A 71875-nucleotide genomic window follows, 5' to 3' on the forward strand; every position below is an offset into this window, starting at 1 on the left:
TCAATCAATAGAACTATCAAACACAAACATAAAAGGTGTATACATGTAGCATGCAATGAATAAACCAGAACCTCAAAAGAAAAAAGAAAAAAAACTAATCTTATTATTATTAGATGAACGCATGACCGTGCATTGGGGAAAACGAGATATGAATAGTTGGAACCCGAGTTATAACACAGTCAAACATTCCTAGGGTCGATGAAGGAGGTGCGCACTAGATCTTCTCTTGGAGGGAGATGTCCCTTTAGTGGAGGGTAAATTCCCAGGAGTTGGTGGGGTTGTGGTTGAGGATCGCGTAGATCTTCACGCATTGGGTGGACCGCCGCCGCCGCGGGGAGTGCGACGGGCAGCAGCAGCAGATTAAGGAGAAGGGACGCCATGGCAGAAGCCACTCGTGCTCTTTAGCATAGCCATCATCCTTGGCCTAGGTATATTTCCCTTGTCACTCATCATTTGTGCCATGAGGCTTCGTGGGCACAGCGCTTTATGTACAGCAGGCTCCCGACGTGCTTGGAGGTGGTGTATGGGATCGAGCACTCCCTCCGTCCCCATGTATGTAGTGTTGTTGTTAGCCGTGTTTCTGGTAGTCTAAATTTCAAAGCATCTTTTATGTACCTATAGTTGTCATATATGTCCAAGTTCAAAGAATCTTGCATGTATGTGGTAGAAGGCCTTAAAACGACAATTAAATGGGGACGGAGGGCTGTGCTGGGCATTACCTTATCTTTAATTAAGGATATGTGTGGGCTAAAATTAAAAGAAGCAGTATTTTGTGTGTGTAGAATGACTAAAAATGACCATTATTTTTGTTGCACACAGGGAAAGAGATAACAATAACAATAATGCTAGCCCATGGGCATCCGTTCCATCCAGATACGGCTCATCCCTCATTCACTCATCCGCTCTCTCCCAAAAAACCAACCACCACACACAACACACGCATAGGGGCGTTGTCTGGAAATTCCCCAAATCAACCTCGAGCCAGCCCATTTGCCTGCCTGCCTCTCTCCACTTCCGCTTCCTCTCCCTCCCTCCAGCTCCACCGCTCCTCTTAGCCTCGGCGTGCGGTGCTCGCTGTGGCTCGGTCCGGTGGAAGGACAGCATGTCGGCCTCGACATCGTCACCGCCGGCGGGCGAGGAGAAGCAGGAGGTAGCGCCCGTCAGGCACTGCAAGGGCGTGAACGACCTCGACAAGGTCGTGCTCCGCGAGGTCCGAGGCAGCTCCGCAAAGGTACCCGTCTGCCACTCCCGTGAGTCACCGGGCATGTTCTGACTGTCGTATCCTGGCGCAGATCCGTGGCGCTTGCCATGTGTAACACCCTCGGTGTTACACTATACAGTTTTTGCTAAAACACTGCATGAGCATCATACTTATGTGTAAATCAAAAGTCAGAAAATGGTTCGATGGAGCTAAGTTCGACAATTTTTATAGGGGAATCGGGTTAAGCGGTGGCATGGTCTTAAGGTTGGTTTTAGTAGCTTGATACACCATCTCGAACGTAAAATAGTTGGTTTAGCTACTGGATCCTCGAGTTGGGTTTTTGAGCAGCTTTAAAAAGTGTGCAAGTCACATTTTTTAATGGTGCCAGCATTTTGGTCGTGGTCACCTTGCCGGTGCTCGGCGTTGCCGCGCCGGTCGCCGACGCGCACGCACGCCGCGCGCGTGGCTCCGTGCTGCCGGCCACCCACCTACTACCGCGCTCTAGCACACAACCCGCACGCACACGCGCACGCGGGGTCCAGCGAGCCTAGCCACTCTGCTCGCCGACACGTCCTCCTGAGCCTTCTACTCGCCATCGTCGTCGCGTCGAACTGCGTCCACGGGCACGCTGCACCCTGACCACTACTATCGTTGACCCTTGCAGCTGCACGTGCGTGGTCCTGCCCTCGCCATCACGTCCGCACGTGCTGCGTCGCCATGCTACTGCCCCCAAACCGTCTGCCTCTGCGGCGCGCTGTGCCGTGCCACCATCGCCTTGCGGGTCGTGGAGCTACGGTCGCACGTCACCGTGCCGGACCCGTACACGCACGTGGAGCCTTCATCGTCGTGCTGCCGTCCTTCTCCAATTTGAAAATTTCACCATGCCAGGCCGCCGTCACATCGACTGCAATGGCGCCGCGCCGGCCATGCCACGCCTAGGCAGTAACCACAGAGCTGGCCCTGGCTTCGTAATTGCGCACGTCTGGAGGTCGAGTGGGAGTCCAGCTTCGCGCCAAGATTGCCGTTGTTGCCGTCGTACGATGTCGGGGCTTTAATTGGAGTTTTCCCCGCCGTCGACCCCATTAAGCCCGAACGTCGTCGTCCATCAAATTGGTCATGTGTAGTCCACCTCTTTCCAATTCACCGTGCACCTAACTAGACCTGTTAGTTAGCCAGCGATTGGAGTCGTTCCGGCAAGCAGCAAATCTTTGGCGGTTCTTTGATGAGCTCATCATTATGCAAATACATATTTGAAAACGCTCCACCGAACACTTTTATCAATTTTGGCACTGGTACACATAGATATCTTAACAAGGGAGTCCTCCAATCTTCTAAATTGGCCCCAACATCACTAGAAGTTATATTGGGCCGATTTGATAGCTTCTCAGGCGAATTGACCGGGCTGGTCATAGGAGAGTCGGCTAAGCCAACAGGGCCGGTAGGCTTAGCTAATTTGGAGGTGTTAGCTTGGCCGACTAGGGCAGTCAGCTTAGCCTACTTGGCCACAGCAAAAGAGTAGTCGGCTGAGCCAACTTGGTCAGTCGGCTTAGCCGACTGGTCTGTACCTGCACAGGAAAAATTGAAATCTTCATGCATCGGCTGTTCCTGAATATGGAAATTATGTCCACTGACATCATAGCCAGATGCTTGTTGAGCTAACATGTTGGCCTTTTGATTTTCATGCCTCAGAATATGCCGAATTTGGAATTCGGCAAAATAGTCAATAATATCAAGGCAAGCATCAAGACAAGTTCTTAGCGACCCTTCTAAACATTGAAATTCACTAGCAACTTGCTGTACCACCAGCAAGGAATCACCATAGGTTTTAACATGTTATACCCCATGGATTGCAATATGGCCAAGCCAAATAAGAAAACTTCACATTTGGCTCAAACGTTGGTGCAAATATAATTTTAATCAGCTTGATGTCTCCAATAGCACCACTGTGAGAAATAATGATTATGCCAACACCTTGGCCTTATTTGCAAGCCGACTAATCACATTGTCACATCCATGAAGTAAATCAAAATGCATATATCATGCCCCCCGGGCCTTAAGGCCATCAAAGTAAATTCCATGGGGGCTTTCTAATAGCATGATGGTTGCAAGCATTCATCGACTATATTTTATACTAAGGACGATATCAAAATATCGGCCATATGAATTCATCCACATAAATATGCATAGCCAAAACAAAATATTTTGGCTCTTGATCATTGGTAAGTAAAATAATTTGGCAACCCTCCATAACATAAAGATCCACACCAAGGATCAAAATAAGAAGTTAAGGGATTACCATGCATACCAGGGGATGAATTCCACATAGGAATAGGCAAAGAATATGGATGATGCCATGACCAATAATTTTGATGATTTGGTGCAAACCTCCAACTTGGCAATTGTTTCTTGAATCTCTTTCTCTCCTTTGCTTTTGTTGCACCACTTGCTTGAACATCATCCTTCTGAGCTTGAATACTTCCCTTAGGAACCCATGCCAAGCCTTTTCCTTTTTGCTTCTCTGCACTAAGCTTCTATAACTTCTTCTCTTGCCACTTTGGTAAACCGATTGAGCATATTGGTTTTATTTCTGTTTTGGACAGTGGCAAATGTTTCTTAATTTTGGGCACTCCCACCTTCTTTTGTTTAGATTTGGCACCTATAATATCAATAGATGATTTCCTCACTTCTTTGCCGTCAATAGCTGAATTTTTCAGCAATGTAATTGGCTTTTCAATAGTTGAATTCAGATCTGAACTCTTCTTCTTTCGGCCATCATACTTCACGCGGTAAACTTACTTTACCACTTTCTTCTTTGGTTGAGCTCTAGACCGATTTTGATCAAAACGGTCTTTACAAGATGATGATCTCTCTAAATGTCTAGGAGCTACATACTCTACATATTCTAGCCTCAAATATGGTGGAACATGTGCCTCTTCATCAAACCAGCCCCAAGATGAATAAGGATAAAAATATGAGGGTTGTGGTCCATACGACATGGGAATTGGCTGCATAAAAGGAGAATATGTTACTGCTGCGTGAGGTTTATCTCCTTGCCGATTCCACTCTTGAGACTTACGCTTTGGAGGCAATTTTGATGAATGAACTTTCTTTGACCGCTTGGTGACATTTGCTTCTCCTATCTTCTCATATTTAGCTAGAAGTTCCTTGAAGCTGAGTTTTGGCCTTTTACTTCTTTGTTTGTCATGACCTTTACCTCCATTAGCTTTATGAGCATCCTCTTTCTCCCCATCTTGACAGACATGCTCCAAAGGAGGATCCTTAGTCGATTCCCCTTACTCAATGAGATCAATCAGCTTTTGCTTTGGTTGGAGAGATTTCAGCTGCCCCCCAGTGTCTTATGGAACTGTGATAACTTTGTTGTCCTCTAGAATATCTTCTATTTGCAATTCATCAACAACAACCTTGCCTTCACTTGAGGGCTCCACATCTCTCTCTTGGGCGTTCAAGCTTTGAGCTTTAAGTGAATCGGCTAATACAAGTCGATTCAAAACCTATTTGCCATCAAGACCAATTGAATCTAATTGGTCTATGTGTTGAGCTTCAGAAAATCTCAATCGTCCTTTATCAATGGCCAATTGGATCACTCGATGAAACATATTGCAACTAGAGGTATTATGATTAGAAGAATTGTGCCATTTGTAATATGTAAGCTCTTCTAAATTTTTAACATATGGCAAAGCATTGTGATCAATGATTCTAATAAAATTATTCTTGAGCAAGACGTCAAAGATATGATCACAAAAAGTAAAGTTAAAGGTGGTGTACTTTGATTTCTTTAGCCGATTCTTTTGTGGAGTCGGCTTTAAAGCTAGGCAAACGAATGGATCGGATTTATTATCAATCCATTCGGCCACACCTTTGCAATTGCTTACAGGAAGCTTTAGCTTTGACAAATTACCACTATCGGCTTTGCCATATGGAACAATGTCTTGGCCGATAGAATCTGAATTTATTTTGTCATCAACAAATAAATTAACATTCTCAATCGGTCTATTATAATAATTAGCAAGGATATCTCTAATAGATGCATAAATTGAAATAGTATGACTAGATTGGAATTTGAGCAAAATATTTGTGTTTTCTACCTTGTTGATCATGTTGGAAAAGTGCACGTCCTTGATTTGCATGATGTTGCTCTTCATCTCTAGAGAATGATCAACAATAGATGCTAAATCATCCGAAGATGCATCGGCAGCTGTCAAGACTGAGAAAGTTGGCTTAGCCGACTGGAAGTCGGCTAGGCCGACTTGGGCACTAGCAGGGGCAGTCGGCTTGGCTGACTGGGAAGTCGGCCTAGCTGACTCAGGGAAGACAATGGAGGTAATCAGCCTAGCCAACTCAAGGCAGGCAGTAATCAGCTCAGCTGACTTTGAAGTCGGCTCAGCCAATTCTGAGCAGGCAAGCAGCCCTCCTTTGTTGCTTGTAGGGGCTTGATCTCCATCAATGATGTGGTAATTACTAGATAAGTGTACAACCCCTTTAGCTCATGAAAAATCAAGCCTAGCTGGTTTATGGCATTTTCCATGTTTTTCTGTAGCAAGACTTGTTTTTTAAGATGTGATTGATTTAGAAAGGATATTGTATTGTTCGGCTTTTGTAGCCAAATCTTTGCTTACATCCAAATCAATTCTTTCTTTCATGCCCACTAGCAATCCTCTTTTAGCCGATGACTCAACTGTGGTCGGCCTTTTCTCTTTAGTCTTTCCAAAATATTCATAGAATTGCTCCTCTAATTGAGACCATGAACCAATAGTACATTGCAGCAAAGAAGTAAACCATGCAAAGGCAATACCGGTGAGAGATAAAGGAAAATTTTGCACTCTCATATAGTCTTCTTTACCGGCAAAATCCAGCTGTGAGAGATATATACTAATATGTTCCATAGTGGTTTTATCATCTTCACCATTAAATTCATAAAAATCACGTACCCACCAACCATTAGGAGTTTTCAAGTAATCATAGCATAATGGGTATGGTCTATGATAAGTGGGCACCTTCCATTTAGATGAACCATATGAATTCCTAGCATGGGCTAAATCTTCATCGATTCGGCTTGATTTGAGAGCAACAAATAAAGTCGAATCATGATTGTTTGCAAGTACACACATTGCTGAATTTTTATTGATTCGGCTACAATTATTAGCAATATGTGGAGCCGAATCACGAGTTTTAGCACTCGAATGCCATGCTAAAATTTCACTAATTCACCTATGGTCATGAACGAAATACAAAGCCGAATTGTGAGCATTGATCTTTGCATAAGGTGCTGAATTTTTGTTGATTCGGCTATGGTTACTAGTAACATGTGAATCCGAATCATAAGTATTAGCACTTAAACACCTTGCTGAATTTTTATTAATTTGGCTTGAGTTGGGAGTAACATATGGAGCTGAATTTTGAATAGGAGCATTGGCATATGGTGCTGAATTTTTAGAGCAATTGGCTAAATAATTAGCATTATTATAGTCAATTCTCTCATTCATTGGCATGTCTTGTGGTGGAACCACATATTGTGAACTTATAGCCGATGAATAACAATTTACGTGTTGTATGTTGCTAGTAGCATCAAAACTCGAAGAATTTACAACATGCATCAGCTCTTGACCACAATATTCATAATTATGATGTGTATGATGAGGAGCATTAACAAAAGTATTAGCCGATGTAACATATCTAGTATCATAACAGCTAGCAACACCAACATGAGAGCGCATAGAACTTGCAAAATAACTATTAGGATCATGCATTTGCAAGTTGTACCTCAGGGTGATTGTAGTAATATTGTGATGCAACACCTTGGTACTTCATGATTTATAACTTGACCGCCTTGCTGAATTTTCTGATAAGTAGCGCAACTTGTTGCAAAATAGCAAACAAGATCACAAGAGGTCAAAACCAGATGTGATTGGCCTTTTGGGCCAGATGCAACGGTAATGGTGAGCTCAAGAAGATAGATCAACGAGGAGTAAGGCTAGGTTAGAGAGATCGGCTATAAGAGATAGCCGAACCAATCGTCCCCAGCGGAGTCGCCAAAAAGTGTGTTGATGTCGGAAGTGATCCGAATCAAACACCAATAGGGCCTTGGATGCCTGGGCCGCTATGGACCAAAGAATGTGGCGAGGATGTCACTCTTTCATGGTGAAGAATGGAGAGGTTTACAAGCAAACCACCAAAGGATAACTAATGTGCTTACGTGACAAAGAACCGACTAGTTTTCAGGCAAACTAGCAAAGAAACCGTCGAAGCTCTCGCCCAGGAGGGACCCTGTCAGGGCAAGGATGTCGTCGGGTTGCCCTAGGTCGGCCGGCAAGCCTAGGGCACCATCCTTGGTCGTCGGATCAAAGGATGAACAACATGAGGTTGGAGAAGAGGGTAAAAGGGATGGGGGTAGAGTTAATAGATTGATTTGTTTGTCGATTGGATAGATGGGAACTCAATCGGCCATGATCCTTTTATATATATAGAGGGGGCTGGTCTTATCCCAATAGGAAACCTCTCCAAACCTTATTTTCCAAGTTTCCTACGAGTTTGGAACAGTTCGGATCGGAATCCAAAGGCCAGATCCAAATAGGATTTTCTGTTAGGTATGTCGGAAGTCCCGACTTGGGTCGGAACTCCCGACAGTCGGAACTTCCGACTGTTGTCGGAACTCTTGACGTAGGGATAACCCCAGACACTTGAGAAGATTTCTTCAGGCTTCCCAGAAGTTTTGACACCCGTCAGAACTTTCGACAGTCGAAAGTCCCGATTTGGGTCGGAACTCCCGATAACGTGGCATCTTTTCGAGGGCATAATTCTTCATCTGGATTTCGAATTAGACGTTTCATATATGTTTTTTTGACCGTCTCGACGAGAGGGAACGCAATGGTGAAGTCCATTTCACATTTTGACAACTTCATAAAATGGACTTTATTTGGTGTCAACACCTACCTTATATTAACTCCTGCTGGTGGTTGATTAAGCATGTGAAACTTATTAAACTTTGCTTAGAATTGGAATTTATAAATTTTACTATAAAAAATTCTTTAGAAATGTTGTTCAATATTTGATGCCAAAACTACAGGGTACCAAAAAACTTCGGAAAAGTTCACATAGAAAAACTAGTCTTTTTAGCTAAACTAACATTAACATGGATGAAGTCCGCCTTTGTTTTGGAAAAATAGAGACAAAATGATAAAGTTAAATAATAAGGATAAAATCATAATTGGAAGAGTTAAAGAACATAACAGGGAAAAAAAACAATGATGTTGCACCCAAATGCTGTTTACTTGCCAATACTTCTTTAAAATTAGCTAGATCTCATAAACTCATATGGTTAAGTTTCAAGTGTGAGCAAGGTTCACATGGCAAAAAGGAGAACGTTTCCAAAAACGATAATGATTAGACCCGGGCATCTGTCCGTCCGTCCTGGACCAACCCGCTCATGCCGCTCACCCACATCGCAAGGCACCGCTTGCGCTGCTCGCTTGCATCCCCCCAAAAAAGGAAAAGAAACCATCTACACGCACTCTGCTTCGTATCCGCGGCCGCTGCAGGCAGCGCCGCCGCCCCACCCATCGCTGGTCGACGCCACTGGCTCCGCACTACCTACGTCCCCGCCCTAGCCTCTCCTTCATCTCTCTCTACCTCTCTCCCGACATGGCGGCACAGCGGGAGGCCCAAAGCGCAACCACCTCCACGCGCTGCGCACGACCGCCCCGGCGGTGGCCCAGACGTGCGGCGCAGCCCACGGCGGTGGTGGCCACTCGCCCACATCGCGCGTCGCGCGCCTCCGCCCACTCTGCCTCACTGCTCCTTCCACCAGATCCGTTGCACGGCGAGAAATCCGGTGGTCGTGGGGACTGCAGCACCGATCTAGGTCGATGGTGGTGCTAGTCGATGGTGGCGATGGCGCATCAGCCACCGGTGAACTCCACACACCGGCGAGCCTCTATTTCGTAAGCAGCAAGTAGATATTGCACTTGAAAGTGCGTGTTGGAAGTGTCTATTTCAAGTGTTGTAGATGTTTTAAAGATATGTTGTAAGTATTTCGTATGGATGTTGCAAAAGTAGATCGGGATATTTCATATATTGCAATGTTTGTACACGTATGATGCAAATGTCTGTTCTCAATGTTTTATCTGTTTTTTTCAGACGTACGTGGCAACAATGTTTTATCTGAATGTTACATATGCTTCACATATATGTTGCAAGTATTTTATCTAGATGTTGTGTATGTTTACAATGGTTTCGAATGTTTTTTAAGTGTGCTTTGCAAATGTTTCAAACGCATGTTTTAATTGTTTCATCTGTTTTCATACGTATGTTGTAAGTGTTGCATCTGGAAGTTTCAAAGTCGATCAGATATTGCATCTTCCTCCTCTCCTACTGCCGGGGGATGGCTACGCGGATGCGAGCACACGCTCTCCCCTTCTCTGTTACACGAGCTAGGCGGGGATACCGCTTCGAGCAACCTAAGATTGGACTTCCGTTGGTGGGCTGCGACACCGGTGCACGTTTGGTGAAATCGCTTAACTGTTGGCTGGTGGGGAGCTGCGTCCAAAAATGTCCTGGGCACTGCAAGTCCGGGCGCAAGCATCTCCCTTCAAAAAAAAAGTGTTAAGTGTGCACATGACCAAAAGATTCAAATTGGTCAAACACCAGGCTTGTGATAAATAATGGGAAGTACACTAGTAGCAGACTACCACAAAAAGTTTCAAAAAAAAAAGAACTACCACAAAAGGGTCACAAACTCACAAACACGAACAGAGAATCCAATCCGTATCCGGTATCCCCTCTAAAGAAAGCGAAAGCTTGCGACGTATATGAAGCTGACAGGTGGGCCAACACCTCTCAATAAAATTAAAACCCCACAGGCTCCGCCATCTTTCCATTTTCCCCCCCATAATAAAAAAAACAGAACGGAGGCTTCATATACGGAGGCTTCTGCTTCGGCTTCGGCTTCCATTCCGTTCCCTTGCCTTTTGCGGAAGGGAAAATTGGTTCTATAGCACCGAAAGAACTCCGCTTCCATAAAATGCCATCGAAAGATATCCGTCACTTAAAATACCATTGAAAGGATATCCCGTTAACTAGATCTAGCATTCCGTCACATTTGGAGATCACACCGTGATTGCTCCATCCTCCTTTCATCCCATACTGAGCTCTGTTATACAACTCCCTCTCATTCTTGCTGCAAGTGGCGCTAGCGTCAGGGTCCTGAAGCTTGCCACGAGTGGCGACGCCGCGAAGCTCTAAGAGGAAATCGACGGCGCGAGGCTCTAAGAGCTAGGTGTGAATCGTGGACGGGGGTGGGGCAGTGGTGCTTTGAGGTGCCTGTGGGCTGCTGCTACCGCGGCCATGGACATGGACGAGCTTCTATGTGCGTGGGCCTTTAGCCCTCAGACCACGGGGCACGAGCTCTGCAGCACACGTGCTCCGCCGAGTGTAAGCGCCAGCCGTCTGCAGCGCGCAGGCTTTTCTGGGAGCGAGCACCGGCCATGTGCGGGCGATGCAGCCGCCCGGCGCGAGCTCCACAGCACGGCTGCGTGGGGGCGCACGAGTGCACAACGAAGCCACGGGCGCAAAGCCCTGCCAGTCTGCCAACGGACAGTAAATGATGTAATCCTAGCTGTGGTGTTAGTTTGGTCAGTGCAAGTCTTAGTTGCAGGTGTTTTAGTTTAGTCAGTTAGCATGTTAGCAAGCGTCGTGTAATCATGTATTGTGATCGAGTCCAAATCTTCAGGATATTAGAGTCAGGTGCTCATGTTAGTGGAGCCATAATGAACTTTCACTCTTGTACAGGATCGAGCTACAAATAAGAGCATCATAAACATTGCGCTTCTTGAGCAACACCAAAATCTCTACTGTTCACGCTGTGATCTTCTCAGTTATGCGAGCTCGTTCGTCTCGAGTTAGTTGAAGCAGATAGGACAGCGGAGTTTTCCGAGATGGACTCACGGACTATAGAGAACTGCCATGGAACAAAAGAGAGCGTCAAAAGGAGAGCGTCGGGGAGGTGGAGTGTCAGGGCCTGGACCATGCCAACAGCGCACTGGTGCTCATCGCCATGGGCGCAAGCTCTTCCTCCCTGCATGCGCTCCGAGCTCTAGGACAACGCCACCGCGTGGGCAGCCTCGAACGCGAGGCCAACCACGTTCGCCACGCTCCTCAAGGCCACCTCACCGTGCGCCAGGCAAGTGGCGACGACTTCAGCTTGTCCCTCCACCGACGGCAGCGAGGCTACCTCCCTTCGCACACCTTGCCTCGCCGCTCAGGCTGACGCCACCTGTGCGGGCTGCTTCGAGCGTGAGGACGCCGACCCAGACGACGAGACAAGTCGCTTGCCACGCTCCTCGTGGTCGCGGCCATCTCCCGTGACCTAGCGACGAAACTTTGGAAATCCACCTAGCTTCCGCCGCCGGCAGCGAGGAGGAGCATAAGCAGGTGCTGGCACTCCACATCGAACTCGGGAGGCTGGGAGGAGCAGGACCGAGCATTTTTTTTTTCTTTCAGGCGTCTAGACTGTGGAGGGTGGATTTCACGACGTCAGTGTGCCACTGTGACGGAATGCCAAATTGAGGTAACAGTGATGTCTTTCAGTGATATTTTATGTGACGAATATTTTTCAATGGTATTTTATAGAAGGAGAGTTCTTTTAGTGCTGTAGAACCAATTTTCCCTTTGCGGAAAGCCGGAAAGCGAAACGAACCCCCCCGCCCTCGTCGCCGGCCGGCCGCCATGGTGACGACTCGCAGCGGAGGGAGAGGTGGAGGGAAGCGCGGCCGCGGCGCGAAGCGCCCGGCGGCATCGTCCTCCCTGCTGCTCTCGCCGACCAAGCGCGGCAAGGTGAACTCGAGCTCCTCCTCCTCCTCCACAAAGCGCAAAGCGGGAATACGGTATTGGTTGGATGGAGCTGACGTGGACTGGAATCGCAGGCGGAGAAGGCGTCGGAGGCCTCCGCGCCCGAAGCTGGGGCGGCGCCGGCGGCGGGGACGCGCTCGGGCCCCCAAACCGTGGGCGAAGCTGCTTCGCAGTGCTCGCAGGTGCGTGCGTGTGTTGGGTTTGACAGTTTGACTCTCGACATTTACTTGGGCGCCAGCCAACATTCCGTATTGTGCTCTTCGGGTCTTCCTGGTGGTTCTTCCCTGGATTCTTGATCTGAAGCGGCTTCTTCACGGTTCTTGCGTTTGGTCGTCTGCGTTGTGCCATTTCGGAGCCTACATGCATTCTGTGCATCGGTTCGGGAACCTGTACGGCATTTGTGCAATTTGTTTGTTGTGGTCTTTGGGTTCTAGCTTTTACTTTTAGCGCCTTGCATCAAGTCCACGTGTTCTGCACTTCTGGTTGCTGGTGCAGAACAGTGTCCACATTCTGTGCAGTTTCTTGAATGTTCTTGGAATCCGTTAGTTATCAGTGGTTTCTTGGTCCGGAGGAATTCCTTGATTGGAGTATTAGGATTATTCCGAAAGTTGTACCGTTGTCGTTTCTCTTTCGTAGGGATCATAATGGTTTTTTAGGACAAGGACATGTTCTAATGGAGTTATTAAACCACCATTTCTGATTTTATTATAACATACTCGTAGAAGGTCAAACGTAGGTGAACGTCTGAAATATTCTTCTCGGTGTGGTGACTGCAAGAAAGTCTGTATTTAATCTTCATGGGATCTTTCTGCATCTCAAATGTGTGAGAACCTGTAATTTTGTCGTCATGGTTCATAAATTTTGAGTTACCTCTTTTATTTTGTGATCAATCAGCTGAAAACATTCCTCAGTCTATTTGTAACTTGTGCATTTGTTTTTTTAATTTACCTTAATTAATCAGGCCATATTGCTCATTTGATATTAACTGATGTTGAATATCAACATCTGTGATTGGCAGACCCCCCATGTTCCTATCTTTGGCAACCAAATTTCTGTTGGTAACGATAAAAACAGTGACATATGGTTGGATGACCAAACTGTTAGTCAAGAACTATGCATATTGCGGCGTCTTGAGGTCCTTTATGCTTCTCCTTTGTTAGAATGCAGTTATTTGTTATGTTTGTTGACTTCTTGCATAAACTTGGTCTTTTTTTTTCATTTTCCAGCAAGGAGGTTCATGTGAGTTACAGGTCACGGGAAAAAATGGTGAGGTTGCAATAAATAAAAGAAAAACTGGAAGAGACTCCAAAGTGTCCCCTCATAGGAGGGGATGAAGTTGTTTTCGGTCATGTGGCAAGCATGCCTATGTATCCATACATTATCAAATTTTGTTCATACACCATACATGTCCATTTCATTCTTCTGTCCATTCTCTATTGATTTGGATGCTAATAGGTACTTCAGCAATGATACAATGAGTCAGATTTGTTAGTTTGACTTCCTATCTTGAGTGATCCATAACATGCTGGCAGATTTTTTCAGCATCCTCTAAGGGGTAATGAAGTTACTGCTGGATCGGCTGGAGAGAATAACCAGAGGGGTAGTCGGATCTGGTAAGATTACAATTAATTACGTATGATCAGTTTGGATATTGTAGGACCAACTTTAATTGAGGTTGACTTGACTGGGTGAATTTTGAAGCTCTTGAAAATCAGAGCGATTGCATCAGGTCTAGTCCATCAGCTTCTTTGCCTCCGAGCGGATGGCAAGCTTTTAAGGATGGACTGAAACAAGAGATTCTGAGCCCAAAGGATATTGAAGTAACCTTTGATAATTTCCCATATTATCTCAGGTAATATGCTAGTTCTAGATTATACAGTCTTGTGTATTTTCATTAAGAGCTCTGTTATCTTCCAGTTTTTCTCTGAACTTTTTCTTTTTCTGTTTGTTCATCAGATTTCAGTATTTTGCCAAAATAATTGGGCCAAAGCAATCTATCCTTTGCTATAGTTTTGGTGGCTTGGTCCTAAATACCACCTTTTTTTATTAATCTGTGCTCGTTTCGTGCAGTGAGAGCACAAAGGAGATACTCTTATCATCTGCATTCATACACATGAAAAAAGAAGTCTAGGAAATTCTTACCAAAACTTTCACCTTTAGACCAGCGAATTCTGTTATCTGGCCCACCAGGTAATTTTTATGAATTTTTTATTTTGTTGTGACAAAATAATGTCACGGAGCTGTGTTACACACATTGTTATGCCTAGCTGGCAATTTCTTGGTGTTTGCTTTTCTGTATGTCTCTAACTATTTGGCAAAAACTTGCTTCTAGGGTCTGAAATTTACCAGGAAAGATTGATAAAGGCACTTGCAAAGCGTTTTGATGCTAGACTTCTGATACTTGATTCTCTTATGCTGTGTGGTGTAAGTTCTACATGAGCTCCCTTTACTGATATACACAGTTCAAAATTTTACCAAACTTTTCAAGTTTTCAACTCCTCAATATGTAAGCAGAAACATACATATTATTGATTAAGAGATAATATTCTAGCAGACGTCTTCTAAGATTGGAGAGTCCATAAAGGATGTCCGGAGGGATGTTGCACCTTCTAGTTCAGGAGATGATATTGTGGGGACATCCAACAGACACACTTTCGAAGAAGGTTTTTGTTGCCCGTTTCTTTATTTTCTATATTAACATTTAACTCTTTCTTTAATTGAACCTTACATCTTTTTTCTTATGCAGGTGATTGGGTAGAGTATACTGGTACTAGTTCATTAAATCTGGCACCAAGGTATTTTTGTTGAGAGCTATGCTTTCATGTTTCATTTTAACTTAGCAATGGTGTGTCTTAGATCTCTTTGGATTTTTTGTGATTGCATTTTGCCAGATGTGTTCTGAAGTGGAGTTATGAAGTGGAGTTAATTTGTATGACCCAGACAGTGAATGTTGGAACCCCTTGTGTTCTTGAGCTTTGACAGACTTGAAATGAGGATATCTTTCAACCTTATTCTAGTATCAGTGGAAGGAACATATTTATGAAGCAATAGCATTTTACAGACTCAAAATGGCGTTTCTTCTGACTAAATATCTTTTTGAGTGTATGATTTCCGAATTTGAGTTACATGAACTTGAATTGAAATCAGAGAGGACTTGATGTAGTTAGATATTGATTAATCTTTTTTGTTGACACTGATTAATCTTTTTGTTGTGGTGGTCATGTGATTATTTTGTTGCTGAGATACATTTCTTTCACATTCTGATGAGTCGTTTGGTTGATTCACAGGGGCCCTTCTTGTGGTTCTCGAGGCAAAGTGGTGCTTGCTTTTGGAAAAAACCGGTCCTCCAAAGTTGGAGTTAGATTTAGCAATCCTGTAACTGATGGTAATGATCTTGGAGGTTTATGCGAGGAAAATCATGGCTTCTTTGTCATGGTTAGTCTGAACTCTGAACTTCTTAAGCAATGTATATTGTGGTAATCTTATGTGAGATAAGTTTTCAACATTTCTTCAGCTTTGGAGCTTCGGCCAGACTCTTCTGGTGGAGGAGTTGATAGCATTGCTTTAGGAAAGTTAATTGAGGTAATGGCTGTTATAGGCGATCATCCTCACTACACTTTTTTTCCCTTATAACTGCCTGTAACAACATGGTTTTGGTTTTCAATGCCTTTCAGGTCATTTCAGAAGAAAGCAAAAGCAGTAGTTTGATTGTGTTACTCAAGGATGTTGAGAAATCATTCACCGAATGTAGAGAATTGCATACATCACTAAGTGAACTTCCTGCTGGTGTTCTGATAATTGGGTCTCAGATTCATGCAGAGAACCGCAAGGATCAGGTATACTTGTGCACCTATTAGGGAACAAAATGAAATTTGGATTAGAAGTTGTCAAGACATAAAGGATGAAGCATGTTTGGGTTAGAGTTGGACAAAATGCTTACATGTAGGCTGTCCCTGAAAGGTTATTTGTCCTTGAATTATCATTGAAGTAACAAGTCGGTGTGAAGTTATATTTCCATGCTTTCCCTATTTCTGTGAAAAATGTTAACAGTAACAGAGTGCTCTGTACTGTTTTCTAGTCTCATCCTGGAGTTCCGGGGCTTCCTAGTGACATCCAGACACTGCTTGATATTATTATGGTAACATTTTCATCCGTTTGCATATTATTTTTCTGTGGGTCTATAAAATTTCTTGACATGCAACAGTTAATATTTTTAAGCCTGCTATAGTTTTTTTTTGCATTTAGTGGTACAATATCAATTATGTTTGATCCGTTTTTTAATGCATGTTTAAAAAATGCAGGAAACCTTCCCAAGCAAATTTCCTACCAAGCCAATGGATTCCTTGAAAGACAGAAGCAAATGTCCTACCAAGTCAATGGAGCATCTAAATAATCTTTTCCCTAATAAAATTTGCATTAAACTTCCCCAGGTATTGTCATCCTTAGGCACTTATGTTACACATTGTGCATGTTGATGGTACTTTGTTTAACCTGGAGATTTTTATATACGTTTTTTGGGCAGAATGAAGCACAGCTATCTGATTTCAAGAAACAACTAGATTGTGATACTGAAACCCTTAGAGCTAAAGCCAATATTCTTAATATTCGTAAGGTAAGCTGCAATTAAGGTATACGCTTAAACATTTGGCTGGAACATTTTATTGGAATGTAAACTATGTGTACCATCACACTTAAGTGATTCTGAAATAGAATTTTATGATACATTGATACTTCATACTTATTCGAGTTGTATATTCCTTTTTTAATGTTATATGCACTTGAAATTTATTTCCTTATTAGCTTTCTTCTATAATATCATCATGGAAATGGCCTTGAAATTTGAAGCAATACTTGCTAGAATGCTAGTCCCTGATAGGTCAATACCTTTTATGGCCACATCTTCAGCTGTTCATTCCACCCTGATCTGAAGTGTGAACCTCCCGAACAAATGTTATGTCTCTTACAATGTTTCGTCATTGTAGTTTCTGATCAGCAGCGGAATTGAATGCAATGAAATTGAATGCAATGATCTTCAAGAATTACCTATCAAAGATCAATTACTAACTAATGAAAGTAAGGTGTTTCTACCTTCTCATGGACCAATTCTTTCATCCTTTTCATTTCAATAATAACACTATTGTAAAAAAATATATATTGTTTTGATTTACTTCAGATTTGGAAAAGATTGTTGGATATGCTATTAGTTATCACCTTCATGACAGTGAACCCCCAAATGATGGCAAATGGGTACTTCCAATCGAAAGGTAAAAATACGATGCTAATATAAACATCAATTGATCCTTCTGTGGAATGCTAAGTAGCATTGTGGATACAGGCTCAAGCATGGATTCAGTATGTTACAGATTGCACAGAGTGGAGCTAAGAGATCAAAGAATGCACTAATGGTGACCCCTCCATCTCTATATATATCTGGTTACAAGTCCCTGATACTCAAATTCATGCAAGTCGTTTTTTTCAGGATGTGGTCACAGAGAATAAATTTGAGAAAAATCTTCTATCAAATATTATCTCACCTAATGACACTGGAGTTACCTTTGCGAACATTGGAGCCCTGGACAATTTGAAAGATACACTGAGGGAATTGATAATGCTCCCTCTGCAAAGATCTGAATTGTACAGCAAAGGGCAGCTAACGAAGGTGCTCGCCTAATTTTAAAAGAGCAAAGTGGCCCGACATATTTGCCTACTAACTATCAGTTACATTTGGAAGTACTACCAATGCATTTCTTTCTGGCAGCCTGTGAGGGGAATACTGCTCTTTGGACCTCCTGGAACAGGTAAAACATTGCTTGCAAAAGCAGTAGCAACTGAGGCAGGTGCAAACTTTATCAATGTATCAATGTCAAGCATTACCTCAAAGGTTACTATTCAACAGAAACAGTTGGTATTCGCATTGGAGGGGGGGGGGGGGGGGGGGGGTGCAGAAACTCGGTTCTGGGTGCTATTTTTTGGTCAGAAGATGTTCCGTTAAATCTGATGACAATTTTATTTTTTTTGTTCAGTGGGTTGGAGATCAAGAGAAATACGTCAAGGCCATTTTTTCTCTAGCTAGTAAACTATCTCCTGCAGTAATATTTGTTGATGAGGTGTGCAAGCAAATGGGTTGTCCATTGTTTTATTCTGTGTTTTGCACTCACAACTGTGTCTTTTCCTTTAATAACAGGTTGACAGTTTGCTAGGAATAAGGGGAGGACCAAGGGAGCATGAGGCAACGCGCAAGATGAAAATGAATTTATGATACATTGGGATGGTTTGCATACTAAAGAGCAAGAACGCGTAATCGTTCTTGGAGCCACAAATAGGCCATTTGACCTTGATGATGCTGTTATTCGAAGGTTTCCTCGCAGGTAAGCTTTTATGATCCCCTGAACTAGACTGATTTTGTATCCATTCCTTAACTCTTTGCACCATGTCTTACTGGCAGATTAATGGTGAGCCTTCCTGACAAGTCAAATAGAGAAAAGATTTTGAAAGTAATACTATCCAAAGAAACATTAGAACCAGATGTGGATCTTGAATCAATTGCCAAAATGGCTGATGGATATTCAGGAAGTGACTTGAAGGTATGTTGCTGTGCCTTAAGACTCTTCAGAAATGTGAAGGGATTGCAAACTTATCATAATGATCCCTTCCTGCAGAATCTCTGTGTAACTGCGGCACATCGTCCCATTCGTGAAATTATTGAGAAGGAAAAGAAGGTGTGCCCAGAACCTCCATCTATGGTTTAGCCGCTTTGATGCATCTCACACCATCTCTGTCTCTTGGTAGCGCTAAAATATCATTTGTTTGATACAGGAGAAGAGTCTGGCAATAGCTGAAGGTAGACCTGAGCCTCCGTTGTATGGAAAGAAGGACATTCGCCCACTTGGAATGGATGACTTGAAATTTGCGCTTGGACAGGTGAAGGAATAGTTAATTCCTACCTATTTCTGGCATGCTATGGGCACTTCTGCTGTTAAGATTACCTTTTCCCTTAGCACATGTTATAAGCACATGATAATCAGTTGTGCTTTTCACTGTAGGTGTGTGCTAGCTTTCCATCTGATTCAAAAACCATGGCCCAAATTTCTGAGTGGAATGATGAGTTTGGAAGCGGCAGCGGGTCGAGAAAGAAGAAGACTCTACCGACACAACAGTCCACATACTTCATGTAGCTGAACTTGAATATAGAGAAACAGCAGCATCTGTACAGTTGCTTTATACTTGCCAAACAGGCATGTCCTCACAAGTAGCCATTCCTGATCCTGAATAGGTCAGGGTTTTTTCCTGCTCCAACATACAGCTGCCATCGCCTGACACACTCCCCTGTAATTAGTTAGATTGCCTAATGAAGTACTCGTATCTGGAGTCAGAGGATTGATATGATTTTTTTGCTGTTGTAACTGAGATCTGTAGTCGTTGCCCCATACCATCTTCTTACACCCTTTTAACTATTCTGCAAATTCTTTTTTTTTTCTTTGTATAAAACTATTCTGCAATTCGGGATAGGCCTTACATGTAAAGAAAAGATAATATGAATTAGAGATAGCCGTGAATTGGTGTCAATTTGATTGATTGCTGCAGAGATAGCCTGGTTATATATAATGGCAATATCTTATAATATATTTTGTTGTACTTAACAACTCTGAGCTGCTGCTTGCCTACGAAATTAGCTGTAATTTCTGATAATGGGTAACCGCGGTATGGATGCCAAAGTTGAAACCTGCTCCAGATGAACAAGAGCATCTGTAGCTGAGGCCTTGTTTAGTTGGTGATTTTTTTTGGGAAATGGTACTGTAGTACTTTCGTTGTTATTTGGCAATTGGTGTCCAATCATAGTCTAATTAGGCTTAAAAGATTCGTCTCGTGAATTTCGTCTAAACTGTGTAATTAGTTTTATTTTTTATTTATATTTAACGCTTCATGCATGCATCCAAAGATTCGATGTGACGGGGAATCTTGAAAAATTTTGCAAAATTTTGGGAACTAAACAGGCACTAAGCTATGGATTCGGAAGGTGAGATTGAAATGATGATAGTTAACACAAAGTTGGATGTACGGTAGCAGGAGGCACCACATTCTTGGGTTTTATTTACAGAATCGCAAAGTCTAGTCAACCTCAAGCATTGTCTTATAATCACACACACCTGGTGACTACAATTGGCTTCCTGGCCCTGCGAACCGACCATTCGGCTGACGAAGGGAGCCAATCTCGCGAGCAAGGACGGCTGGTCCAGATCTAGCGGCGAGCTCAGCCCGTGGCAGTAAGTGTGAATGTGGATCTACTATATATAGCAGGGCAGCGAAGGAAACACCAACTTGGCGACAAATCTTCATTTCCCCTATAAACAAATTCACTCTGTGTTTACCGTCTACGTTTACGTTACCAATCAATGAACAAAACACTATTTTGAGAATGTGCGGTTGGTGTAGGTCCTGCTAGAGCTAGAGTCGAGTCTCTCTATTTCAAGAGCCCTGCCAAAAAAGGCTCTAAATCGACATGCTGGACCCAAATTAAGCCGAGTAGGGAGCACATGTCCTCACTCAACTCAAGTTGCATTGCGAAAAAAATGCACGCGAACGATAATCCCCAGTTCAATCAATCTCCTATGACTAAAAAAAATAAAACTAAGATAATTTTTTGGTGCGACGTTTGTTTGGGGTCGCCTCGCTTCTCCCCCTGCGATCCCCGCCTCCCGTCCGCAGCGCAAGTCGCTCTAAAAACGGAAAGTCGCAACCATAGCCCCCACCCCCCGTGCGACCCGCTGGATCCCACGGGCCGCCGCGGCGCGTTCCGCTCCCATCCCCATTCCCACACGGCGATGTTTTACCGAGGTATCGGAGAGTCGCCACTCCCCACTAGTTCTCGTTGGAGCACCCGCGCAAGGGTGTAGCTCCCCCTTGATCCGCGCAAGGATCAAGTGCACTCTACGGGTGATTCTTCGACACTCCGTCGCGGTGAATCACCCACAACCGCTCACAACTTGAGTTGGGTCATCCACAAGCTCCACCGAATGATCACCAAGCTCCCAATCACCACCAAGCCGTCTAGGTGATGGCGATCACCAAGAGTAATAAGCCAGAACTCACTTGATCACGACAAGCCTAATGAGAAGGGTGGTTGCACACTTTGCTACTCTTGCTTTCACTAACGAGGGCTCTCTTTGGGATTCTCAAATCTCAATCACCTCACTAGGACCTTACTCTTCTTGGCACTCTCAAAGGTGTTTCTCAGCTGTTGGAATGAGCAAAAGTACCCCCCTCACACGAATGGAGGAAATATTTATAACCTTGGTTGAAAACGAACCGTTATGTGCCTCTGCGGGGTGATCGGACGCTCTGGTCATGTTGACCGGACGCTCCGGTCAGTTCTCCCCGAACTCCAGTGTTTAAGATGTGATCGGACGCTGGTCAGCACTGACCGAACGCGTCCGGTCACGATTTTCCCTCTCTGGAACCTTACTAGAGTCGATCGAAAGCTGGCACCCAGCGTCCGATCACTCACCTCTCAGCGTTCGGTCGCGTTCAGGCGATTTCACCTTGATCAATTGAACTGATCGGACTTTGCGCCAGCGTCCGGTCACTCCGAAACCAGCGTCCGATCAGCATTTGACCCTCCATTCCCTTCCAACTCTCGATCATACATGAATAAAGTTTGCTCCAATGGATCTAAGGGCTTTTTAGAAGCTACCTAGTGCTAGATTTAGCAAGTGTGCACCACACCTAACTCACTAGACTCACCTAGGTCAAGCTACCCATCCATATCCCCCTTAATAGTACGGACAAAGGAAAAACAAAGTCCTAAACTACTCTAAGTGCCTCCTCAACACCAAACGACACTTAGAACTAGTCTATCCTTAACCTTGTCGTCCATCCTTTGAAAACCAAAATGATTTCCATCGTAGGGGCATGACCACCATGATAGCCCGATCGATCTCCATTATCGTGACCTAACTTAATTGCCTCTGCAAAACACACGTTAGTCACAATAATCACGTATTGTCATTAATCACCGAAACCCAACTAGGGGCCTAGATACTTTCAATCTCCCCATTTTTTGTGATTGATGACAATACCACCTCGAGTATGTTAAAGAGATGAGGTTTTTAACATGCTTGGTTCATATAAGCTTTTGACAATAAGAACAAAATTGTTAGGCAAGCTTATATGACCCAAGCCAACATGATGTACTCAAAAGATATGAAATAAGGAAGAGTACAAATGATAAAGCTCATTTGCATCGGAGTAAAACGCGGAAGCAAAGCAAATGAGCATAACACAAGTGATATGACATATAAATGATTCAAAGTAGAGAGCACACAAGTCACATATCACGATCACGTAGATATCGCTCACATAAATATAGTTTGATGCATAAAAGTAAACACACGAATGCATAATAGTGTATCACACATAAAAACCAAATATAATAGATAAACTAAGCTCCCCCTAAGTCGTCGGTCTGGTCCAGTCCAATTAACTAGGCTCCTGACACACATCCTAAATTTTAATAGCTGGATCCAAACACCCCCTTAGACACGGTAGCATATGTGTCCACGTGAGGTCTTCGAGGAGAAGCAAGAGACCGCACGTGACCCACTAGCTGATCCGCGCCAATGACCTTGCCGGTCACGAGCATCGTCACGGCAGTACGGCCAACAACCCTAGCGGCCGACGCCGGCGACCACCACAGCACGCACAGCCGGATGCCTCTACCTGGCAACCAAGGAAAACGACACGCTCATGGAGACTCTCGGCGGCCACCATGGAACAAACCATGCACCTATAGATCTTGCACCGACACTAACACCGTGCCAAAGGTGCTGCATATTTTTAAAAGACATCTGCGAAGCCATCCAGCATTAATGTACTCATATGTTTAGCATTGGCAAAAGTTGAAACTTCCTTTTTCCATTTAGGTACCTTTTCAGTTGTACAACAGTTTAGCACAATATTAATGATGGATGATGAGTTAATGTTCTTACAGTTGTCCTTCAAGCGGCTCTTCATTGATTCATGTCTACACGAGGGAAACTTAACCTAAGTTTATCTATTACATGGAAAAGCTCGAGCCAATTTCTGTAGTTTTTGTATGTGTGTATGTTCCATAAAGAGAAACAAATTTTTTGCCAACAAAAATTCTACATCTATATGATAATCATCCTAATATACTACGCGTGCAAGGACGTGCGTGATGGACTAAGTTTGTTAGAAAGAACTCCTTTCCCTCGAATCTGGAGGCACCAGGCTTTTTGTTGGGTGCTAGGATTTCTTGCTTCGGTTAATTACCCATCAAGGATGACATGTTAGAAATAAATAACATGGGTGTTGATCTGTTCATCCCACCAGTTCGGCTTGAACTTATCAGCCGGCTTATTAGCTAGAATATACAGTATTTTTCTCTCATAACAAAACAACTTCAGCCAGCTTATCAGTCAGCTTTAATACTAACCGAACAGACCCCAATCCCCCGCCCACCCCTCTGGAGCAGAAGCGGCAGTAAATTACCACAGCGGATCTGCTTCAATTCAAAATATATTCTAAGGAATCCAAGCCCATTGAGGCCCTGTAGTTTTTTAAAAAAAAAATCTCCGGAGATAATACAATCCCTACCAAACAGAAACTGGTTCTCTAAAAAAAAAAACAACGTTTTGTCCGATTTGTGACATGAAAAGTTGATTGACTGCAACATTATTACTAGCCTATGTGATCCGTGTTTTATTACTACCTATGTTCTCTTTTATAAGGTACATACGCACGACGTATATAAAGATTCAAACTTCGAGATCTTTGACCGATAGTTTGAATAACAATTTTAAATTATTATAACATAAACTTGATATAGTTAGATTTGTAATTAAATGTACTATCCAATTATCATAAGCTTATAAGTATAAATAATAAAAATAAATAGATGGTAAAAGTGTAATTTGGGAGAACATGTCATGTTAAGTTGTGCCATTTAAAAGAGAATGGAGTGAGTAAACCTTATCATGGGGCTTATTAATGTGAATACTAGTTTAAATCACAGATGACTGTAAGGGGTGACCAAAGAAAAGATTGGTGTTCATTTCTTAACTTTATGATTTTATTATTGTTTTTTGAATCTAAAGCAATATTCATCCATGTTCTAGACATTGTTAACTCGAAGGTCGAATAATTGAATTAAAGAAAAAAAAGAAAAAAAAAATTAAAACACGATACTAACCCCTACCATATACTAACTCCTGCTGGTGGTTGATTAAGCATGTGAAACTTATTAAACTTTGCTTAGAATTGGAATATTTATAAATTTTAGTGCAAAAATTCTTTAGAAATGTTGTTCAAATATTTGATGCCAAAACTACAGGGTACCAAAAAACTTCGGAAAAGTTCACATAGAAAAACTAGTCGTTTTAGCTAAACTAACATTAACATGGATGAAGTCCGCCTTTGTTTTGGAAAAAAATTAGAGACAAAATGATAAAGTTAAATAATAAGGGTAAAATCATAATTAGAAGAGTTAAGAACATAATAGGGAAAAAAAACATTGATGTTGCACTAACATGCTGTTTACTTGCCAATACTTCTTTAAAATTAGCTAGATCTCATAAAGTCATATGGTTAAGTTTCAAGTGTGAGCACGGTTCACTTGGGAAAAAGGAGAGAGTTGATGGTGGTGCTAGTCGATGGTGGCGATGGCGCGGCTGACACCGATGAACTCCACATGCCGGCAAGTCTCCATTTTATAAGCAGCAAGTAGACGTTGCACTTGAAAGTGCGTGTTGAAAGTGTCTATTTCAAGTGTTGTAGATATTTTAAGATATGTTGCAAGTGTTTTATATGGATGTTGCAAAAGTAGATCGGGATATTTTCATATGTTGCAATGTTTGTACACGTATGATGCAATGTTTGTTCTCAATGTTTCATCTGTTTTTTTTCAGACGTACGTTGCAACAATATTTTATCTGGATGTTGCATATGTTTCACATATATGTTGCAAGTGTTTTATCTAGACGTTGCATATGTTTACAATGGTTTCGTTTTTAAGTGTTTTTGCAAATGTTTCAAACGCATGTTTTAAATGTTTTATCTGTTTTCATACGTATGTTGCAAGTGTTGCATCTGTAAGTTTCGAAAGTAAATCGAATGTTGCATCTCCCTCCTCTCCTACTGCCGGGGGATGGCTGCGCGGATGCGAGCACACGCTCTCCCCTTCTCTGTTACGCGGGTAGGGCGGGGATACCGCTTTGGACAACCTGAGATTGGACTTCCGTTGGTGGGCCGTGACACCAGTGCACAGTTGGTGGAATCGCTTAACAGTTGGCTGATGGGGAGCTGTGTCCGAAAACGCTGCAAGTCCGGGCGCAAGCATCTCCCTTCAAAAAAAAAAGTGTTAAGTGTGCACATGACCAAAAGATTCAAATTGGTCAAACGCCGGACTTGTGATAAATAATGGGAAGTACACTGGTAGCAGACTACCACAAAAGTTTCAAAAAAAAAGAACTACCACAAAAGGGTCACAAACTCACAAACACGAACAGAGAATCCAATCCGTATCCGGTATCCCCTCTAAAGAAAGCGAAAGCTTGCGACGTATATGAAGCTGACAGGTGGGCCAACACCTCTCAATAAAATTAAAACCCCACAGGCTCCGCCATCTTTCCATTTTCCCCCCATAATAAAAAAAAAAAAACAGAACGGAGGCTTCATATACGGAGGCTTCTGCTTCGGCTTCGGCTTCCATTCCGTTCCCTTGCCTTTTGCGGAAAGCCGGAAAGCGAAACGAACCCCCCGCCCTCGTCGCCGGCCGGCCGCCATGGTGACGACTCGCAGCGGAGGGAGAGGTGGAGGGAAGCGCGGCCGCGGCGCGAAGCGCCCGGCGGCATCGTCCTCCCTGCTGCTCTCGCCGACCAAGCGCGGCAAGGTGAACTCGAGCTCCTCCTCCTCCTCCACAAAGCGCAAAGCGGGAATACGGTATTGGTTGGATGGAGCTGACGTGGACTGGAATCGCAGGCGGAGAAGGCGTCGGAGGCCTCCGCGCCCGAAGCTGGGGCGGCGCCGGCGGCGGGGACGCGCTCGGGCCCCAAACCGTGGGCGAAGCTGCTTTCGCAGTGCTCGCAGGTGCGTGCGTGTGTTGGGTTTGACAGTTTGACTCTCGACATTTACTTGGGCGCCAGCCAACATTCCGTATTGTGCTCTTCGGGTCTTCCTGGTGGTTCTTCCCTGGATTCTTGATCTGAAGCGGCTTCTTCACGGTTCTTGCCGTTTGGTCGTCTGCGTTGTGCCATTTCGGAGCCTACATGCATTCTGTGCATCGGTTCGGGAACCTGTACGGCATTTGTGCAATTTGTTTGTTTGTGGTCTTTGGGTTCTAGCTTTTACTTTTAGCGCCTTGCATCAAGTCCACGTGTTCTGCACTTCTGGTTGCTGGTGCAGAACAGTGTCCACATTCTGTGCAGTTTCTTGAATGTTCTTGGAATCCGTTAGTTATCAGTGGTTTCTTGGTCCGGAGGAATTCCTTGATTGGAGTATTAGGATTATTCCGAAAGTTGTACCGTTGTCGTTTCTCTTTCGTAGGGATCATAATGGTTTTTAGGACAAGGACATGTTCTAATGGAGTTATTAAACCACCATTTCTGATTTTATTATAACATACTCGTAGAAGGTCAAACGTAGGTGAACGTCTGAAATATTCTTCTCGGTGTGGTGACTGCAAGAAAGTCTGTATTTAATCTTCATGGGATCTTTCTGCATCTCAAATGTGTGAGAACCTGTAATTTTGTCGTCATGGTTCATAAATTTTGAGTTACCTCTTTTATTTTGTGATCAATCAGCTGAAAACATTCCTCAGTCTATTTGTAACTTGTGCATTTGTTTTTTTAATTTACCTTAATTAATCAGGCCATATTGCTCATTTGATATTAACTGATGTTGAATATCAACCATCTGTGATTGCAGACCCCCCATGTTCCTATCTTTGGCAACCAAATTTCTGTTGGTAACGATAAAAACAGTGACATATGGTTGGATGACCAAACTGTTAGTCAAGAACTATGCATATTGCGGCGTCTTGAGGTCCTTTATGCTTCTCCTTTGTTAGAATGCAGTTATTTGTTATGTTTGTTGACTTCTTGCATAAACTTGGTCTTTTTTTTTCATTTTCCAGCAAGGAGGTTCATGTGAGTTACAGGTCACGGGAAAAAATGGTGAGGTTGCAATAAATAAAAGAAAAACTGGAAGAGACTCCAAAGTTCCCCTCATAGGAGGGGATGAAGTTGTTTTCGGTCAATGTGGCAAGCATGCCTATGTATCCATACATTATCAAATTTTGTTCATACACCATACATGTCCATTTCATTCTTCTGTCCATTCTCTATTGATTTGGATGCTAATAGGTACTTCAGCAATGATACAATGAGTCAGATTTGTTAGTTTGACTTCCTATCTTGAGTGATCCATAACATGCTGGCAGATTTTTCAGCATCCTCTAAGGGGTAATGAAGTTACTGCTGGATCGGCTGGAGAGAATAACCAGAGGGTAGTCGGATCTGGTAAGATTACAATTAATTACGTATGATCAGTTTGGATATTGTAGGACCAACTTTAATTGAGGTTGACTTGACTGGGTGAATTTTGAAGCTCTTGAAAATCAGAGCGATTGCATCAGGTCTAGTCCATCAGCTTCTTTGCCTCCGAGCGGATGGCAAGCTTTTAAGGATGGACTGAAACAAGAGATTCTGAGCCCAAAGGATATTGAAGTAACCTTTGATAATTTCCCATATTATCTCAGGTAATATGCTAGTTCTAGATTATACAGTCTTGTGTATTTTCATTAAGAGCTCTGTTATCTTCCAGTTTTTCTCTGAACTTTTTCTTTTTCTGTTTGTTCATCAGATTTCAGTATTTTGCCAAAATAATTGGGCCAAAGCAATCTATCCTTTGCTATAGTTTTGGTGGCTTGGTCCTAAATACCACCTTTTTTTATTAATCTGTGCTCGTTTCGTGCAGTGAGAGCACAAAGGAGATACTCTTATCATCTGCATTCATACACATGAAAAAGAAGTCTAGGAAATTCTTACCAAAACTTTCACCTTTAGACCAGCGAATTCTGTTATCTGGCCCACCAGGTAATTTTTATGAATTTTTTATTTTGTTGTGACAAAATAATGTCACGGAGCTGTGTTACACACATTGTTATGCCTAGCTGGCAATTTCTTGGTGTTTGCTTTTCTGTATGTCTCTAACTATTTGGCAAAAACTTGCTTCTAGGGTCTGAAATTTACCAGGAAAGATTGATAAAGGCACTTTCAAAGCGTTTTGATGCTAGACTTCTGATACTTGATTCTCTTATGCTGTGTGGTGTAAGTTCTACATGAGCTCCCTTTACTGATATACACAGTTCAAAATTTTACCAAACTTTTCAAGTTTTCAACTCCTCAATATGTAAGCAGAAACATACATATTATTGATTAAGAGATAATATTCTAGCAGACGTCTTCTAAGTTTGGAGAGTCCATAAAGGATGTCCGGAGGGATGTTGCACCTTCTAGTTCAGGAGATGATATTGTGGGGACATCCAACAGACACACTTTCGAAGAAGGTTTTTGTTGCCCGTTTCTTTATTTTTCTATATTAACATTTAACTCTTTCTTTAATTGAACTCTGAACTTCTTAAGCAATGTATATTGTGGTAATCTTATGTGAGATAAGTTTTCAACATTTCTTCAGCTTCGGAACTTCGGCCAGACTCTTCTGGTGGAGGAGTTGATAGCATTGCTTTAGGAAAGTTAATTGAGGTAATGGCTGTTATAGGCGATCATCCTCACTACACTTTTTTTTCCATATTACTGCCTGTAACAACATGGTTTTGGTTTTCAATGCCTTTCAGGTCATTTCAGAAGAAAGCAAAAGCAGTAGTTTGATTGTGTTACTCAAGGATGTAGAGAAATCATTCACCGAATGTAGAGAATCGCATGCATCACTAAGTGAACTTCCTGCTGGTGTTCTGATAATTGGGTCTCAGATTCATGCAGAGAACCTCAAGGATCAGGTATACCTGTGCACCTATTAGGGAATAAAATGAAATTTGGATTAGAAGTTGTCAAGACATAAAGGATGAAGCATGTTTGGGTTAGAGTTGGACAAAATGCTTACATGTAGGCTGTCCCTGAAAGGTTATTTGTCCTTGAATTATCATTGAAGTAACAAGTCGGTGGGAAGTTATATTTCCATGCTTTCCCTATTTCTATGAAAAATGTTAACAGTAACAGTGTGCTCTGTACTGTTTTGTAGTCTCATCCTGGAGTTCCGGGGCTTCCTAGAGACATCCAGGCACTGCTTGATATTATTATGGTAACATTTTCATCCGTTTGCATATTATTTTTCTGTGGGTCTATAAAATTTCTTGACATGCAACAGTTAATATTTTTAAGCCTGCTGTAGTTTTTTTCTGCATTTAGTGGTACAATATCAATTATGTTTGATCCTTTTTTTAATGCATGTTTAAAAAATGCAGGAAACCTTCCCAAGCAACTTTCCTACCAAGCCAATGGATTCCTTGAAAGACAGAAGCAAATGTCCTACCAAGTCAATGGAGCATCTAAATAATCTTTTCCCTAATAAAATTTGCATTAAACTTCCCCAGGTATTGTCATCCTTAGGCACTTATGTTACACATTGTGCATGTTGATGGTACTTTGTTTAACCTGGAGATTTTTATATACGTTTTTTGGGCAGAATGAAGCACAGCTATCTGATTTCAAGAAACAACTAGATTGTGATACTGAAACCCTTAGAGCTAAAGCCAATATTCTTAATATTCGTAAGGTAAGCTGCAATTAAGGTATACGCTTAAACATTTGGCTGGAACATTTTATTGGAATGTAAACTATGTGTACCATCACACTTAAGTGATTCTGAAATAGAATTTTATGATACATTGATACTTCATACTTTATTCGAGTTGTATATTCCTTTTTTAATGTTATATGCACTTGAAATTTATTTCCTTATTAGCTTTCTTCTATAATATCATCATGGAAATGGCCTTGAAATTTGAAGCAATACTTGCTAGAATGCTAGTCCCTGATAGGCCAATACCTTTTATGGCCACATCTTCAGCTGTTCATTCCATCCCTGATCTGAAGTGTGAACCCCCCGAACAAATGTTATGTCTCTTACAATGTTTCGTCATTGTAGTTTCTGATCAGCAGAGGAATTGAATGCAATGAAATTGAATGCAATGATCTTCAAGAATTACCTATCAAAGATCAATTACTAACTAATGAAAGTAAGGTGTTTCTACCTTCTCATGGACCAATTCTTTCATCCTTTTCATTTCAATAATAACACTATTGTAAAAAAATATATATTGTTTTGATTTACTTCAGATTTGGAAAAGATTGTTGGATATGCTATTAGTTATCACCTTCATGACAGTGAACCCCCAAATGATGGCAAATGGGTACTTCCAATCGAAAGGTAAAAATACGAAGCTAATATAAACATCAATTGATCCTTCTGTGGAATGCTAAGTAGCATTGTGGATACAGGCTCAAGCATGGATTCAGTATGTTACAGATTGCACAGAGTGGAGCTAAGAGATCAAAGAATGCACTAATGGTGACCCCTCCATCTCTATATATATCTGGTTACAAGTCCCTGATACTCAAATTCATGCAAGTCGTTTTTTCAGGATGTGGTCACAGAGAATGAATTTGAGAAAAATCTTCTATCAAATATTATCTCACCAAATGACACTGGAGTTACCTTTGCGAACATTGGAGCCCTGGACAATTTGAAAGATACACTGAGGGAATTGATAATGCTCCCTCTGCAAAGATCTGAATTGTACAGCAAAGGGCAGCTAACGAAGGTGCTCGCCTAATTTTAAAAGAGCAAAGTGGCCCGACATATTTGCCTACTAACTATCAGTTACATTTGGAAGTACTACCAATGCATTTCTTTCTGGCAGCCTGTGAAGGGAATACTGCTCTTTGGACCTCCTGGAACAGGTAAAACATTGCTTGCAAAAGCAGTAGCAACTGAGGCAGGTGCAAACTTTATCAATGTATCAATGTCAAGCATTACCTCAAAGGTACTATTCAACAGAAACAGTTGGTATTCGCATTGGAGGGGGGGGGGGGGGGGGGGGGGGGGAGGGGTGCAGAAACTCGGTTCTCGTTGCTATTTTTTTGTCAGAAGATGTTCCGTTAAATCTGATGACAATTTTTTTTTTTTTGTTCAGTGGGTTGGAGATCAAGAGAAATACGTCAAGGCCATTTTTTCTCTAGCTAGTAAATTATCTCCTGCAGTAATATTTGTTGATGAGGTGTGCAAGCAAATGGGTTGTCCATTGTTTTATTCTGTGTTTTGCACTCACAACTGTGTCTTTTCCTTTAATAACAGGTTGACAGTTTGCTAGGAATAAGGGGAGGACCAAGGGAGCATGAGGCAACGCGCAAGATGAAAAATGAATTTATGATACAGTGGGATGGTTTGCATACTAAAGAGCAAGAACGCGTAATCGTTCTTGGAGCCACAAATAGGCCATTTGACCTTGATGATGCTGTTATTCGAAGGTTTCCTCGCAGGTAAGCTTTTATGATCCCCTGAACTAGACTGATTTTGTATCCATTCCTTAACTCTTTGCACCAAGTCTTATTGGCAGATTAATGGTGAGCCTTCCTGACAAGTCAAATAGAGAAAAGATTTTGAAAGTAATACTATCCAAAGAAACATTAGAACCAGATGTGGATCTTGAATCAATTGCCAAAATGGCTGATGGATATTCAGGAAGTGACTTGAAGGTATGTTGCTGTGCCTTAAGACTCTTCAGAAATGAGAAGGGATTGCAAACTTATCATAATGATCCCTTCCCTGCAGAATCTCTGTGTAACTGCGGCACATCGTCCCATTCGTGAAATTATTGAGAAGGAAAAGAAGGTGTGCGCAGAACCTCCATCTATGGTTTAGCCGTTTTGATGCATCTCACACCATCTCTGTCTCTTGGTAGCGCTAAAATATCATTTGTTTGATACAGGAGAAGAGTCTGGCAATAGCTGAAGGTAGACCTGAGCCTCCGTTGTATGGAAAGAAGGACATTCGCCCACTTGGAATGGATGACTTGAAATTTGCGCTTGGACAGGTGAAGGAATAGTTAATTCCTACCTATTTCTGGCATGCTATGGGCACTTCTGCTGTTAAGATTACCTTTTCCCTTAGCACATGTTATAAGCACATGATAATCAGTTGAGCTTTTCACTGTAGGTGTGTGCTAGCGTTCCATCTGATTCAGAAACCATGGCCCAAATTTCTGAGTGGAATGATGAGTTTGGAAGCGGCAGCGGGTCGAGAAAGAAGAAGACTCTACCGACACAACAGTCCACATACTTCATGTAGCTGAACTCGAATATAGAGAAACAGCAGCATCTGTACAGTTGCTTTATACTTGCCAAACAGGCATGTCCTCACAAGTAGCCATTCCTGATCCTGAATAGGTCAGGTTTTTTTCCTGCTCCAACATACAGCTGCCATCGCCTGACACACTCCCCTGTACTTAGTTAGATTGCCTAATGAAGTACTCGTATCTGGAGTCAGAGGATTGATATGATTTTTTTGCTGTTGTAACTGAGATCTGTAGTCGTTGCCCCATACCATCTTCTTACACCCTTTTAACTATTCTGCAAATTCTTTTTTTTTTTTCTTTGTATAAAACTATTCTGCAATTCGGGATAGGCCTTACATGTAAAGAACAGATAATATGAATTAGAGATAGCCGTGAATTGGTGTCAATTTGATTGATTGCTGCAGAGATAGCCTGGTTATATATAATGGCAATATCTTATAATATATTTTGTTGTACTTAACAACTCTGAGCTGCTGCTTGCCTACGAAATTAGCTGTAATTTCTGATAATGGGTAACCGCGGTATGGATGCCAAAGTTGAAACCTGCTCCAGATGAACAAGAGCATCTGTAGCTGAGCTATGGATTCGGAAGGTGAGATTGAAATGATGATAGTTAACACAAAGTTGGATGTACGGTAGCGGGAGGCACCACATTCTTGGGTTTTATTTACAGAATCGCAAAGTCTAGTCAACCTCAAGCATTGTTTTATAATCACACACACACACCTGGTGACTACAATTGGCTTCCTGGCCCTGCGAACCGACCATTCGGCTGGCGAAGGGAGCCAATCTCGTGAGCAAGGACGGCTGGTCCAGATCTAGCGGCGAGCTCAGCCCGTGGCGGTAAGTGTGAATGCGGATCTACTATATATAGCAGGGCAGCGAAGGAAACACCAACATGGCGACAAATCCTCATTTCCCCTGTAAACAAATCCACTTTGTGTTTACCGTCTACGTTTACGTAACCAATCAATGAACAAAACACTATTTTGAGAATGTGCGGTTGGTGTAGGTCCTGCTAGAGCTAGAGTAAAGTCTCTCTATTTCAAGAGCCCTGCCAAAAAAGGCTCTAAATCGACATGCTGGACCCAAATTAAGCCGAGTAGGGTGCACATGTCCTCACTCAACTCAAGTTGCTTTGCGAAAAATCGACATGCACTATATCTTCTCTTGGAGGGAGATGTCCCTTTAGTGGAGGGTAAATTCCCAGGAGTTGGTGGGGTTGTGGTTGAGGATCGTGTAGATCTTCACGCATTGGGCTGCCGCCGCGGGGAGTGCGACGGGCAGCAGCAGCAGAATAAGGAGAAGGGACGCCATGGCAGAAGCACTCGTGCTCTTTAGCATAGCCATCATCCTTGGCCTAGGTATATTTCCCTTGTCACTCATCATTTGTGCCATGAGGCTTCGTGGGCAGCGCTTTATGTACAGCAGGCTCCCGACGTGCTTGGAGGTGGTGTATGGGATCGAGCACTCCCTCCGTCCCCATGTATGTAGTGTTGTAGCCGTGTTTCTGGTAGTCTAAATTCAAAGCATCTTTTATGTACCTATAGTTGTCATATATGTCCAAGTTCAAAGAATCTTGCATGTATGTGGTAGAAGGCTAAAACGACAATTAAATGGGGACGGAGGCTGTGCTGGCATTACCTTATCTTTTAATTAAGGATATGTGTGGGCTAAAATAAAAAGAAGCAGTATTTTGTGTGTGTAGAATGACTAAAAATGACATTATTTTGTTGCACCACAGGGAAAGAGATAACAATAACAATAATGCTAGCCCATGGGCATCCGTTCCATCCAGATACGGCTCATCCTCATTCACTCATCCGCTCTCTCCCAAAAAACCAACACACACACACACACGCATAGGGGCGTTGTCTGGAAATTCCCCAAATCAACCTCGAGCCAGCCCATTTGCCTGCCTGCCTCTCTCCACTTCCGCTTCCTCTCCCTCCCTCCAGCTCCACCGCTCCTCTTAGCCTCGGCGTGCGGTGCTCGCTGTGGCTCGGTCCGGTGGAAGGACAGCATGTCGGCCTCGACATCGTCACCGCCGGCGGGCGAGGAGAAGCAGGAGGTAGCGCCCGTCAGGCACTGCAAGGGCGTGAACGACCTCGACAAGGTCGTGCTCCGCGAGGTCCGAGGCAGCTCCGCAAAGGTACCCGTCTGCCACTCCCGTGAGTCACCGGGCATGTTCTGACTGTCGTATCCTGGCGCAGATCCGTGGCGCTTGCCATGTGTAACACCCTCGGTGTTACACTATACAGTTTTTGCTAAAACACTGCATGAGCATCATACTTATGTGTAAATCAAAAGTCAGAAAATGGTTCGATGGAGCTAAGTTCGACAATTTTTATAGGGGAATCGGGTTAAGCGGTGGCATGGTCTTAAGGTTGGTTTTAGTAGCTTGATACACCATCTCGAACGTAAAATAGTTGGTTTAGCTACTGGATCCTCGAGTTGGGTTTTTGAGCAGCTTTAAAAAGTGTGCAAGTCACATTTTTTAATGGTGCCAGCATTTTGGTCGTGGTCACCTTGCCGGTGCTCGGCGTTGCCGCGCCGGTCGCCGACGCGCACGCACGCCGCGCGCGTGGCTCCGTGCTGCCGGCCACAGCCACCTACTACCGCGCTCTAGCACACAACCCGCACGCACACGCGCACGCGGGGGTCCAGCGAGCCTAGCCACTCTGCTCGCCGACACGTCCTCCTGAGCCTTCTACTCGCCATCGTCGTCGCGTCGAACTGCGTCCACGGGCACGCTGCACCCTGACCACTACTATCGTTGACCCTTGCAGCTGCACGTGCGTGGTCCTGCCCTCGCCATCACGTCCGCACGTGCTGCGTCGCCATGCTACTGCCCCCAAACCGGCGTCTGCCTCTGCGGCGCGCTGTGCCGTGCCACCATCGCCTTGCGGGTCGTGGAGCTACGGTCGCACGTCACCGTGCCGGACCCGTACACGCACGTGGAGCCTTCATCGTCGTGCTGCCGTCCTTCTCCAATTTGAAAATTTCACCATGCCAGGCCGCCGTCACATCGACTGCAATGGCGCCGCGCCGGCCATGCCACGCCTAGGCAGTAACCACAGAGCTGGCCCTGGCTTCGTAATTGCGCACGTCTGGAGGTCGAGTGGGAGTCCAGCTTCGCGCCAAGATTGCCGTTGTTGCCGTCGTACGATGTCGGGGCTTTAATTGGAGTTTTCCCCGCCGTCGACCCCATTAAGCCCGAACGTCGTCGTCCATCAAATTGGTCATGTGTAGTCCACCTCTTTCCAATTCACCGTGCACCTAACTAGACCTGTTAGTTAGCCAGCGATTGGAGTCGTTCCGGCAAGCTTCCATTCTATAGTGAGGTAATGCGGCGCATTCTTCTCGCGGCGGTCCGCCATGGCCGCCGAGGCAGGCGCTCGGCCAGGATGTCGCCCCTTGCTCATTTATCTCAATTGAGCAGGGCTTTTGCGTCTCCTTGACTGGTTTGCCTTGCCCGTGCAGCGACTTCGCCGGTGGAGCAGCAGGTCACCGAGGACGCCGTCGCCGCGCTTGCCATGAACTAGAGTCACCCCGCGCTCATGGCCAACCACCTTGCCGAGCTCCACGACTTTGTCCCATTTGCCCTACGCGTCTCTGGTGAGGCCCTCTTGCTCCTAGGGTAGGTGGTTGAATCGCTTGAGGTCTAGGTCGCCGGGATGAGTTGCTGCCACCGGTGAACTGGTGTGGATGTCGTTCCCATGGCCGGCGCGATTGGGGGTGGTAGTGATTCAATTAGGACTTCTACATTGTTGCTCGTAGTCTGTAGATGGATACAGGGTAGCTGTAGAGGTGTTGGGCTAAGTACATTCGCCGGCGCCGGTGTTGTCGTAGCCAGACCCTGCCGCGGTGCATGGCCACACCTATGCGCTGCACCGTTGTTAGTGTATGATACCTCTATCAATGGTGCTTCGCTCATAGAGTGCTAGGGAGGTGTTGGTTGAGGCCGAGGAGGCCCGTGCTCGCCGACGTTTGGCAGGAGATGCCGTGGCCTCGGGTGAGTTCCAGCCAGTGATGTTGTAACGCGAATTCTATGTAAACCAGGGGGTTAAGTGTGAGAGTCAGCGAGAGAGGGGAATAGTGGAACCGTGGTTCCATTTGATTGGAAGCCAAGGGCTCTTTTGCATAATGCGGCGTGCGCGGGGGTCTTTCCTCCGTGGGCCGCTGTCGCGCGTGGGTTGGGGCGTGCCAGTGCGCTGTGCGGGTGCACGCGTGGGTGATTGTGGGAATGGGCCGAGCCGCGAAGTAGGCCACGTGGTGAAGTTTAGTTTCTTCTTTTCCAGTGAATTAACAAATGCTATTCAATTTAGTTTTGAGCTAAACTTTGAAAAATGATAGTAAATTATATAGATGTCCTAAAATAGTGAAACAAAATTTGTTAGGTTCACAAAAATGCTATCTATCTATTGGTGTAGTTAGTTTACAGTTAGCTATGATAATGATAGGTTCATAAATTCAATTTAGAAAGCTTAGTATTATTTAGCCTAATATTTGTAGGAATTTTTGTGGCAAATTGATGATAGGTTTAGCCATGAAATTTTTATAGTAGGATCATTAGATTATTAGGTACTCACTGTAATTTTTATAGCCTAGAGTAGGTTGATAGATAGAGTAACTAGTACCCCTTGTTTTATCATATGTAGAGTAAATCGGTATTAAGGGTAAGAATACATTTAGTTGCTAACATAATATATGTCGTGCTTCGTACTTGTTAGTGGTAACCGTAGGTAGAGCTAGTTTAGTAGCTTGACAAATGTATTTGTATTTTAAGAGTTGTTGTTGCCATATTATTAAGTGTTGCATCATCATTTCATGCATATAGATCATAAGTTGGTAGAGTTCGTGCCCGTGGACGAATAGGATTACGAAGAGGTCATTGAGGAGTACGAGGAGGAGATCCTCATGCAGGAGGAAGCCCTGGAGCCTTTTGGTGCTAACTTTGCAGACCCACCACCTGCCCAAGGCAAGCCTCGGTGCATAACCCATATTTTATGATCACTGAATATATATATGATGTGCATTTACATTATAGGCATTTTATGAAAACCACATGCATAAATATATCTACCTATGAGTCCTACTAGTTCAGGTCGAGTAGTTGCTATGCTCAGGATTTTGGTAGCGTGAGTAACCTGCCGTTACTCACAATAGGTGATAATTATGACCACTCATGATAAATGGTGGAAAGGAAAATAGTGACCGGGCAGGGATATGGTTTGGGTACTGGTGGGTGTAAGAGGTTGTGTCCGGCGGCCAATAGGGCATAGCTTGGTTACACTTTTTCCCTATCCGTGTTGGTTAAGGACCGGTCATTGCAATGGACGCTAGGCAAGTCACAGATCTATTATCCCGAGCACATACTTGGGTATGGACGTAGGAAAGACTTGTTGCTCTCTTATCGTGGGTTCTGACTCTTTTCGGACCGACTGATTGGAGGCGGGGACGGTGGAGGTCCTTGCACCGCACTAAGTCCGAGACTTAGAAGCGGGGGCTTGGAGTCCAAGTTTGGACGGGGACCTGGACCCCTTGACAGGAGAGTGATGGGTTAGTCCTGCTTATGCCTAGGGTACAAGCGGAGCATGTGTTTTTGGGTTACCCAGCTAGGGACATTGATTCATGAATCACCACCAGTCGATACGGCTTGTCTTAACTCTAGCATCGTAGTAAGAACTGAAAGATGAAAGATGATGAAATAGAACTGATTGTGTAAGTGCAATCAAGCCCTATTGTGGGTTTTGGCATTGATGACCACCAAATTAGAGGACTAATGAGATTTATCAAGATGACAAGCAGGGAATCAAAAAATGCAGATGATGTACAGGTTGCAGGTGTCCTAATTACAAAAAGTGGCCAGACCTAGCTCAAAGGAAATTTAAATTCTTTTATGTTTTGAAATTGAGTTTAGGGAAAACCGTACTATTAAGAGGAATTTTAGGACAGTTGGTCAACTGTTGAACCAGATGCTCAAATTCATAGATTTACATCCTCTCACCTAGTCAAAACAGCTAGCCAAATTTCATATCATTTTACCTGTTTTGGCTAGGGCGGCAGTGCCGCCCTGTTTAGAGCGGCAGTGCCGCCCTTAACTGACCATTGGGCTCGAGGGGTATTTATACTCTTTAGGCCCAGCCCACAAGGGTCATCTTCTTCACTGAGTCATTCTGCTCGAAACAAGACAGAACCAAAGCTCACTTCTCTCCTCCATTGTTGCTCCACCATCCCTCAAGCAAATCCTTAATTTCAACCATCAAAACTTGAGAGAAAAGGCAGCAAAACTTGATTGGAGAGAAGATCCACTGATTCCCAAAGTCTAAGAGCATTTGGTTCACGTTTGGCCAGTGGTTCTAGGGTTTGTTATTCTTGGAGCTTGCTCCTAGCCGGCTAAGCGTCGCCCTTGCGCTTGCTAACTTGTGTGGCAGTCTTGGGAGGTTTGTAACCTCATTCAAAAGCTAAGAAATCACCTCTCACCTTAAGAGTTTGCTCTCTTGATTTGAGAACGAGGGTAAGGCAAGCCTTTGTGGCAAGGCCAAGCCTTTTGTGGCTTCTTCAACAACATGGACTTAGGCAAACCTTTGTGGTGAGCTGAACCACAGGATAAATCTTATGTCTTGCATGCTTCATCTTGTTTTCTTACTAGTTTGGCTCATTGCTAGCTGTTATTAGGGTTTGGTTGCTTGATCCACGCTTGTGTGAAGTTTCTGTAGTATTCAGTCTTCGAACTGGATCTTGTTTTTCTATTGTAGGATTAAGCAGCTAGTGGGGTCAGGTTTATCTCTGTAAAATCTTAGCTCTGTTAGATTTATTTTTATAGAGCGGCAGTGCCGCTCTGTAAGGCCGGTAGTGCTGCCCTCTGTTCTAACAGAGTTTTAAGTTGAATTTTTACAGGCCTATTCATCCCCCTCTAGGCCTCCTTTAGCTTCCTGTAGATCCTACAAGTGGTATCGGAGCGAGGTTGCTTCGTATATGCTTCACCACGTGAAGTATGGAAGGAGGAGGTTCGAGGACCGTTCATGATGCGGACGCAAGTGGTGTGCATGTCGAGGATGTCGGCAGCAACAGCGAGCTGTCCATGTCGACAGCAAGTGACACCACCATCAAAGAAGCCAAGACCACCGATGCCGAAAGAAAAGAAAGAAAAGCCGCCAAAATCGCAGCAAGAGAAGCTAGAGAAAAGAAGAAGGAAGAGCAGCAGCTCAAGGAAAAGAAGAAGAGAAAAGAAGCTAGAAGAATTGCAAGAGAGGCAAGAGCCAAGAGAAGGGCAGCAAGAGCTCAAGAGAAAGAGAAGAATGAGTATGATGCATCATCTAGTGAGCTTTCTAGTAGCTCGGATGATGGAGATGATGATGTGTCATACCATGCTTCGAAAGATAGCAAGAAGGTGAAGAGCAAGGACAAGAAGAAGGATAGCGATGACAAGGGCAGCAACAACAACAAGAAGAAATATGCTGCCGTATCCTTTAATTATTCTTATTTGTCTAACCATAATAAAAGGTCCTTTATCAATGTACCCGTGGGCAAGTTGCCTCATTTAGATGGGACAAACTTCACCAAGTGAAAGCACTTGATGAGCACCTATCTTGTAGGTCTTCACCCTGGTCTTTGGGAGATTGTAGTGAATGGATTGCAGCCACCGGAAGATCCCAAAGCGCCAACAAATGAGGAGCTAGCTGCTGTCCATCTCAATGGCCAAGCCACAAGTATTTTTCTTAGTGCCTTGGATGGAAATGAGTACAACCGAGTGATGAATGTCAATGTTGCAAAACAGATTTGGGACACTTTGCATCTAGCACATGAAGGTGTTGATAAAGTGAGGAAAGCAAAGATTAATTTGTTGATGGCTAAGCTCAATAGGTTCATGATTGTTGATGGAGAGGGGCCACAAGAGATGTTTGATAGATTGATGACCTTGGTAGGCAAGATTAGAGGCTATGGATATGATGAGCTTGATGATCACAAAGTGGTGAAGGTTATGTTGGAAGCCTACTCACCAAGAAATGAGACCGTAGTTACCTTGATTAGAGATAAGAAGAAGTTTGAGCACTTCACACCTAATGATGTGCTTGGAAGATTATTGACATTTGACATGCAAAGAGAAGAAGCCAATGAGAGGAGAAGACTTGGTGAGTTGCAAGCCAAGCTAGAAGGCATGAAAATCAAGGAAGTAGCTCTCAAGGCCAATAAATTAAGCAATCAAGGCACCTCCAACAAGGCAAAGGGCAGCAAGCAAGCATCAACAAGTCAACCCAAGGAAATCAAGCCAACTCCACAAAATGATGATCCTAGTTCATCCTCAAGTGAAGATGAAGATGATGGGGCTGATTACATGAAGATTGATGACATGGCTTTGTTCATGAAGAGCTATTACAAGGGGCTGAAAAAGAATGGGTATAAAATAGTGCAAAGAAAGTTCCCAAACAAGAAGAAGAGAACTTACTACAATTGTGGCAGCATGGAGCACTTCATTGCTAAGTGTCCCTATGACAAGAAAGAAAACAAATACAAGAGGGACAATAATGAAGGCAAGCATGAACACAAAAAGAGATACAAGCAAATGGGAGAGGCATATATTGGGCATGAGTGGGACTCAACTAAGGAGTCAAGTGATGAGACTATGAAGGTTGCAACCATAGCCATTCAAAGGTCATTCTCTACACCAAAGCTCTTCAACAACATGTTCGATGATGATGACCACCGCTCCACTCATGTTTGTCTTATGGCAAAGGGTGAGAAGGTAAAACGAAGAACCAAATCTCCTCTACCTCCTAGTGACATCTCTAGTAGTAAACTTAGTGATTCTAGTGATAATGATACTAGTGATGTTGAGAAATATGCTAAATTGACTAAAAAGTTGGATCCTAAGACCAAGCTCTTCATCATAAATCTAATGGAGGAATTAGAAAGTGTCAAAGCCGAGCTAGCCGATAGAGATGAATATCTTGAGGAAACCAAAAAGATGTATATTGGCTGCAAGGAAGCTTTTGAGTTAGAGAGAAGTGAGGTGAACTCTTTGAACAAGGCCTTGGCCGAAGAACAAAGAGAACATGCTCTCATAAAGAAGGCAAATATTGCACTCAATGACAAGTATTGTGTCTTAGTTGAAAAGCACAACAAACTTGAGAAGCAATATAATCTTCTATACGAGAGCACCCCACTCCCCTCTAACACAAATGACACTTCTATTCTCTCCACTAGCCAAGGATGTGGAAAATGCTATAATCTTGACTTAAATGTTTATTCCACTAACCTTGCACACTTGGAGGTTATGAAAAAGGAGATTGCTAGGCTCAATGCTATGTTAGGAAAAAGATGCATGAAAGACAATAAACCTGCTGGTGGCAAAGTTGAAAAACCAAAGAGGCCGCAATACAAAGGTGGAAGAAATCCACGCATCAAAGATGGGCTTGGGCACACTCATGGAGGTAAAACCAATGGGAGAAAGGTAATCAATGGATATGAGTGTGTTCAGTTCATGAGCAAAGGGCAGGAAGGTATAGATAGGTCTGCACAGATGGTGGCACAAGGCCAGCCCAGAGCAGCACCGCAGCCTATGGGCGGCAGTGCCGCTGTGAAGGGCGGTAGTGCCGCCCCCCACAGAAAAGGGAAGACCACCTCCTTCTCCTCTGCTCATGTCAAGCCAAAGAAGAAGGTGTCTCATCCTGAGCAGGTTGTTCAGAAACTAAAGAAATCTATCTAGGCCACTCCAAATAGATATGCTTATCTACCAAAGGCAAAAGCACCTCAATAATGTTTGAATTCTAACTTTATTTTGTAGCACAACAGCAAAGGGGAAGTGTTTGCCAAGTTTGTTGGCAATGGTCGAAATGTTTATATTAATACTTACATTTGGGTTCCTAAAGTTCTAATGACTAACGTGTAAGGCCTCAAGAATATTTGGGGACCTAAAACTAGGAACTAAACTTGTGTTGCAGGCATACTCCTCCGGTGGGTCAAGTTAGGTGCTTAACAGCGGCTGTACAAATCATATGACCAGAGAAAGGAGTATGTTCTCATCATACTCCCCAACTATAAATTCAGATGAGAATATTATATTTGGTGACAATTCAAAAGGGGGTGTGATTGGACTTGGTAAAGTAGCTATTACACTTGATCATTCAATTACAAATGTCTTACATGTTGATTACTTGAAGTACAATCTGATGTCCGTCTCTCAATTATGTGAGATGGGATACAATTGTCTCTTCATGAATAAGGGTGTGGAAGTCTCTAAGAGGGAGGATTCCTCTATTGTCTTTACGGGTCGCCTCAAGAATAAGCTTTACCTAGTTGCTTTCAGCAAAAGTAAAGCTAAGATTGAGATCTGTTTAGTGGCAAAATCTAGCATGGGTTGGCTATGGCATCGCCGACTAGCTCATGTTGGGATGAGGAACTTGGCCAAACTCTTAAAAGACAACCACATCCTTGGACTAACCAATATTCAATTTGAGAAAGACAGGATTTGTAGTGCTTGTCAAGCCAGAAAGCAAGTAGTGTACCTCACCCACCAAAGAGCATCATGACCACCACATAACCGTTGGAGTTGATTCACATGGATCTCTTTGGACTGGTCGCCTACCTAAGCATCGGGGGTAACAAATATGGTCTAGTTATTGTTGATGATTATTTCTGTTTCATTTGGGTGTTCTTTGTTTATGATAAGTCCCAGGTGCAAGAGAAAGTCAAGATATTTGTGAGAAGGGCACAAAGGGAGTTCGGTCTTCCTATCAAGAAGATAAGAAGTGACAATGGGACCGAATTCAAGAACACTCTAGTTGAAGAGTTTCTTGATGATGAGGGCATCAAGCATGAGTTTTCAACTCCTTACACCCCTCAACAAAATGGTGTAGTAGAGAGAAAGAACCGTACACTTCTTGATATGGCAAGGACAATGCTAGATGAGTACAAGACGTCAGACCTCTTTTGGAGTGACGCCATCAACACCGCTTGCCATGCCGTCAACCGCCTCTACTTACACAAGAAACTCAAGAAGACTTCATATGAGCTTCTAACCGGCAACAAGCCAAAGGTGTCATACTTTAGAGTGTTTAGGTACAAGTGCTTTATACTTAACAAAAGACCCAAAACCTCTAAATTTGCACCTAAAGTTGATGAAGGCATTCTTCTTGGTTATGGATCAAATGAGCATGCCTATCGTGTCTTCAACAAAACCATGGGTAGAGTTGAAGTCATGGTAGATGTGACATTTGATTAATCTAATGGCTCTCAAGTGGAGCAAGTTGATTCAAGTGTTGTAGGAAAGGAGGATCCACCATGTGAAGCAATCAAGCAAATGGCTATAGGTGACATTAGGCCACAAGAAGATCAAGCCACTGATGATGATGATCCACAGGATGTTGCTGCACAAATTTCTGCTGACGTACTCCATCGACAAGGGCAGCACTCACCTGCTGAAAATCAGCAGGGCGGCAGTGCTGCCCCATCTACCTCAGCAGCAGCTCCTTCAACTCCTACTCCACCACTTCAAGGGCTTAACCTAGAGCCTATCTTTGAACAAGAAGAAGCTAAAAGTCTAGAGGAAGTACAAGGAGGTGTTGAGCATCCAAGGCTATGTCACACTATACAACGAGATCACCCCGTTGACAACATCCTTAGGAGCATTAGAAAGGAGGTAACAACTCGTTCACATTTAGCAAATTTTTGTCAATATTACTCGTTTGTTTCCTCTCTGGAACCTCTCAAGGTAGAACAAGCACTTGGAGATCCACATTGGGTCATGGCAATGCAAGAAGAGCTCAACAACTTCGAGAGAAATCAAGTGTGGAATTTGGTGGAAAGGCCCAATACCAATGTCATTGGTACCAAGTGGGTTTTCCACAACAAGCAAGATGAAAATGGCATGATGACAAGGAACAAGGCAAGATTGGTGGCCCAAGGCTTCACTCAAGTAGAGGGCTTGGACTTTGAAGAAACATATACACCGGTGGCAAGACTTGAAGCGATTCGAATGCTTCTAGCCTTTGCTGCCCATCATGACTTCAAGCTATACCAAATGGATGTCAAGAGTGCATTCCTCAATAGCCCAATACAAGAGTTGGTATATGTGGAGCAGCCACCGGGGTTTGAAGATCCCAAGTTCCCCAACTATGTCTATAAACTCTAAAAGGCGCTCTATGGGCTTAAGCAAGCACCAAGAGCATGGTATGAATGCCTTAAGGAATTCTTGCTCAAACAAGGCTTTGAAATAGGCAAAGCTAACCCTATACTCTTTACTCATAAAGTTGGAAATGATATATTTATGTGCCAAATATATGTCGATGACATAATATTTGGTAGTACTAACCATATGTATTCTGATGAATTTAGTAGGATCATGACTAAGAGATTTGAGATGCCCATAATGGGTGAGCTGAAGTTCTTCCTTGGATTTCAAATCAAGCAAATGAAGGAAGGGACATTCATTAGCCAAACCAAGTACACCCATGATATGCTTAAAAAGTTCGACATGGTGAATGCCAAGCCTATTAAAACTCCTATGCCAACTAATAGACATTTTGATCTAAATGAAGAAGGGAAAGCCGTGGACATCAAGGTATATCGATCCATGATTGGCTCTCTACTTTACTTATGTGCATCTAGGTCGGATATAATGCTTAGTGTGTGCATGTGTGCTAGATTTCAAGCTAACCCGAAAGAGTGTCACTTAGTGGCTGTTAAAAGAATCTTGAGATATTTAGTATACACTTCTAACCTTGGCTTGTGGTATCCCAAGGGCTCCAAGTTCAATCTACTTGGCTATTCGGATTCTGATTATGCCGGTTGCAAGGTAGATAGAAAAAGTACTTTGGGGATATGTCAATTCCTTAGACGGTCCCTAGTGTCTTGGAGTTCAAAGAAGCAAAATTATGTAGCCCTTTCCACCGCTGAGGCTGAGTATGTTGCAGCCGGTGCATGTTGTGCTCAACTACTTTGGATGAGGCAAACCCTTCGTGATTTCGGATGTCAATTCACCAAAATCCCACTCTTGTGTGACAATGAAAATGCCATAAAGCTTGCAAACAATCCCGTAAGCCACTTAAGAACCAAACATATAGACATCCGACATCACTTCTTGAGAGACCATGAAATCAAAGGAGATATCAAAATTTGTCATGTGAGCACCGAAAAACAACTAGCCGATATCTTCACCTCTCGATGAGTCAAGGTTTTGTGCTTTGCGGAGTGAGCTAAATATACTTGATTCTCATAACGTGGTTTGAAATATGGCACATCTCTGTTTGACAACCTAGCGACATAGGAAAATGATTTAAAATGATACTATATTATGTTTCAAAACCATTTCAAAAGGCCAACTAAGTGTTATGACTATTGTCTGTATTGTTGATTGCTTACTGGTCATGATATTTAGATAATATATATCCATATCTGAGGTAAAGAAGGTCATAGAGTTTTAGCGTAATCCCTGCAAAATTGGCAGGGTGGCAGTGCTGCTCTTAATGGCCGGCAGTGCCGCTCTCTGAAAACTGGGCCATTTTCTGCCAATTTTTGGCTGGGTTGTGGGGCCCGTTTTCTTCTATCTATTTCTTTTTCTGGCCCCCGACTCAACTCTTCCCTTCTCTCCTAGCCGACGCCGACGCCCGTGCTCCTCTCTTCTTCTCTCTCAAGCATGTGCCGCCACCGTTCCTTGTGGCCTACCACCCCAGTAGTGTCGCCCCTGCAGCCGGCCGAGTCCTCATCGCTGGTCCCTGTAGGAAGCTCCTGGCCAAGCCCCTTCTCCTCTTCTCCCTCCACTCCAACATTTTGGAAGCAAGGTGAAACCCTAACCCCATTCAATCTATGCAATGTGAAGCTTTTAGGTATGGATTCCTATTTCTAGGGGGAGTATGAAGGGTTTAGAAAGGTTTTTGATGGTTGAATCGGATTGATTTTGAATTTCACCGGTTGGATGATTTTGGGGAAAGCGGCAATGCCACCCATGGGACCATTAATGGTACCCCTAGCAGATTCTAACTGCTATACTCAATCTCATTAATCTGGAAGTTCAGAATGGATTAGATTCATTTATCAAAAATTATTTCTAAATGTTTTTCATACTCAATCTTTCAAATCTATGGCTAGGGTTTCATGTATTTTTTGTTTAGACTGTGAGTATGAGATTGTGATGACGGATAGACACTGTTGGAAGTAGGATTTAACCAGAATGAGAAAGGTGAAAATAAACTAGTGAAGCAACTGAGGGCGGCAGTGCCGCCCTACCATGCTGATTCCAAATCCAGCAAAACTTCCTGTGTCATTTTCAAAATTCTTTTTCTTGTTAAAACCTGCTTGCAGCTGTCTCTAACTCATCATCTTTTACAGTTTCTTATCAAGTCTCATTTAATTGTATAGATGGACCGAGGAAAAAGGAAAGTGATGTCAACTAAGCAAAAGGTCAAGAGAGGCAGGGGACAGGCAACCTATATTCCCAGTGATAGAAATCTTGATGAAGACCTTGCTGAAGAAGAAAGGATTCAGAGGATAGGAATGACCATTCGTGTATGGCCTGATTCTCCTCTGCACATTTCAGAGTTTGATAGCAGCTACATGAGAGAAAATATTGATGTGTTCAACCTCAATCCTCCCCAAAATAGTGATAACCATAAGGTCATTGATTATTCTATGAGTTGGAAGAAGACTGGCGAAGCTAGAGAGGTTGATCCTTACTCCTCTGATAGATCTAATGGCATTGATTATAGATTTTGGAATGCTTTCCAATCTAATTTTTATGCCACAGCCATCCTATTCAAGTCAAAGGGCAAGATCAGCAAGATGCAGTATATTGATTTTGGTGACTTGGAGAGCAGAGATGATCATGGGTTTGCTGCAGCCATCAAGACCTGTGACCGCTTGGAGATGATAGATATCATGAGTTTTAGGTATGATTGGAACAGGGAGATTCTTGCACAGTTCCATGCCACTTACCATTGGAACAGGGAAGTGGATGAGCTTCATTGGATGACTGATGGGTGATATTATCGCATTGATTTTGTCACCTTCTGTCGTATTCTTGGTTTTGGACATATTCATAGGGGATATGAGAGGATTCATAATGAGCGTCATCTTGAGCCAATGGAAGTAAGCTTCATGTGGGAGGATCAAAATCTTGCAGTTCCTGATTGGTCAAGGACCAAGCTCAAGAGCTTCTATTACATCATGAACAATCTTTTCAGGATCACTCTTAACCCTAAAGACAATGCAACAGATTTGAATTGCTATATCACTAATGTGTTGTCTAGGTTTCCCAGCTGTGAGAAGTTTAATGTTCCAAGATTTATTTGGGTTGAGCTAGCATATGCCTTGGATGATGGGAGTAGATCTTTGCCCTATGCTCCTTACCTCATGTTTATAATTGAGAGAGTGACTGGCATGTGGTTTCCTAAGGATTGTGAGCACACTTTTTACAAGATCAAAAAGACCCATGGTGGCTTAGGAGGACTTGGCTTAGCTACTCAGCACACTGGTTCTGGAGGACTTGGAGATAGTGGGGCAGCAGGCTTTCACTCTTCTAGAGCTGCATATAGAGATATTCCTGAGTCGTCCAGAGCTAGGGAACAAAAGAAGAAGTCAAAGTGGGGAAAGATGAGTGCATGGATGAAGGCAATCTTTGCTCATTGTGCATATACTTCACAGACTATTTATGAGGATAGAGTGGAAAACAGGGAAGCAGTGAGGTATGCTAGGAAGATGGTAGGGCTACCACCCCTCCCACTAGTGCAGTCGCCACCTCAGTTTCCTAACTTGCCTCGCCTGTCTTCCTCTGACGATGAGCAGGATTAGCCACATGAGCACCATGATGAACAACCAGATGATCAGCAGTATGGGCACTCATATGAGCCATTAAGTCAGTACTATGGGTATCCACAGGGGCAGCAGTTTGAGGAGCCCCCAAGGCAGCAGGACCTTGGTGCAAAAATTCATCCTACAGAGGCCGATCCACAGGTTCAGGCAGCTTTGTTTCGCACATATTCTAGAAGACCGCGTCCTTTGATGGATCAGCTAGGTCCTTCTACTTCAGATAGGGTATCTCCTCAGCGACGTTCAGCACGCTTCACTTCACACACCCACGTCGCGGGACATGCCCGCGTCGACTCCGATAGTGACGAGTGACTTTTCTTTTTTTTTTCTTCTCTTTTTGGTACTTGAAGCCAAAGGGGGAGAAAATTAGACGGGTCAACAGATTTTCGACGCCATGAGTTATCTGCAGCTGCGCCTTATGTTCAGATCCGATGAGAGTAGTGGTTAGGCTGTGAGTTTGAGAGTCACTCAAAACTCTATTTTATGAAATATGCTACTTTGTGACTTAATTTACTTTGGATATGGACATGTATTCATGGTTACTGTTTTAGCTTGTCATATTCTGAGTTTAGATTGTTTTATATTCATATGATCTACTGTAGGAATCTGATTGCTACCTGACTGATATAGTCAGGACGACAGTGCCGCCCTCTATGGCCGGCAGTGCCGCCCTGTGCTGTATCAGCCAGGGTCTTGTGTGTTTGAACTGATATAACATGTCATATGCATCATGTTTATTCCTGTGCCACCTTGTTCAGCACCCCACATTAGGCATGGATGTAGGGGGAGGTTCCCATCACACCTAAAATGTGAATCATGGCATTTTATGCCAAATTAAGAATTCAAATCTCTATTCACATATTTAGGGGGAGGCTCCTACATCCATGGTTCGAAAATCTCAGTTTAGATTTTATATCATTTGTATGCTCTAATTGGGTTATCATCAATTACCAAAAAGGGGGAGATTGTAAGTGCAATCAAGCCCTATTGTGGGTTTTGGCATTGATAACCACCAAATTAGAGGATTGATGAGATTTTTCGAGATGACAAGCAGAGAATCGAAAAATGAGGATGATGTACATATTGCAGGTGTCCTAATTACAAAAAGTGGCCAGACCTAGCTCAAAGGAAGTTTAAATTATTTTATGTTTTGAAATTGAGTTTAGGGAAAGCCGTACTATTAAGAGGAATTTTAAGACAGTTGGTCAACTGTTGAACCAGATGCTCAAATTCATAGATTTACATCCTCTCGCCTAGTCAAAACAGCCAGCCAAATTTCATATCATTTTACCTGTTTTGGCTAGGACGATAGTGCCGCCCTGTTAAGAGCGGCAGTGTCGCCCTTAACTGACCGTTGGGCTCGAGGGGTATTTATACCCTTCAAGCCTGGCCCACAACGGTCATCTTCTTCACTAAGTCATTCTGCTCGAAACAAGACAGAATCAAAGCTCACTTCTCTCCTCCATTGTTGCTCCACCATCTTTCAAGCAGATCCTTGATTTCAACCATCAAAACTTGAGAGAAAAGGTAGCAAAACTCGATTGGAGAGCAGATCTACTGATTCTCAAAGTCTAAGAGCATTTTGTTCACGTTTGGCCAGCGGTTCTTGGGTTTATTACTCTTGAAGCTTGCTCCTAGCCGGCTAGGCGTCGCCCTTGCACTTGCTAACTCGTGTGGCAGCCTTGGGAGGTTTGTAACCTCATTTAAAAGCTAAGAAATCACCTCTCACCTCAAGAGTTCGCTCTCTTGATTTGAGAACGAGGGTAAGGCAAGCATTTTGTGGCTTCCTCAACAACGTGGACTTAGGCAAACCTTTATGGTGAGCTGAACCACGGATAAATCTTATGTCTTGCGCGCTTCATCTTGTTTACTTACTGGTTTGGCTCATTGCTAGCTGTTATTAGGGTTTGGTTGCTCGATCCACGCTTGTGTGGAGTTTCTGTGGTATTCAGTCTTCGAACTGGATCTTGTCTTTCTATTGCAGGATTAAGCAGCTAGTGGGGTCAGGTTCATCTCTATAAAATCTCAGCTGTGTTAGATTTATTTTTATAGAGCGACAGTGCCACCCTATAAGGCCAACAGTGTCGACCTCTGTTCTAACAGAGTTTTGAGTTGAATTTTTATAGGCCTATTCACCCCCTCTAGGCCTCTTTTAACTTCCTGTAGATCCTACAGATTGCTCAACTCTTGCTTGAAAGTAGAACATGTGCTTACATAAAATGGATAGATAAGAAACAAATACGGCTATTAATAATAACATAAATAAGGACTCACTATTAGTATTGCTTTCTGCAAAAAGAAAACCAACAACCCATAAAGCCTTGCATATCCCTTGGAGTCGGGAAGCTATTCCCACTAGTCGGATAAGTCTTGTGAGTACATTGTGTACTCAGGGTTTATTTACCCCTGTTGCAGGTAATGTTTGAGGAGTACCATTGTGTGAATGATTATTCTGGTGGGCACAGACGGATCCTTGTCTCTAGATGTTTATTTTTATTCCGCTGTTTAATATTCTGCACTCTGACATTTGGCAATGTAATAATGAATTTTTAAGAACTCTAGATGTATGAAATGTATTAAGTATTATAACTCGTTCTCATTATTGGATCATTGGAAAAAATGTGGATCTTTCGGGTTCTCCCTTGGGGTGTGCCCGACGGATACCGCTCGCTGTAGCTCGCTTTTGGAGTGCTTAGTGCCTGGTGGAAGACGAGCGCCTCCATAAGTGTGTTATTTCAGACGGTTCTGCCACACTATGGTGATGTTCGAAGCCCGATTTCTCGGTTGCTGCCCCGGCCTTCCCGTCCCCTATGTTACATATGTATGTTTTAAGTGTTCCAAATGTTTTAGTTGTATGTTGCAATTGTTTTATCTTGATGTTGCAAAAGTAGATCTGGGGATGTTGCATGTTGCATATGTAGCAAGTGTTTCAGAAGCATGTTGCAAGCGTTTGTTCAAAATATTTTATTTGTTTCTAGACGTATGTTGCAATAGTTTTTTATCTAGATGTTGTTGCAACAGTATGTTTTAAATGTTTCAGTTGTTTCAATCTTATGTTGCAGTAAGTGGTTTCATGTTGCAAATTGCAATTTTGGATGTTTCATATATTTCACACACATATTGCAAGTGTATGTTCCAAATGTTTTATCTATTTTTAGACGTATGTTGCATTCAAATATTTTTCATGTTGAAGTATTTTATGTTGTTCGGCCGGGGACGAGCTGAGGGCGAGCGGACTAGGCGCGCGGCGTGCCGGGGGGGCCAGCAGACGTTATCGCTGGGGACCGGCGGATGGTAGTGCTGCGTGCTCATCCTCTCCAAATTGAAAGAAATGCGAGAATTTCAACCACGTGGAAGTGTCATCCTCACAACTCATCAGCAAGATCATGAACTAAATTGAACTATGGATCATGGCGGGAGCAAAACACCTATCGGCGCTTATTGCTAGAGGATGTTAAAGTGCTTTTTTTCTGTTTTGACAGGTTAGGAGCCTTGTTTTGCGTGGCCTTCTTTTGTTCGTCTCTTTTGGCGCATTACCGTTCTATAGTCCGTTCACGTACTCTAAGTATTCAAGTAAATTTCAAACAAAATAAGAATTCTAACAAAAATAAATGTCATGTTTGGACAGAGTAGTTTAGTTGTTACTTTCTTTGGTCACCGGCTGACTGATTTGAATGAATGTCATGTTTAAAAGGAATATCAGTATTTTCTACTAAAAAGACACAGGAGATGAGTATAAGGACTCATAATACAATTTTGAACTCCAGATCCTTTATATTTAAGGACAGAGTTCTCATTGTTGGGTTACAAGAATATGTAATTATTATATATACAGTGCAAGTCGGCGAAAGCCTCATTGAGAAAATGAGCTTAACGCCTTAATCACCTACTCGGTCGTCATCATACTAAAACGAACACCAGACAAGACCAACCTAAGTCAACAGCAGAAACAAACTGCCATCAAAGTGGACGCATGCTAACTCTCATCGTCCGACTCAAACGGCTGAAGCCGCCTGACCGACTCCAGGACATCGGGGCGCCGAGAGCCCGGCCCAGCACTGCCCAGAATGGACTTCACCTTGGGCACGCTCATCGAGTGCAGCGGCGGCGTCGGCGCCTTCAGGTTCACCTCCTTCAGCACCGACCTGACAGTGGCTCTCGCAGACTCACCAGCAGGGGACCTGCCGGTGCCGCTGGGACCAGCCTCGGCCTCGGCCTGCGCGGCAGCCTTGCCCTTCCCCTTGCCTGCCTCGTACTTCTGCATGTCGTAGAGGAGCTCACGCTGGAGCTGCTTGTCCGCCACCAGGATCTCCTCCATCTCGTTCTTGTAGTCCTTGAGCAGGGCGCGCAGGCACTCCATCAGGCACCCGATCAGCGGGCTGTTCTTGCTCTCCAGCAGCCGCTTCAGTTCGATGAAGATCGGGACTGCGATCTGGATCAGGTTCTTCTTCGCGACCTGGGTCACCGCCCTCCCTTTGGCCGCCAGGAGCGCGCTGGCCGTTGCCCCGCCCTCGCCGCCTTCCTCGTCCATCTCAGAATTATCTGACAAGATGTTGGGGTGGATGCGCATCTCCTTGCAAGCCAGTATCTGCAGAGCATCCTGTTGAGAAAAACTAAATCATCAAAACTATGGAAAAATAGCAGCATACAAGGCTATTTAGCTCTCGTAATTAATCATTTAACACACTAAGCATGTACCATAAGCATGAATCAAAAACCCAGGCTGCATGTGCACATTGCAGGTCAGTCAAGTGACAATCAGGCTATAAGCACTCATCGATGTCAATGGTTGTATCTACTACTGGATATCCAAGATACTTTTCTCATTTCATATTAGCATAAAACCATCTGAGTTCTTAAGATATTGATCCCCACCTGAAGTACAGCCCTTCCACCAGCCTCATCAACACTGAGCAATCCATCACAAACAGCTGCCAAGATCTCAGCACATAACTTGGCCGACGTGGCTAAAAGGTGCTCTGGTGCCATTTGTTTCAGCAAAGAGACATAAATGTGCATTCGTTTTGATCTCGATCTTTCGTCAGTGCCACTGCAAAAAAAAAATGAAAGCTAGTAATGAAGCATCTTCCTTGCAAGGACTAAGGAGAACAGTTTGAGTTGTTTTACCGAATTGCAAAAAGGGCAGGTCTTCCATCTGAACTTCCCTGAGACTGAGAGTCGCTATATACACCATGTCCAGTGCAATCATTTAGAACATATATAGCTTCAATAAAACTATTATATGCAAGGAGTGGCGCTTTAGCTGCAAAATTTAAGCAGATGTTAACCAGTGACTTCATAAAACAAGAAAAGTTTAGTACAAAAATAAATACCTTTTAAGATGTTCCCAAAAAGGTAATCAGCCAAATGCCTAATCTTCTCAGACTCATCAACTAAAGATGGCAGAAACCGAAGGAAGAGAACCCCTCTCCACTTTACATAGTCCCTCTGGACAAAATAGCAATCTCAGTAACCATGACCCAATATTCAAAACAAAGCATTACAGAAGTGATTAGCACCTGCAGCAACTTAGAGAGTAGGATAAATGTTTGTCTCCGTACTACTTCACAGGGATCACGGAGTGATTTTGTTATTTTTGACATGTAACTGCAGAAACATCATAAAGGAGAGATCAGATAAACACATGTGCAAATAAGACTTTAACTAATTGGAAAAATAAATATATGAAATATCTTCTTCATAAATCTGTGAAACATAACTGATAAAATAGTCTTGACAAAAATCTATTTACTATTTCTGGAAGCCACATAACAACTAGCATATGGGAGGACAGTTTTACATCATTAACCTTAATTGCCAATATAGCAACAGACTAATAGCTTCCTCTCCAATACCATCTGACAAGAATTCAAGCATGTTGCTAGAATCTTTTTTTTTTAAAAAAAAAGAGATATCTTTTCAACTTTCTTTTGGGGAAACATACAGAATCAGAATTAAATGGATTAATATATATGATCATTCATTGGGACCATTAACTTAGAAAATGGAAAGATACACAAAAAAAGGAAAACAGAGGGAAACAAATTAGCCACGTATCATTCACCAAAGAGTTGTCAGAATCAGCCGATTGTCTTAACATTGCAAAGGTGGAAAAAGTTGACCTTATAAATTTTGTGAAGTGTAACTATAAGCAACATTCATTTTTCTTGAGGGAAAAAGAGTCTGGAAAACACATTCTGATATACAGGAACATGCATCTGCTCGCAAGAAACAGTGACAAATTCTGGAAGGATAGTGATATTAATCAGTGTGTATACGAATGAAGAAATATAAGCTCACCAGTCAACCAATGCAGTATAACGGATATAGAAGTCTGCCATCGCAATCATGATATTATTCCGAAGGGTAGCCATATCACTCCTCTCAAGCTCCTGATTCATAGAAGCAACATTGACTGTATATCTGTTAAGAGTAATCATGAGACCTGTGCAGAGTACGTACCTGAACAAAAATTGGAATGTACCGTTTGGCCACTTTGTCATCTACAAGGCATATTTTTGCTAATGTATCCCACGATTGTATATATAATGATGGAGCTAACTCTTTGAAAGAAATGGTCCCACCAACAAGGTTTTTTGGCCTTGGCTCAGAACTTCCAGAAGTTACAATTGTGTGTAGCAAAGGGGTGATGTCCTTCACATCAGCAGTAGGACAAGCTAGGATCAGTGATCCAACAGTGAACACAGCAACAACTGCACGTAATGTTGACTTTGATGCAGATGTCTGTTTCATTCCCTTGCGTTTGCCAGTCATAGGAGTAACGAAACTGTGACCCCTGGCTGATTCGGATGCCTCTTTTATGTACTGGTCAAGGATGTCAAAAGCACTACAGATAAGTTGCTGCGCCCACTTCAGGATCAGTGCATCACCCTCATTAGCTGATTTTGCTTTCCTTTTACATAAAGTTTTCAGTGCTTTTACATGCGCATCAACCTGTTTATGCATGCATAAAAATTATGCTCAAGATATGGACACGAATTACTTCTGTTAAGAGCGATTTTGGCAAAATTGTAGATAGTGAAACCAACAACACACAGAAGCCTATATCAAGGAAAAAGATAAGATGAATGCATGATGAACATTGTTGCAGAACTATGGCCTATGGGGAGGGGAAAATGTGGATAACCAATGATCTAAACAGCAAAGTTTCTGGATAATCTTGAATTCTTGTCATTAGATTCCAAACAGGTAACAAGCAGGCCCTAAAACAATATATTGTGACTGCACGGAGGTTTCAGCTAGGCTCTGTTGGGATGTGCTAATTTTAGCATGCTAATCCTTAGCACTTGCTAGCAACCAAAACCTTACTAGTTTTTACTAGTAGCTATCACACCTTTTAGCATTTGCCTGTTTGGATCCACTCTTGCTAATTCTCAGTTGCTAACTATTAGCAAGCTGGATCCAAACATGCCCTAAGCTAGAAGGACCGCCCTACCAGAAAATATTGCTGATCGTTATAATACCAACACTGGCAAGCACAGTGAACCTAAGTTTTCATTTTATAATTATGAAATGCTGGCCTAGATTTACCATACCAAACGTTATGATTTACCCAAAAAAATCTTCAGAACAGTACATGTTGCCAGGTTTTGGCAGATTGGGCAATAGGATTAGGGCACGCTATATAAAGTGCAGTAGATTTAATATTGTTTTTAGTTGGCAGATTAAGCATGATCTCGTATTGTTAAAACATAATGCCATGCTAACTCAAAATTTAACTGTAGCAAAAACAAATTAGTGTACTACTCACTATTGTTTTGGATCGACAAACTGATTACCTCACTCAGGTTCATATCAAAATCCTCAATCCTTGTGAGCAAGCTCTGTGCCAATTCTGCTGCAGGTTTCACAGGCAGCTCCATGGAGACATTTGAAATGGTTTGCAAGAGTGACACACGATTGACTGCCCAGAGCGCAGAGTTTGGTTCCACTTGAGAACAAGCTTTACCTCTGTCGTCTTGGCCAACATTGTCAAGGAGTTTCCAGTGGTGGGAGAGGAACTTCCAGTCAACTGATTTTGGCACGAATGATGAGACTTCAGAAAGAAGCCACCAGGACCCAATAGGTGCAGTCCAATTTTCGATTGGCTTACAATTTCTCGACCACAAGGATTCAGATAGTGTTATGATGTTCTGCAGTGAGCTAGCAAGTAGTGGTTTCAGCTTCTTCTTCTTCCCAAGGCTTGCACATATCTTCTTTATGCATGGAGCAACCTCTCCATCACAGATGCTTTTCAGCAATTCCAGTGTCCCTTCAGGGAAAACTTCCTCCAAGGTGATGGAATCATCATCTAGTTTCGATTTGGCAGCTTGGCAGATCCTGTTAAGCACCAGTTCAAGGAACAGGTTTTCACATTCCTCCTGGATGCTTGTCTCACTATCAATCACCAGTGGAGGCACAGCCTGAAGCCACTCTTTCATCACTTTCTCATCAGGAAATTTCCTAAACACCTCTGAGATGGCAGCAAGAGCAGCCTTGCGGATGCTGACTAATGGATCAGAGCATGCAGCGCCCATTGCACAAAGAAGAGACTCATCCATGGGTCTCCCAATCAAACCGATTGCCTTTGTGATGAGCACAAGCACAGCCTTCCTCACAGCAGCCTTATCATCGGTGCAGCGTCGTCTCAGCAATTCCCCAAGCCCCATGTCCCCAATCCTCATCACCTCCTGCAACCGGTCAACCTCCACACCTCTCTCAGACAAAACATCAAGCACCTGGGCTGCATTCGTTAACGCCCGAGCTCGAACCCCTCCCACGCTATCTGAGCACCTCTCCACCAACAGCCGCAGAAACTTCAGCCCCCAAGAGTCCTCTGTATCACAGTCATCCCCTTCAGATGGTAACAGCACTGGGAGCAAGGCGAGGACCAAATCCACAGCAAGCAGTCGTCCCTTTGCCTTGCCCCTTGCCATGGCCACAACATACCCTGCAAATCCCTCCCTTCCTTCTGCCTCCAATGCCCGCACCACCTCGACTATGGCTTCCACCGCCAGTGCCCTGGCCTCCGCCTTGTCCGGCGCCTTCGCGGCCAAGTACCTAGGAAGGTACCCCACTGCCTTCCTAACTGCTTCCTCCCCTTCCTCGCCACCCAAAGGCACCAACTTCCTCACGAGGAACTGCACCGCGGCCACCCGTGCCGCGGATTTCGTGGCCGAGAGCACCACCGGGGCCAGCGCGCGTATCACGTCCTGCACCGCCCCGGCGTGGTAGTCGGATCCAAGGACGGCGGCGAGGACGTCGAACGCCGCGAGCTCCGCGGCGGTGTCGACGAGCGACCGCCGCGCGTCCGGGTGGGCCCCGAGCGGCAGCCTCCCCGCGGCGTCGGCGAGCAGGGAGAGCGCCTTCGGGAGCAGCGACGGCGCCGCCCGCGGGGCCGCCGGCGGCTTCTGGCGCTGGTTCTTGCGCTTGCGGAGGTTGGCGGCGGCGCCGGAACCGGAGCTAGGGTTGGAGGCGGCGCTGCCGGCGCCGGAGGCGGCGGCGGCGGCGGCGGCCTTGCGGATGGCGAGGAGGAGGGAGAGGAAGGGGAGCGGGGAGAAGAGGGTGAGGAGCGGGGAGGCCGGGGCGAGGAGGAGGCGGAGGTAGGCGACGGCGGCGGGGAGCGGGTGAGCGGAGAGCGAGGCCTCGAGCGGGGGCAGCAAGGAGGACGCGGGGACGCCGGCCTCGGCGAGGCGGGGGAAGATGGACGCGACGGCGGCGGGGCCGGAGGAGAGGAACGTGATGGAGGGCAGGGACAGGGGCGGGGAGGTGGCGGAGGAGGAGGAGGAGGACGCGCGGCGGTGGAGGGCGGCGAGCTCGGAGAGGACGGCGGGGAGGGAACCGGAGGCGGACGCGGGGGAGGCCGAGGGTGGGGAGCCGATCCCGCCGGCGCCGTCGAGGTCGACGTCCATCTCGTCGGCGTCCATGGGATGGGGGCGAGATCGACGGGGTGGGGACTGGACTGGAGAAAGCGCTTGACTGGAGATGGGGAAGGATGGGTGGGTGGGAATTTTGAAATTTGCGGTGGGGAAACGGAATTTTTGGGATTTGGGTAGAAGAGACAAGAGCCAAACCGAAAGGAGAAGGGTTTACGGTTACCGTTGGGCCTACTCCCACCCTTCTTCCATCGTTCGGGCGGCCCAACTCATCTAAAATGGATGAGGGCAGGCTCTGGGCTGGAGGATGACCTTTGGACGACGTGAGCACTTGGGTTTGGTCCATTTATTTATGAACTTTGGCCTTGTTTAGATCACCTCCAAATTCCAAGTTTTTTCACTTTCTCTCCATCACATCAATTTTTAGCCACTTGCATGAAGCATTAAATGTAGGTAAAAAATAACTAATTGCACAGTTTAGTTGGAAATCACGAGATGAATCTTTTGAGCTTAGTTGGTCCACGATTGGACAATATTTACCAAATAAGACGAAAACGCTACTATTCATCGGGTTGCAATTTTTTGCAATCTAAACATGACCTTTGCTAAAGCATGCTCGCGCAGTATTTAGAGGTTCCGCGCGCGCACCTCGTGGGACACTAGTTTTTAGTCAAAGGAAAAAAAACCACAGCAGCCCTCTTCCCTGACTCCAACGCCCTCGCCCCCGCCGCCAGCCACCGCCACTCCGGCGAACCTTAGCGCCCGCGGCGGCGGCCCTCTTTCCCTCTCCCCCACAGCCGTCATCATCTCCAGCTCCGGCGAGCTCGCCCGCCGCCATCTTCTTTAGCTCCGGCGAGCCTCCCCCGCCCCGACATGGCCCGACCACCCCTGCCACTACAAGCTCCCCTAAACCACCCATCCACCATTCTCACCGACTAGCCTACCTACCTACCTCCCACCGGTCGGCCATTCTATACCCCGCCAAAGTTGGAGAAGAAGGGGGTTAGCTCACCGAAACCCTAGCCCGATCCAAGAGGAGAGAGAAGAGAGGAGGAGGAGGCCTACCTGTCCCCGCCACCAGATCCAGCATGTCCGCGCGTGGGGGAGGCGATGGAGCGCTGGAGCGGGCGTGGGGAGCCGATGGGGCGCGGCACACGGGGAGGATGCCGCCGGGTCGCCGTCGCCGGTGAGAGAGAGACGGGGAGAGGAGGCCGTGTGGGCGCGGGGGAGAGGAAAGACCTCGTGCGTGTAGTTGTCACGGAGCGTGCGCGCTCTTAAAGTAGCATTTTCGTTTATTTATAGTACCCTGTTTAATGCATTCAAAAAAAAGAACCATGTTTAATGCTAGCTAGGTGTAATTTGTTTTAGTACTGCTGTGTGCAGGGTGTCCGTCAGTCGGATCCTCCTAGGCCTGCAGCTACGCCACATGGCCTGCGAACCAACCAAATAGGTCTCCAGTTTTTTCATTACCATGCGCCGGCTGGATAAGGATAAGAAAAGACCTCCCCTGTCCTGCTTCATCCATTGTCCATGGTGTTCTCTTCCTTTCCTTCCCCAAAACTCTATCACTGCCACCTCCACCGCTCAAGCCCCTACGCCCGCCGAACCTCCCTTGCCACTACTCCTGCTCTGCCGCCCACCCCGCATGACGGCGTGGGCACCGCCACGCCCATGCCTAGGGACCGCTTCCTCGGCCGCTAACTGTCCACTGAGGGCATCGCGCATGTGCTCGCACCCAACAACGCTGGTAGCCGCAGCCAGTGGCGCAAGGAGAAGCGTCGAGCCCTGGTGTATAAGCCCTTTAGCCATAGCAGGAGCCTCGCGCTCCTGCTACAGCTGCGGCGCTGTGGCAGAACTGCCTCAAATAATTCACTTTCGGAGGTGCTTGTCGTCTATTAGACACTAAACACCCCAAGAGTGAGCTAATTAAAATAGTTCTATCGAGCACACCCCATGAGAGAACCCGAAAATCCACATTTTTCAATAGGATCATAAATGGGAATATAAAGCTTACAACATTTTAGCCATTTCTTACATCGCTTTTCATGCAACATCAGAGTATAATATTTATTGTTTATAACAGTGGAATATAACCATGTTATTAGAGTTTCAGCGGAAATAAAATCATCTAATGATAAGTTAAACATTAACATGATGATCCGTTATATACATCATAACAGGTTATATGTTTTTCCATTGTAAAATATTTTGGGTGGAAGTTTCAAATAAACTCTATGTCCGCAACGTTAAGGAAATTCTCACTGAGCCCAACAGGAGGTTTTTGCACACAAGTGTTAGCTCTAGTATCCACCTGTCACCTGTAACAGGATAGAACAAACCCTGAGTACTCAATTATACTCCGCAAGACTTACTCGTCAGAAGAAAAGAAAAGACTCCAAGGATATGCAATGCTATCTGACTTGTGGGTTGATTGCATCTGCTGGAGCATTACTAAACGTGCGTCCTTATATTCAACTTTTATTAGCAGTCAATATTGGTTCCTTAACTAACCTTTCTATGTAAGCACCTATACTACTTTCAAGCAAGTGGTAAGCAATCAGAACCATTTTACCTTTTTTCATGTTCCAGTTCTTACTACAGTGCTAGACCATAGCCAGGTCGTACTGTATTACACGGCGATTCACGAATCAATGTATCCCAGCTGGGTACCCCGAAACACACGCCTCGCTTGTACCCCAGGCACAAGCAAGACCAACTTACCACTCTCCTATCAAGGGGTCTAGGTCCCCGTCCAAACTTGGATTCCAAGCCTCCGCACCTGAGTCCCGGACTCAGTGCGGTGCTTGAACCTCCACCCAAAAACCACCTCTAAAAGTCGGTCCGGAAAGAGCCAGAACCCATGACAAGAAAGTGATAAGTCTTCCCGCTCCCATAAGCAAGTATGTGCTCAGGATAATAAGTCTGTAACCTGACTACCATCCACAACAACGGACGGTCCTCAATCGACACAGACGGGACAAATGCAACCAAAGCCTCGCTCAGTTGCCTAACCAGTCCATGTCCATTCACAGTACAGTCCCATCTGGTCTCCAATTATTATCCATATATATTTCATGTGATAGTAACATGATAATAGTATCAATAATATTTTTTCCTATCTCTCGCGAGTGACAGGTAATCACTCGACTTCTACCAAAATCCTATAGCATAGCAATCTACGCGATCCTATCATACTAGTGAGACTCATAGGACAAGGATATATATATATATATGCAAGTGGGTTTCATTCAACTCCTTAAACTTAATACACAAGTATAAAATAAAGTACAGAATAATAGGGGTTATGTACCGGGGCTTACCTAGGTAAAATATAACCAAGTTAGCTTTTCATCATGGTGGCATGATCGTCAAGTCACCAGCTACTGATGCTACTCCAGATGACTCCACGATCCATCATCGTTCCTATTATGATATTCGTGTATGCAACGCAAAGACGTAAATAATTACGGAAAACGTAACTTTAAAATACGATTACGCTGCTAAACTAACGAGTTGGCTCTGACGACTAACGTACTAGGCCACGTATCCACATTGTCGAACAAGGCGCTAATTTTCCACAATGTTTTAGCTATAAAATCTCTAGGTGTTTCTTTATTTCCTTTTATTTACTATATGTATAAACTAAGGCTCATTAGTTATCTCAGCAAACTAATTATCTAGAAGCTACAAAAATTACAGTGAGCACTTAATAATGTTAGGAATCTACTATAAAAATTTTAGAGCCAATGTTACTACCAATTCATCACAATAATTCCTACAAGTTTATGTTTTAACATTACTAAGTGCGTCAAATCAACTAAATTACTCTTAAAAATTCTATGAAACTATGTGAACAAAATACACTAACAGATATATCATGATTTTATAAGCTTAACAAAATTAGTTTCATAATTTTTAGACATCTACACAAATTTATCTTGAATTTACAATTTCACCTTAGAAACTAATTTGGAAAACCCCTTTAGAAAAAAGGAAAGAACGGTGACAGCAATTTGGCCCAGCGGCCCATTTGAAGCGCGGCGCGTGGGCAGCAGCTGGCCTAGCAGTGGCCCAAGACAGGGGACCCACGCACGTGCTCGTTTTTTTGCAAAATAGCCTCTGGCCTGATCGAATATTACGCAGCGCCACTGTGTACTATTACGCTAGAGAAACTCTATGCAATGAGCACCCCCAACAAACCTATCTTCACATTGAGTCAGTCCCCGATGCCTCCGCGCATGGCGGCGTGGCTCCGGCCGACACCGCCCGGCCATGCCAGCCCACCGCGAGCCACATCGACGCACCCATTGGGCCGACGAGCATCGCGGAGCCAGCGCGGGACCTAGAGCGGCGACTAGAAGCTAAACGATGACTTCTACGCGCCGTCCACGCTGATAGAGTAACCTCCATGGCTGTGCGCCTGTTCCGATGAAACTAAGAGCTAGCGAAGCGATGGAGGCTATGGGGAAGTAGAAGGGGATTACCATGAAACTAGCCACGCAATCTATTGAGGAGGAGGGCGATCGAGGAACCCTGGCCATGTACGCCCGCACCACGCGGCGGCGCTCCGAGGCCGACACCGGCGCGTCAGCATGTAGACGATGCACGCCCTGGCCAAATAGAAGTGAGCACTAGATCAAGGGGATCAACACCAGCCTAGAAACGCCATCAATTAGGTTCATTCCCCATGGAGTGGGACTTACCCCAAACCCCATGGCTGGCGGCGACCAAAACGCCAAATTGGCCACCTCCCAAGTTCACCGGCGCCTAGATGCGATTGGGTCAGCTAGCTAGATGCCCTATCAAGCTACAGGAGTGCTGAATCGAGGGAGAAACCATGACCACACATGAAGTTGCAAAGCCACATCGCTCTGGTGGTGGCAAGACAGACAGAGCAGCGGCTAAAAGGTCCGGACAACCTCGACTAAGGCCGCGTTAAATGAATAGGAGCATCCGCTCAGTGAGGCTCCGAGGGACCTTACTGTGGGACACCAAGATGGGATGGCTCGACTCTTGGTGGGATGCGGACGGTCAGTAGTGACATAGTGGATGTGCGGGGCCAATGCAACGACGCTGTAGGAGTGCAGTGAGTCCACGACAAGACAGCGGGGCAGGATGAAAGGTCCTTGTGTGGTTTTAGTAATTGAGTGACAACCTAGGTGGACTAATTGTGTTTATGTGAGATACACAGGTGATTAGTCCACAGGTACATGTGTGTGAGCAACATATGCCATGAAGGTGAAAATGGCTTGGAGATGTTTCAAAGCTCACACATGTGATGATGAAGGAGCTCATTGCAAATGAGACATGACATTGAGTCATGTGATCAAGGTGGAGAAGATTAAGATATGACTTGGCTTGATGGACCAGTTGTAAGCGTGAAGGGCAAGTTGGAGGCTTTGGAGCAATGGACCGCGTGGCGGTGAAGCTTGAGCAAGACTTGGCACCGATGGACGAAGGCAACGATGAAAAGCAAGTGAAGTCAAGATCGATGAACCAATATGATCATGTGATGATATGAAGTGGATCATATCATTGTTGATCGTGTTGGTGCATGTGTTGTATCGACATTGGAGGAGATGGAATAGAATGCGCAAGGCAAAGGTATAACCTAGGGCATTTCATTTCACTGGTCATAGGTGTGTAGAGAAGTTGATGACCGGGATTAGGATAGATGATCGTACTATCAAGAGGGGCAAACTTGTTTGCATATCGGTCATCTAGTGCCACTCGAGTGATCTAACTTTGCATCATCACTAGGATCAAGTTGTGTGGCAAGTTGAGTGGCTAATCCTTTGGAAAATGATTGTGAAAATGCTAACACACATACACATGGAGGTGTACACTTGGTGGTGTTGGCACATTTACAAAGGAGATGAAGTTGGAGTTGATGTGGATCAACTCGGCAATGAAACAGAGGCGAGAAGGGTTCGAAACTTCACTGATGGACAGTCTGATGGTGCCACCGGTGCACTATATAGAAAAGATAGGGTTTCACAAAGTGCACTAGATGCTGGTCACGCAGTGACTGGACGCTGGAGTTCTGCGTCCGGTCAGTGGCAGCAATGAAGGCATAGGCATCGGTCTTCGACCAGACGCTGGGTCACTTTGTGACCGGACGCTGGCGAGGTGCATCCGGTCCTGCTGATGTGACAGCGCACAGAGGAGACAGTGAGTGACTGGACACTGGATGAGTCCGGTTGGGCATGACCGGACTCGTCCGGTCGTGAGTGGAGGCTTACTAGAAGTGACCAGATGCTGGGGTCCAGCGTCTGGTCGTGGCACTGTGCTGCGTCCAATCATCACTTGACCATTGGGATCAGGCGCTCAATATTTGTAGAGAGGGATGACATGGTAGCCATCCATTGACTGAATGTTGGCAGGGTGTGTCTAGTCGATCTGACCGGAGCGTCCGATCACCCTGAGTTTTGCCCAGTGAAGGAGTAACGACTAGTTTAGCCCATGGGGCTATAAATAGAAGGTGGTCTCAGCCATGGCTGATGCTGAGCACCTTAGGGGACTTTTGTGTCCATGCTTGTGAGTGCTTAGGAGCCCTCCATCTCACATATGCTTAATAGTGATCATTCGATTATGTGAGAGAGCAATTCTAGTGCGATTACATCATAAGGTTGCATCAAGTGGCACTAGGTGATCGAGTTGTAAGCCGGTGGTGCTTGTTACTCTTGGAGGTTGCCACCTCCTAGATGGCTTGGTGGTGGTCTCCGTCGAAGCCTGTAAGAAGCTTGTGCGGTGCTTCGGAGAAGAGCTTTGTGAGGGGCATTGTGCTCGCCCCGCGAGAGCCGCAAAGAGCAACTCTAGTAAAGCGAGATGTGAAGGGCGACAAGTGGTCCGGCCAGGTCAAGAGCTAGAGCTTGTGGTAAGCACTCCACGTGGGAGAGTGTGACTTGCGGGTCACCACTAGCAAGAGGACCGGCGACAACCTTGGAGCTTGTCTCAACGGGGACTAGCGTGTTGGCAAGCACGTGAACCTCGGGAAAAAATCATCGTGTCATCCTTGTATTCCCATTGGTTTGCATCCTCGTTACACAAGCTTGTAATTACTTTCATATACATTGTGCTTGTGTAGCTACTCTTGTAACTAGTTAGCTTGTGTAGCTCACTAGTTACCTTCTTACTTGTGTAGCATAGAAGTAGCTCCCTTGTGTGGCTAATTTGGTTTGTGTAACCTTGTTAGTCACATTGCTTAGTTTGTGTAGCTAAGTATTTACGCTCTCTAAATTGGCATTGGTTGCCTTGTTATTGAGCATTGTTAGTAAGCCTAGGTGGCTTTGTGCTTTTGCTTACTAGCATGTGTAGGAGCTCTCTCATTGCTTGAAATACTAGTAGCATAGGTTTGTGTGACCTTTCTCCTAGAATTGGTTAGGTGAGGTCTAGCTAGTCCGGCACCTTTGTTGCTTAATTAGGATCTTTGCAAGGTGCTAGAGAACATAGATAGAGGGGTCCAGTCTTGGCTAGACCGATAGTTTTAATTTCGCACTTGTTTTGGTTAGCCAACACGATTAAGTTTTAGTAATGACTATTCACCCCCCTCTAGTCGCCATCTCGACCTTACAAGTGGTATCAGAGCTAGGTCTCTCATTTATGGTCTTTACCGACCCAAGAGGATGGTGAACTTTGGGCTAGAAGTTGTTTGTGACACACACATTTTTGATGGCACACACTATGCACGGTGGAAACGTCATATGCTTGATCATTTCCGTGATTTGGGTCCCAAGACATGGTGGATCATTGTTGTTGGTTTTTCTCATGATGTGTTGGATAAGGACAACCTAACCCAAGTACAAGAGGATTGCTTACAACTTGATCATCATGCTCTTTATTATCTAACGTGTGCTTTACATGATGATGTTTTAGACGTGTGTGGGATTTGGAGTGTGCTCATGATATGTGGATGGCACTCCAAGCCTTCTATGGTGACTCCTCCACAAGTGATGATGGCAAATTCAAGAAGGAGGATGATCACAAGGAGGAGGCACATGAGGATGTTGAGCATAACCACAATTTGGTGATTGTGGAAGATTGCTCCACCTCATGGTCAAGTGATGATGATGATGATCGATCCACTACAGGTTCACTTGACAAGGTTGATGATGATGCCACAAGTGTTGCACATGAAGATTCTACCTCAAGCACACTTGGTGGTGATCTTGACGATGTTGGTTCATGCTCAAGCCATGATGATGATGCTACTACAAGCTCTCCAACTACACATTATTTCATGTCACAAGGTGACACCAAGGTATAAAATGCTAATATAGTTGATCATGTTGATTCATATGATGAGCTTGTTAGTAGACTTGCTAGCATAACCATGTCTTTAGAAAATGAGAAAGCTAAAACATTAAAATTGGAAAATGAAAACTCATTTCTAAAGAACTCTTGTGAAGAACTTAAGAAATTACTTAATGCTTTTAAATCTTCACATGATGAGCTAAAATTGAATCATGAGACACTACTTGCATCTCATGATGAATTATTAGAACAACATGCTTTTCTCATTAAAATATTTACAAAGAAACTTAAAAACAATGAGAGCTCATCACATGGATCAAATGATAAATTACAAAATGTTGCTAACCCTTGTGATGTAGGCTCTTGCATGTATCCACCTCTTGTGATGATTTATTAGAAATGCCATGTTCTTCACATATAGATGCTTGTTTTACTTCTATGTCTTGTGAGACTAACCTTTTGAAGGAGAACAATGAGCTCAAAAATGAAGTGAAGAATTTGAGCAACAAGTTAGAGAGGTGCTACAACTCAAAAGTCACCTTTGAGCACATGTTGAAGACTCAAAAAACTATGGTGACAAGTGTGGCCTTGGCTTCAAGAAGAAGATGACAAAGGGAAAAAGAAAGAGAGAAAGAAAGATGAAGAAGCTACAACAAAGAAAGCTCTCTCATACCATGTGCTACCAGTGTCATGAAGCGGGACACCTTGCAAATGGTTGCCCTAACATTGAGAAGCTCAAGAAGATAAAAGAAGAGGAGAGGCTCAAGCATGTGAAGTGCTTCAAGTGCCATACTTGGGGTCACCTTACCTCAATGTGCCCAACCAAGCAATTGGTAAAGCAACTAGAAGAGTCTCAACCAAAGCCACAAGTTGAGCAAGATAAGACACCCCAAGAGCAAATCAAGATCAACCATGAAGATAGTGGTGATTTGATGATAAAGAAGAAGAAAACAAAAAGGGGTGGAAAGGCAAGACATCCAATGCAAACTCAAGATGCCAAGATGATGAGCAAGAATGAAGATGAGAAGAAAGATTATGCTCACATCAAGTGCTTCAAGTGTGGAAGTACGGGACACTTTGCCTCTAAGTGTCCTACCAAGCTTAAGAAGAAGGCTCAAGCAATCCATGAGAGGCAAGGCAATGAGAAGCACCACATGAGCAAGGAAGAGAAGGCTCGATCAAAGAGAAAGTGCTATTCATGCCGGGAAAGGGGACACATGGCATAATCATGTCCCCTAGGTAACACCCCTAAGCCTATTTCAATTAATGATGATTCTATGCTTAGGAAGAGTGGTAATGGCACCTCTATGGTTGCTATTGCAAAACATCCCGCTACTCATACTAAGGCATTGTCTAAGTATGTTGCTCCTAACTTGAGATGACCCAAAATTGTTTGGATACCATCAAAAAGTGGATGATTGTTTGTAGGTACCATCAGCATTGGAGGCTTGATTCAATTGATTTTATATTGATCATCATATGTTGAATCAAGATATGAAGCCTAGTGCACATCCAAACCCAATGCCATGGTAATTGAGTGAAGTCCAAATATGCTACATCATACAAGTGCTACAATTCAAGTTGTTGGTGATTTATTGGATTATTTGATGGCTTGCAAGAATTTAAGTTGAAGCATGCAAATTGATTGATCATGAGCTAACCAAGGTATATCTCTTGTTGATCATTTTATTTGGGTGCATATGAGTTGATTGAATTGGATACATGTGCAATGTTGCTTGATATAAGATAATTGAATGGATAATTGATTAGTAGTCAAGTTTGGATTGATTTGTGTTGGATAAGTTCATAAGATGATATTTAGTAAATAGATTGAATGGGCTTATGTCTTGTGAAAGTATTCAAAAAAGTTGGTTTCAAGTTTGATTCATATTTGATGAAGTATAGCTCAATTGTTGAAATCTGTCCTATATTGCAAAATCTGAGCTAGCTGTGATCTTAGCCATGTTTGAGTGATCAAAACTTATTGGATTGGTATAAAAATTGGTGTATATGATCTAGACTTATGGTATAAGATTCTGTACAAATTTCATGAGAATTGGATAAGAGATGCTTCAGCTTTAGAGTGAATCTTGGAAGCTATAGTGCAGCAGTTTTCAGCATGTAGCAGTGATGGAAGAATTGAAATCTGGTAGTAATATAGAAGTCAAATAAAGCTCAAATTTTTACAGATGCTATATAACTTAGTGAAGCACATCTCCTCCAAATTTCGTGGTATTTGTATTTGTACTTTGGGAGATATACATTTTTCTTTGAAGAGTACAAAATCTGCCAGAAAATGATAAATGTTGGATTGATCTAAAGTCACTTTGATTGAAAGGTCCTCAAGTTGAAAATATGTTTATAAGTAATCGAGGCACCTAAGTTTGGTACTAAGATGATCTTTAAGCATGACAAGCAAAGAGTACAAGGCAATTTGATTGTGGAGTGTACTTTGCACACATTCGGTACTCAAATTGGAAGATCAAGATCAAACTCAAGATAAAGATGAAGTTTAAGTTCTAGTGACTATTGGAAATCATTTGGTAGAAAGAAAAGGACTTAAACAAGTAGAAAGAAAAGGACTTAAAGAAGGAATCAAGGTTACTCATCAAGTTAAGTCCATCACTTGGATCAATCAATCAAGTTATTTCAAGTGAGTATCAAGAATGGTTCTTAGCGAGAGGTCACTTCCCCCTAGTGTAGAGGCTTGCCGCCTATGAGTAGGTAAACCAAGTGTGGTACTTAGAAGGCTAACATGGAAGTGGTGATCCAAGAAACATTTGAGATGCTTAGTTGAAGCAATCAAAAGGGTTGACCAAGAAAAGCAAGCAACACCTAAAAGAGAGCTAATCATAATATTTCAAGTGGTATTCTCACATTGATGCTCTCATGCAAGCATTGATCAAAAGATGAAGCAAGCCAACCACAACAAGAAAGTGCACTTGATCATAAGTGGTATTTATTTCATATGGGTGAAGAATGAAATTCAAAATGATATCTATTGGTCTTCACCAAGCTTATAATTGGACTTCACATTACTATTGGAGTAATGAATTGGAATCTATGTGACTATCCTCTACTCCAACATAGCAAAGGTATCATTGTAATATGCATGACCATTTCATCCCTTACTAGTATGCGGTTAGTGCATATAGTACATGCTTCATAGGATCATGCATAACAAATGAAATGTTTAAATTCATAGCCTACCACTATTGCTTGAATGATTACTTGATCTAGTAGTTAGTATATGAATTTATTCATGAGCTAGTGAACCCAAATACTTGATTTAATTTGGATTTCTAACAAGTGACAAGTACAACATTGATAAGATAACCCTTGTAAGAGGTGTGAAGAAGCTTGTCATTGGTTCAAACCGGACTTGGAAGCTTAGGCAAATCGATTTAGTTCAAGTCAACATTAGAAGCTCATGATAATGATAAGAGTACAAGCACAAGACAATAATGCAAATGGATATCTAGTTTGTTTGTTTCTAGAAGTATCTAGACTCAAGTATTTCATCAAATTCACAAGTGATATCCTATAAGTGGTACTCATGAAGATAGCAAATGTTCAAGAAATGGTTTTTATTGATAAATCCAACAAGTGGTTCCATACTAAAAAATGCTTTCAAGTGGTATCACATCTACACGTGGTATCAATCATGCAAGACAATGGTTCCACAAGTGATCCTCAACTTTAAGTGATCATTAAATGAAGAATGCATCCCTCACCTACAAGAGCTCAAGTGTATCAAATGGATGACCCATGCTATCACATAGGGGGAGGTGTCACACAAATTGATATCAAGATCAAAGATTCTATGTGTGGTATCTCAAGAAGCCCTACACAAGATACAAGTAGTACAAGTTACAAGTGGTATCTACAAGTGGTGTCATTCCAATAATCAAGTTGTCGGATTCATAAACCCAGGGTCCCTCATGGGCTGGTTTCCCAACAAAGGCTCGGCCCAAACAGACAACACACGACTCATGGGCCGACCCAAGTATCTGAATAACAGGCCAGAAGGGCGGTCCAGTCACCGATCGGAAGGTCTGGCCGAGGAGGAGCGGCACCCATTTTTTTGACTCCGGCCCACCTATCTAATCAGAGCGCTCGCTCTAACTCCAGCCGCCTCTGGACGGCCTCTCCAACTAGAAGGCATGGCCAAAATGCTACTTCCGTCTCCGACCAGAGTACGCTGAAACCCTGCTCACTGCTCTTCTCTGACTGGCGCAACCAAAGCCAACTAGGACCAACCGACCGAGGACGCCTGCTCGGAAAGGACCAGAGAACGAACAGAGAAAGCGAGGCAAGGCATACAAGTCAAACCATGATACCAGGGACCGTACGCTGTACACCTATAGGAACAGTACTCTGCAACCGCCCTAACACAAACAGTGTTGTAGGCGCCGACATTTTCCCTATAGTATTATGGGCGCCATTAACTCCCATATGATAAGGCCCCCACATGCCTCTAGGCATCGGCAGTGTTGTGGGCGCTGGCTTTTACCATACTAGGAGAACATGGTAAAAGCCCTCACATGCCTCTGGGCATCAATAGTATTGCAGGTACCGACATCTACCATACCTGAACAAGACGATGTGACCTCCCATGTGCATCTAACAAACAACAGTATTGTGGGCGCCTACCATCATCCTATACCCGCCGGCGTGGGCAGCAAGACTTAGAAGCATACGTACTCCCTCCCTCTCACTTGTAAGGCCATCCTCTTCATCTATAAAAGGGGATGTGCTCTCTCCCAAGAGAGGAGGTTGATTCAAGTTCATACAAGTCATTCTAGATTCATTAGATCGACCAAGTTCACTAGTTCACAACCACAGAACCGCCAGGTTCGAACTTCAAGCACACGCTTGAACACTTAGCTCAAAGCGAAGCTCCTGTCGCTCTTGGCCCTTCCGACCAGAGTCCAACTAGACCTCTCGTACCCCCCATCTTTCTCCTTCTCATTTGTAACCCCACTGCAAACTTCGAGCACCTAGGCTCAGGAATAAAGTCATCGACTGACTCAAACTGGACGTAGGGCACGTTTCCTAAACTAGTATAAACCCTGTGTCATTGAGTGCTAGGCCACCTCCTATCATAACGTACAGCACAACTACAAATATTCACTTGTTTAACACTTTCTGCACCGACACAAGTGATGTCCATAAAAATGTAAGATTCAAGCCTCAACCATCTACCCTAAATGCATACCTTTGCATCAATGAGAAGTACACCTTTTATGGAAATTGATGACAAAGAGGGAGAGATTGTACAAAGATATGAAAGCCTTGAGATTGAGATTGTACAAGGGGGAGAGATAAGATATGAAAGCTTTGGGAGAGGATTGAGACAAAGAGGTAGAGGTTGGACATGGACATGGACAAAGAGGGAGCAACATTGAAGAAAAGAGATGGATCAAAATTCTTGGACAAGAGAAGCACACAAGTAGGGGGAGCAAGCTCATGAACTTTGATTGATTG

General features: G+C 44.0%; 2 protein-coding genes and 1 pseudogene across 4 annotated transcripts; 2 read left to right on the forward strand and 1 right to left on the reverse strand.

The window, feature by feature from the left end:
- The first annotated feature begins 11921 nt into the window (after positions 1-11921).
- Positions 11922-19630, forward strand: LOC136507551 (uncharacterized; annotated as a pseudogene).
- A 6134-nt stretch (positions 19631-25764) lies between these two features.
- Positions 25765-32848, forward strand: LOC136507550 (uncharacterized). Of its 3 annotated transcripts, none has more exons than XM_066502233.1 (25): positions 25765-25970; positions 26060-26167; positions 27005-27121; positions 27213-27353; positions 27519-27597; positions 27686-27836; positions 28055-28173; positions 28316-28407; positions 28535-28646; positions 28775-28842; positions 28935-29096; positions 29339-29398; positions 29562-29690; positions 29783-29872; positions 30245-30335; positions 30436-30526; positions 30598-30667; positions 30741-30920; positions 31020-31142; positions 31293-31376; positions 31454-31638; positions 31716-31854; positions 31931-31990; positions 32088-32192; positions 32315-32848. In XM_066502233.1, exons 1-25 carry the CDS (start codon positions 25863-25865, stop codon positions 32444-32446), a joined length of 2796 nt encoding a protein of 931 aa, XP_066358330.1. In that variant the 5' UTR covers positions 25765-25862; the 3' UTR covers positions 32447-32848. The 3 variants fall into 3 exon arrangements, with proteins under 3 accessions (XP_066358330.1, XP_066358331.1, XP_066358332.1); XM_066502234.1 differs by having other exon boundaries at positions 28538-28646; positions 32315-32847; XM_066502235.1 differs by lacking the exon at positions 31293-31376.
- Positions 32849-52019: 19171 nt separating this feature from the next.
- Positions 52020-58222, reverse strand: LOC136508703 (condensin-2 complex subunit CAP-D3-like). Its single transcript, XM_066503452.1, has 8 exons — positions 56060-58222; positions 54723-55214; positions 54561-54652; positions 53780-53867; positions 53594-53708; positions 53388-53523; positions 53136-53310; positions 52020-52860 (listed from the first exon to the last, which is right to left on the reverse strand). Exons 1-8 carry the CDS (start codon positions 58184-58186, stop codon positions 52237-52239), a joined length of 3849 nt encoding a protein of 1282 aa, XP_066359549.1. The 5' UTR covers positions 58187-58222; the 3' UTR covers positions 52020-52236.
- Between the last annotated feature and the right edge of the window lie 13653 nt (positions 58223-71875).

This window comes from Miscanthus floridulus, chromosome 15, assembly GCF_019320115.1.
Source record: "Miscanthus floridulus cultivar M001 chromosome 15, ASM1932011v1, whole genome shotgun sequence".
Taxonomy (NCBI): domain Eukaryota; kingdom Viridiplantae; phylum Streptophyta; class Magnoliopsida; order Poales; family Poaceae; genus Miscanthus; species Miscanthus floridulus.

Coding starts and splice junctions, on each gene's coding strand:
- LOC136508703 (XM_066503452.1), bottom strand. CDS start 58,186: ATGGACGCCGACGAGATGGACGTCGACCTCGACGGCGCCGGCGGGATC. Junction 53,709..53,779: donor TACTCTCTAAGTTGCTGCAG/GTGCTAATCACT, acceptor TATTTTGTCCAG/AGGGACTATGTAAAGTGGAG. Junction 53,524..53,593: donor TTTTGGGAACATCTTAAAAG/GTATTTATTTTT, acceptor TAAATTTTGCAG/CTAAAGCGCCACTCCTTGCA.
- LOC136507550 (XM_066502233.1), top strand. CDS start 25,863: ATGGTGACGACTCGCAGCGGAGGGAGAGGTGGAGGGAAGCGCGGCCGC. Junction 28,843..28,934: donor CTTTAGGAAAGTTAATTGAG/GTAATGGCTGTT, acceptor AATGCCTTTCAG/GTCATTTCAGAAGAAAGCAA. Junction 32,193..32,314: donor TGAAATTTGCGCTTGGACAG/GTGAAGGAATAG, acceptor TTTTCACTGTAG/GTGTGTGCTAGCGTTCCATC.